This window comes from Monodelphis domestica, chromosome X (assembly GCF_027887165.1).
Source record: "Monodelphis domestica isolate mMonDom1 chromosome X, mMonDom1.pri, whole genome shotgun sequence".
Lineage (NCBI taxonomy): Eukaryota > Metazoa > Chordata > Mammalia > Didelphimorphia > Didelphidae > Monodelphis > Monodelphis domestica.
This window is the reverse complement of record NC_077235.1, coordinates 77,545,503-77,617,234: the sequence shown is the minus strand read 5'-3', so window position 1 is coordinate 77,617,234 and position 71,732 is coordinate 77,545,503. Positions and strand designations below refer to the sequence as shown.

Sequence of the window (71,732 nt, the reverse complement as noted above, 5' to 3'; positions counted from 1 at the left end):
GCAGCAGCCATAATGGGGGAGGGGGAGAATCCCATTAAGTGTATTTGCCAACAAACATCTGTCTTGCTTGCCAAAGAGAGAGGGGACTGCCAAAGGCAAAAACCAGTTAGAATGTGAAATGATTTATAAAATCTTACTAAGAACTATGATGAACAATTACGAGCAGTATCATCTCAAAAAGCAGAGAGAATCAATGAAGGATAAAACCAGGTTAAAGATAGCTTGGCAAGATATTTAACCAAAGTAATGCCAAAGACATTCCAGGATGGTAATGGAAAGAAGGTAACAACCACCAAAAAAGAAAAGTGGAAAATATTCACAAAAATTGTTGTAACAACCTATTTTCTCCAACAAAGACACCACCCTTGGACCCATGTTAGCATCACAGTCCTGAAACTGATATAGAGGGGGTCAAAATGGCCATTAGGACAAGAAAAGCATACAGATCGAACTTAGACTAGGTAGAGATTGGTACTGGAGATGAAAAAATTGTGTGAGCATTTGAGCTATAACAATACTTTTTCAGTTGAGAAAACTTGGGTTGAGGGCAGTTAAGCAACTTAGCCACAGACACAAAACTTGTGAGTGTCTGAGACAGCATTTGAACTCATCTGAATTCTTGTGTTCTATCTGCTATGCTAACTAGGTGCCAAGTAGGCAAACTCCCTGTAGGTGGGGAAAATAACAAATGCATGGGAAAAAATCTTGGACCACATTCAACACTGGTGGAGGGAAAGACAGACCCAGAAATCATCAATAACCTGTATCCTTTCCTCTCATAGATACACAGTCTTTATGAGAATCATATGCACATGAATTAGGGATATTAAGTCAGGAACAGGTTTGCTTACATAAGTGATATTCAACAATGGATCACAGCTTTACCATCTCATATGTAGCTGAAAGGTGTAGAGAATAGAGGATTCCATTGTGCTTATTCTTTGTTGATTATGAAAAAAAATCATTTGATTTGGTAGAGCAAACACTACCTTACATTCTCTTTTACTAGGTGTCTCTCATCTATACATCCAAATCATATACAATTTTTTGATAAATACAAAATGTCAAGATAGGATAAAATGGGTCAATGTATACTAGCCAAAGGTGTTCGTGATTGTCATGGAGGAGATGCAGTGTCAACTCCAAGTGAAAGATGAATAACTCATTGATGTTGAGGTGCTCTATAAATGCTGCTTTTTACAGATTATGCTGATTTCATCAAGCCCTGGAAAAACACAGTCTTCTGGCAGGTATCTGTGGTCATTCAAAGGAATTTGGCCTGATCATATGTACAGGAAAAACCAAATGGATGAAGAACATTTTTACCAAGCTTATTTAATTGAATGGATAACCTAGAGCCAATCCCCTGTTTTGCATCTTGGGCAATACAAACAGACAGTGATCTGGGCCCAGAGTTGAACAGGAGGAGCAGGGGAGGCTGGATTGCTTTCAGGAAATTCTGAAGCTCTTTTATTAACCTGAAGCTTTCCACAAAAAATAGCAAAGATCAATCTTTTTCATTCTAATATTCTAGCAGTTTTGTTTTTATCATAGGAAGAATGAGTCTGCTTCTAAAGAATTAAAGATGAGTATCACAAACAGTACAATGTGTGAGCAGGCTGCAACCTATAACTAATGAGGAATTCTGAAGAATAACAGAAGTAAATGATGTCATCAGAGAGAAGGTGGCTGGTCCTATGTCAAGAGTAAGAAATAGGAACTTCTTTCAGAGGCAGAGCCAAGATGGAAGAGTAAACTACAGCAGCTCCATGTCACCACAAGAATCCTCCCTAACGAAGATTAAAATATTGCCACAAAATCTGGGGAACCAGGGTAAGAGGTAAGCAGAGCCAGCAAAAGGCCATAGAAAGCAAGGCAGGAAGATCAAGCCACCACCACCACCCCCACAACCTCACATTTGATGTCCCAGATTTGGAACCTATTTCCAAGCCAACATTTAGATGCTGAAATCCTACCTGGGCAAATAATGGTACAAGCCAACCCATACCCCTTGAAATTTCAAACATATGGAGAAGTTCAGAATCCCAGCCCAGGGCAGTCTGGGCTAAAGTGAGCTGATTCCTGTGGGCCCAGAGCGAAGTCAGATATCCCATTCTGGGATTGGGATGAGGACATAGTACACAGTTTGGGGTGTCTGGCAATACTAAGTACTAAGTACTGATCTTTCAGCCTAAAGCTCAGGGCAGAGTGCCAAGACAGGGCAATCAAGGGTGTGTCTGATTGGATCAAGTACACAGCAAGACCAAAAAGGAGATAATAGGATGGAGGGCATTACACAGGTAGTAATCATAATGCTGAATGTGAATGGGATGAACTCACCCATTAAATGGAAGCAGATAGTAGAGTTGATTAAAAACCAGAATGGACTATGTTGTTGACAAGAAACTCATTTGAGTCAGGGTGACACACAGATTCAAGGTAAAAGGCTAGATCAGAATTTATAATGCATCATCTAAAGTAAAAAAACAGGTGTAGCAATCATGATGCCAGACAAATCTAAAGTAGAAAATTGATTTGATTAAAAAGAGATAAGGAAGGAAATTACACTCGGTTATAGGGTATTATAAACAATGAAGTAATATTATTACTAAACATTTATGCACCAAATGGCATAGCATCTAGATTGCTAAGGGGAAAATTAAAGGAGGTCAAGAAGGAAATAGATAGTAAAACCATACTAGTGGGGGATCTCAACCTTCCCCTTTCAAGACTACATAAATCGAACCAAAAAATAAATGAGAGAAGAAAGGGAAGTGAATGAAATGGTGGAAAAATTAGAGTTTATAGATATTTGGAGAAAACTGAATAGGTATAAAAAGGAATACACCTATAAGCAGTGCATGGTACATATACAAAGATCAACCATGTACTAGGACATAGAAATATTGCAAACAAATGCAGGAAAGCAGAAATAATACATGCAACTTTTTCAGATCATAATGTGATAAAAATTATACTTAACAAGATTCCATGGAAAGGCAAATTTAAAATTAATTAGAAATTAAATAATCTAAATTAAACATTTAAAGAACAACTAATCTCAATATTATACACATTATTTGACAAAATAAGCAAAGAAGTAGTACCAAATTCTTTTTATGAAACAAATATGGTATTGATTCCAAAATCAGAGAAAGAAAACTGCAGATCAATCTTCTTAATGAACATAGATGCAAAAATCTTAAAATAAAATACTAACGAAAAGACTACAGCAAGTTATCAAAAGAATTATCCACTATGACCAGGTGGGATTTATACCAGGAATGCAAGGGTGGTTTAATATTAGGAAAACCATCCACATAATTGACCATATCAATAATCAAACCAACACAATTAAAACTAGATTTAAATAATTAGAAAAACATTAATTGCTCATGGGGAGGACAAGCTAACATAATAAAAATGACAATCCTACCCAAACTTATTTACTTATTTAGTGCCATACTCATCAAACTACCAAAAAGCATTTTTATTGAATTAGAAAAAAAACATAACAAAGTTCATTTGGAAGAACAAAAGATCAAGGATATCAAAGGAAATGATGAAAAAAATATGTGAAGGAAGGTGGCCTAGCAGTACCAGATTTCAAACTATACTATAAAGCAGTGGTCATCAAAACAATATAGTACTGGCTAAGAGACAGAAAGGAGGATCAGTGGAATAGACTTAGGGTAAGTGTCCTCAGCACGATAGTCTATGATAAGCCCAAAGATCCCAGCTCTGGGGATCAAAATCCACTATTTGATAAAAACTGCTGGGAAAATTGGAAGACAGTATGGGAGAAATTAGGTTTGGATCAACATCTCACCCTACACCAAGATAAACTCAGAATGGGTGAATGACTTGAATATGAAGAAGGAAACTACAAGCAAATTAGGTGAACACAGAATAGTATACTTGTCAGATCTTTGGGAAAGGAAAGATTTTAAGACCAAGAAAGAGTTAGAAAAAATTACAAAATATAAAATAAATAATTTTGATTACATTAAATTAAAAAGGATTTGTACAAACAAAACCAATGAAACCAAAATTAGAAAAAAATTAGAAAGGAAGCAACAAATTGGGAAAAAACTTTCATAACAAAAATCTCTGACAAAGGTCTAATTACTCAAACTTATAAAGAGTTAAATCAATTATACAAGAAATCAAGCCATTCCCCAATTGACAATAAATTGTCAAGGGACATGAATAGGTAATTTTCAGATAAAGAAATCAAAACTATTAATAAGCAAATAAAAAAGTGTTCTAAATCTCTTATAATCAGAGAAATGAAAATCAAAACAACTCTGAGGTGCCACCTCACACTTAGCAGATTGACTAACATGACAACAAAGGAAAGTAATGAATATTGGAGGGGATGTGGCAAAGTTGGGACATTAATGCATTGCTGATGGAGTTGTGAATTGATCCAACCATTCTGGAGAGCAATTTGGAACTATGCCCAAAGGATGCTAAAAGACTGTCTGCCCTTTGACCCAGCCATAGCACTGCTGGGTTTATACCCCAAAGAAATAATAAGGAAAAAGACTTGTACAAGAATATTCATAGCTGTGCAGCTTTGAGGTAGCAAAAAAATGGAAAATGAGGGGATGCCCTTCAATCGAGGAATGGCTGAACAAACTGTAGTATATATTGGTGATGGAATACTATTGTGCTAAAAGGAATAATGAACTAAAGGAATTCCATGTGAACTGGAACGACCTCCAGGAATTGATGCAGAGTGAGAGAAGCAGAACCAGGAGAACCAAATGTAATGGACTTGTCTATTAGTAGCAATGCAGTGATCCAGAACTATTTGGAGGGATATATGAGAAAGAGCACTATCCACATTCAGAGGAAAAACTGTGGGAATAGAAACACAGAAGAAAAACAACTGCTTGATCACATGGGCTGACAGGGATATAATTGGGGATATAGACTCTAAATGATCACCCTAGTGCAAATATCAATAATATGGAAACAGGTTTTGGTCAAGGACACATGTAAAATCCAGTGGAATTGTGCATTAACTAAGGGAAGGGGTTGGTGGAGGGAAGGGAAAGAACATGATTCTTGTAACCAAGGGGAAATATTCTCAATTGACTAATTAAATAAAAAATTCAAAAAAAAAAGAAAAAAGAAAAAATAGGAAAAAAGAAAGTAAGGGACTTTTTAAGGGTATTGAGCACTATAATTTAAGAAGGACACTGACAAGCCAGAGTTTGTCCAGTGGGCAATGAGGATGGTGAAAGACCTGGAAATCACATAATACGAGTATCTATTGATGGAATTGGGGTTAGTTTGTAGAGAAGAGGACTCAGGAGGAAATTAATAGCTGTGTTCATGAATCTGAATATTAATCATGTGGAAGGATGAGTAAACTTCTTTGGTTTGGCCCCAGAGGTCAGAATCAGGAGTAAATGAGAGAAGTTGCAAAGAACAATTGGAGCTATCCCAAGATGGAATATATTTTCTCTAATGGCTCTGAGATCCCCCTGCTTGAAAGTCTTCAAATGTGTTGAAAAGTCCTGGGTTCCTTCCATGTACTGAGTGGACTAAAGGATCGCTGAGGTCCAATTCTCAAATCCTGTGCTTCTGTCATTCTATGAAACAAGAGCTCAGAGTCACTGAGTGAGAGGCATTTGGGACCTAGTTGTAGGATCATAGGATTTTAGAATAGGGAAAGATTTTAGAGATTATTGAATCATCTGTCTGATTTTATGGATAGAAAAATGGATTCCCAGAGAGATGAAGTGATTTTCCTGGTGTCATAGAAAATGGTAAAACCCTCTGATCCAAAATAATATTTACCACTGCACCCTTTCCTCTCTGCAAGTGCTTCTCACTCCATTTAGCTGCTCATCTAAGGTTTTGAAAGACCAGATCTCTCCACATCCCCACTTTCCTCACTTCCTGTTAGGAAAAAAATGGTTTAGGTCATTCCAACAATTTCAATGAACATTTCTCAAATACTCCTGTGGGCATAAGCAAGCTGCAACTCATTACAAAGAAGAAACAGCAAAGAGGAGGCAAAAATCAAAAACATGAATGAAAAAGACGGGGTGGTCATGTGGAAGGATGAGGGCTAATGGCTGAATAACTCCTGAATTCCATTGGTTCATCCCCTCTTGATGTCTAGAAAAAGCCCTCTGTGTGAACTAATGCATTGTCATGGACCAAGTTAACTTAGTCTGGGAAGGTATGGATGATTTATGATCCTTACCATTAGAGAGATAAATGAGGTCACAGATCAATTTGCATATTGGAGGACTGGGAGGACTTCAATGTAGTTTTGGAGGAGCTACTCAATGTAGTCTTTTTTTTACACCTTTACCTCCTGTCTTAGAATCAATACTGTGTATTGGTTCCAAGGCAAAAGAGCAGTAAGGGCTTGACAATGGGGTGTTAAGTGACTATCGCAGGGTCACCCAGCTAGGAAGTCCTGAGGTCATATTTAAACCCAGGACCTCCCATTTCCAGGCTGGTCTGAATCCACTGAGCCACCCAGCTGCCCTCCTCAATCTTAGTCTTAGTCTTAGTCTTAGACTTAGACTTAGTCTTAGAATAACAAGTCTTAATTTTATAACTTGTTCCATGTCTGAACCTCAGTTTCCTTCTCTCTGAAATAAGGATTCTATAGGGGGATATGTTGTTTATGCAAATAGCAATAGACAAAAATATGCATAAGTGTATTAGAAGTAGAAGTAAGAAACATGTTGTTCAAAGTCAATAAAGAAAGATCACTAAATGTTTTGGGGATGAGAGGAGCCTTCCTAGAAGAGGGACCATTTAGGTTGAGGGATGGGTAGGAATTAATGGAGGGGAGTGGATGGGGAGAGATTGGAGGAGGACACACTATATATAGGGAACAGCCTTCAGGGATCACATATGGAGAGTAGCACAAGAGTATAGAAGGTATCAATCAAGATGATTTAAGACATGGTTGGAAAGGGTAGGAGAGTGGCAAAATGTGGAGAGCCTTGAATACCAGACAGGCATTTGGAACTCAAGAGACAATCAAGAACCACTGAACATCTTTTTCAACCCTTACTTTTTGTCTTAGAATTAATACTATTATGCATTGGTTCCATGGTAGAAGAGCAGTAAGAGCTAGACAGTGGGGGTTAAGTGACTTGCCCAGGGTCACCCAGCTAGGAAGTCCTGAGGTCATATTTAAACCCAGGAACTCCTGTCTCTAGGCCTGGCTCTCAACCCACTGAACCACCCAGCTGCCCCTTATTGAAGATCTTAGAGCAAATGAGTGACATGGCCACTTCTCTGCATATGACAGATTAGTCTGGCTGTAGGATGGAGAGTGAATTTGAGAGAAAAAAGTGAAGATAAGATCTGCTAGGAGTCTATTGAAAATACTTAGGCCAATGATGTCAAACTCAACTTAAAACAGAGGTCACTAAATCATTAAGTAAGGATGGGAGTGGGGGGAGACACTTTGACTTAGAAAACTACAAATTAACATTATTTATTTTTTATTGTACTTTTATTTATTTTGCTCAATATTTCCCAATTACATTAAAAAACCCTTACCTACTGTCTTGGAATTTTATTGGTCCCAAGGCAGAAGAGTCATAAGGGCTAGGGGATTGGTGTAGTGCCTTGCCCAAAGTCACACAGCTAGGAAGTATCTGAGATCTGATTTGAACCCAAGGCCTGCTATCTTCAAGCCTGGCACTCTATCTACTGAGCCACCTAGATGTCCCCCAATTACATTTTAATCTGGTTCTGGTCACACTTGGGAGTGTCCTGGGCTACATACATGCTGCCTGGGGTGTTTGACACTTCTGGCAACTTGTAATGAGAATCTAGACCATGGTGGTCAAATTGGGAACAGATGAGGAAGAATGGTTGCAGAATCCATGATCTAGGAAATATATGTCTGAATTATATGCAATCTTGGAGTGAAGTACTAATGCCCCCATATACTACCACCTTTACTTGCTTTTATCTCACTTCAAGTATCTTTGGTGAACTTCAGAACATAGATTATATCTAGGACTTCACAGATGTGGGCAAAAGGGCCTCAGTTCTCCTGCAAGCATTCATGGTAGCAATGTCTTTGTGTTTCTTGCACCCAGCACATAGTAAGTCTGGCTCATAGTCAGCATTTAACAAATGTTTGTTGAATTTACTGGAACAGAAGAAATTGAGTCGAACTGAATAGGTTCTAGGATAAGGTTAGGTTCTACAATAGAATAAAGATTAGGTTCTGTAATGGAATAGGTTCTAGGAAAGCTCTAGGATAGTCTTCAGTTTCCCTCCATAGAAAGAAAACCAACCAAAGCAAGAACTCATGGGAGTAGCCCATAAACAACAGAGAACACAAACTCAGAGGGGCCACAGCAATTGACATACTCTCCTTTCGATGAGTCTCACTTTCTACCTTTAGAGCTAGGATCCAGTGTGTGGATTTGGGCAGGTCATTTTGTCCTCCCTGGGCCTCAGTTTCTACATATGTAAAATGAAAGAGTTGGGACAGATGGTCTCTGAGGTCCCTTTTAGCTCTAAGGCTCCCTTTCAGGAATTAGAGAAATTCCATTTAAAATCACTCTAGACAATATAATATAGTTAGTAATCTATTTACTAAGACAAACACATGAATCATATATATATAATATATGTATATATATATATATATACAACTACAAAACACTTTTCACACAATTAAAACTGGATCTAAATAATTGGAAAACATCAATTGCTCTTGGGAAGATCAGCTAATATAATAAAAATGACAATCCTACCCAAATTAATCTACTTATTCAGCACCATACCTATCAAACTACCAAAAAACTCTTTGATAGAAATAGAAAAAAATTATAACAAAGTTCATCTGGAAGATCAATAAATCAAGAATATCAAGGGAAATAATAAAAAATGTGAAGGAAGGTAACCTAACAGTTCCAGATCTTAAACTGTCCTATAAAGCTGTGGTCATCAAAACAATATGGTACTGGCTAAGAGACAGAAGGCTGGATAAATGGAATAAACTAGGGGTAAATGATCTCAGCAGGTTAGTATTTCATAAACCCAAAGAGTCCAGCTTTGGGGACAAAAATCCACTATTTGACAAAAACTGCTGGGAAAATTGGAAAACAGTATGAGAGAGATTAGATTTAGATGAACATCTCACACTTTATACCAAGATAAATTCAAAATGGGTAAATACCTTAAATATAGGGAATAAAATCATGAATACAATAGATAAACATAGAATAGTATATCTGTCAGATCTGTGGGAAAGGAAGGAATTTAAGACCATGCAAAAGATAAAGAACATTACAAAATGTAAAATGAATGATTTTGATTACATGGAATTAAAAAAGTTTTGTGCAAACAAAACCAGTGCAACCAAAATTAGAAGGAAAGCAAGAAACTGGGAAAAATATTCATAACAAAACTCTCTGGCAAAGGTTTAATTTCCCTAATATATAAGGAACGAAGTCAAATTTACAAAAAAAAAATCAAGCTATTCCCCAATCAACATATTGTCAAGGGATATGAATAGACAGTTCTCAGATGAAGAAATCAAAACTATAAATAATCACATGAAAAGTGTGCCAAATCTCTCCTGATTAGAGAAATGCAAATTAAAACAACTCTGAGGTACCACCTCACACCTAGCAGATTGGCTAACATGACAGCAAAGGAAAGTGATAAATATTGGCGGGGGGGGGGGGGGGATGTGGCAAAATTGGGACACTTATACACTGCTGGTGGAATTGTGAATTGGTCCAACCATTCTGGAAGGCAATTTGGAACTATGTGCAAAGGGTTTTAAAAGAATGTTTACCCTTTGACCCAGCCATACCACTGATGTGTTTGTACCCCAAAGAGACAATAAGGAAAAAGACTTGTACAAAAATATTTATAGTCACACTCTTTGTGGTGGTAAAACATTGGAAAATAGTGAAGTGTCCATCTATTTGGGAATGGCTGAACAAATTGTGCTATCTGTTGGTGATGGAATACTATTTTGTTAGGAACAATGAACTGGAGGAATTCCATGTGAACTGGAAAGATGTCCAGGAACTGATGCAGAATGAATGGATCAGAACCAGGAGAACATTATACACAGAGACTTATACATTATTGTCAGAAGCTGATAACTCTGGATCCATCTAAGATAAAGATCTGAGTGTCCTCCTCAGAGGTTGAGATCTCACAGTCTGTAAGGGTCCGAGTGCCCTCCCCTCCACCCTCTTTGTGCTTAACATAATGTTATACATGTTTTTGATGGCAAGAAATGTTGTTGGTGCCTGTTCCATGAACCTGGATGACACTTGGAATCATTATCCTATCCCAGGTGCCATATCTACAATTCTTGGAACCATTATCTTACTTCAATTCCTGGAATCATTATCCTACCCCAGGTGCTGTATCTACATGTCTTGTTACACTTTCCCAAGGACTTTTCTCAGAGCATTGTTTTCACATTCTGTGATCTGAACCTTTAAAAGATATAACCAGATTGCAATAAACTTGAATTCACCTGCAATCAGCAAGGTGAGATCCTTCTGACCCCAACCTTCGTATTCTCTCATTTTTTTCCCTCGTCCTTACCTGGGGAACTCTGGGCCCAGTCCTGTCCCCCTGAGGGACATTTACACATTATGGCACAATATAATATAATAGACTAGAAAAGTTTAGCAGCAATGCAATGACCCAGGACAATCCAAAGGAACTTTTGAGAAAGAACACTATCCACATCCAAAGAAAGAACTGTGGGAGCAGAAATGCAGAAGAAAAACATAGGATCGATCACATGATTCAATGGGGATATGATTAGGGTTTGGATTGTAAGATCACTCTATTGCAAATATGAATAATATGTAAATAGGTTTTGAACAATGATACATGTATAATCCAGTGGAATTGCTTGTCAGCTCCAGAAGGTGAGAAGAAGGGCGGGCGGGGTGGGGGGGGCAGGGGCGGGGAATAGGAAAAAAAACTTATGAATCATGTAACCATGGAAAAAGACTTTAAATAAATAAATAAATTATAACAATATTTTTAATTTAGAAAAAGAAATAAAGGTGTGGTATAAAGAAAGACTGAGTAATAATAGGCAAGGAGCCAGTGTGCTCCACTTGTACCCTAATAACGTCAGAAGGAATTGAGAAAGGCTTTCAGTATGTGGTATGAACACCTGGTGATCAAGGTGTTCCTGACTTTGGGCCCAGTGCTCTATTCACTGTGCCACTGAGCTGCCTATCATGTTTGGATCGTGGGTGGGAACTTCTGAATCAATCAGATCACAGTTTCATTTGATTATTTGAGTTTCAGACTTTTACAGATATCTTTGACACAAAGTTTTTTTCTCCCACTTGAAAGCTTCTCTTCTGGTTCTAGCTACATTGATTTTGTTGGCATGAAGGCTTTTCAATTTTTCATAATCAAAAGTATCTATTTTATTCTTTGTGATATCTCCTCCTTGTATGATTATTAATTTCCCCTTATTCATAGTTGTAAAAGATCTTTCCCTCCTTCTCTCCCTCTCTCTCTCCCCTCCCTCTTCCTCCCTCTCCTTCTTATCCCAACTCCCACGCTCATAGATGATTGTTGAGTCCTGGGTAGAGGCTACACCTTCTCTTCAGGGTTTTAGGGGGTATCCCTTAGCAATCTTATGCTACTGGCTCAAGCCTAAAGCAGAATGCTTCCACCTAAGATTAACAGTTACAAATCAATTTAGTCAAAAAAATTGAAGTGGCTTTTTCCTGTTGTTCAGTCATCTTTCAATGGTGTCTGACTCTTTAGTTCTTAGCAAAGATCCTGGAGCGGTTTGCCATTTCCTTCTCCAGCTCATTTTACATATGAGGAAACTGAGGCAAACAGAGTGAAGTGATTGACTCAGGGTCACAAAACTAAGATACTGGAGTAGTTTGCCATTTCCTTCTCCAGTTAATTTTATGGATAAACAGGATGAAGTGACTTACCCAGGGTCACACAGCTAAGATGCTGGAGTATTTTACTAATTCTTTCTCCAGCTCATTTTACAGAGAAAAAAACTGAGTCAAACAAGGTAAAGTGACTTGCCCAGGCTCACACAGCTATGAACTGAGGAAGATGAGTCTAAGCCTGTGCTTTATACCCTGCATTACCACCCGATTGCCCCTGATGTGAATATTTATTAAGGTGACACAATAAGAAAAATTGGCACCAAACATCCCCCCAAAGTATGTTTCCCATTTTCCCATGAGTACATACAGATTCCAAGGGGAAGTGGAATGAAGTTTAGAGAGCACATGTGGCAAGTAGGAGAACTCGCTCACAGATTCACAGGTTTCTTGAAATCTTTTTTCTCCCATTTATGGAATGCTCAAGAGGTTCCCCTTAGGCATGGCGTAGTTTCTTTGCTAGGCTCTTTGTATATCCAGATTGCCCTTGGCTTCTTCCAATGCAGACATGGTTGCCAGCTAATCCAGGGACACCACTGATGGGAACATGGGAAGTCCAGCAATCTCTGGACCCTCCAAATGTGGTAGCTCCTCCTCTAGCCAAAGGGAGTAGGAAAGGAGACCTAGGCCAAGTCTGGAGCCAAGGCCTCTCCCTCCTTCCTCCAAGAAATTCCTCCTCAGAGGGGTTGGCTAAGAAGGCCATGTTTGTTCCAACATCTTAAATGACTATTTCCAAACTAACCTGATAATGATGAGCCCTGAGGAGTAAGCAAGTTTTCTTACCTTAGCCAAACAGAATTCTTGTCCAATGTCACAGAATTCCAATGACTTTTTGCCCATAGCCTAGGATTGAGACTGAAGTACTAGGCATCTCATCTTACGTACCTGAAGTGGGGTAGGCTGAGGGTGGTTCAATTGACTAAACTGATGAACCTCAGCCTTACGTGACCTTAAGGTCTTTTTGGCCGAACTACATCCCAGTGTTTGTTGAATCCAGAATTGTTCTCCAACGGTTTTTTTTCTCTTCTAATATTTTTTTTCAGTTATATGAAGAAACAACTTCTGACAATTTTTTGGATATTTTTAAATTCAGATTTTCTTCCTTCCTACCTTCCCTCCCTCCCCGAGACAATGAATAGTCCGATATAGGTTATACCTATACTTTCATGCAGTACATATTCCATATTATTCATGCCATGATAGAAGACATGTACCACCCATACAATAGAGAGGAAATAAAGTAGAAGATGGCACGCTTTGGCCTGTACTCAGACTCTAACAGTTCCTTCTTTGACAGTGGAAAGCATTTTCATCACGAGTCCCTTGAGGTTATCTTGAAGACTTGCTTCATTGGCAATGGTTTAGTCCTTCTCTGTTGATCATAGTACAATATTTCTGTTATTGCACACACTGCTCTTCTGTTTCTGTTCACTTCATTTTGCATCAGTTCATATAAGTTTTCTTCAGGGTTTTCTGAACTCATCCTGTTTGCCATTTCCTATGGTGCAGTAAGTATTCCATTACAACCACATAGCACAACTTGTTCAGCCATCCTTGGTTTTCAATTTTCTGCCACCACAAACAGAGCTGCTAAAAATATTTTGGTACAGATAGGTCCTTTCCCCTTATCTCTGGATCTCTTTGGAATACAGACCCAGTGGTGGTATTGCTGGGCCATAGGGTATGCATAGATTTGTGACCCTTTTTGCCTGGTTCCATATTGCTCTCCAGAACAGTTGTATTGGTTCTCAGTTCCACCATGCAGTTTATTTTCTTGACTTTATCAAACATGACCTACTGTGTTCATTGGCTTATATAGTCAGTTTCACTGAACTACTCTTCATTCTCTTTTCTAGTATTAAATAATTAAAAAACTTTTGCCTTCCATCTTAGAATCAATACTGTGTAGTGGTTGCAAAGCAGAAGAGCCATAAGGGTGAGGCAATGGGAGCTAGGTGACTTGTCCAGGGTCTAAGGCAAGATTTAAACCCAGGACCCTCTGGTCTCCAGGTCTGGCTCTCGATCCACTATCCCCTCTGCCAAATACTTTTTGATGATTATTGCATCAGAATATATTTTCAAATATACTCATGCATGGTACCCATCATTTCTATTACTTTTCCTTGTCCCAGTGGAGCTTTATCCCCCTAAGTGGATTTTGTTATTATGTCGTATAATTCTCTAAAGTGACACCTTAGTTTTGACATATTGGCATAGCACTAAATATGTAAATTAATTTATAGTAGGATCATCATTTTTTTCTGAGCTATGGGTAGCTCTCTAATTATTTAAATCTTTTATTTCTATAAACCATGTTGTGCAGTTGTATCTGCACAATTCTGAATGTGCTTTAATTGACTATTGCTCAGATGTTTTGCTCATTTTATAGTTATTCCAAATGGAATTTATCTTTCTTTGTCTCCCTCCTGAGTTTCCTTACTGATTTATTTATTTATTTTGTCTTCTGCTAATAGTGAATCCTTTCAATGTAATTCTTTAACTACCCTCCTCAAGAACATTTGTAGATGAACTGGAAAGGATGACAACATGTCAGTGAAAAAGGGAAGAGATTTGTCAGGAAGTCTGTAATGATCTTGTCTCATCATCGATAATGCTAGAACCAACACATGCAGATGCTAGTGCCTCAGAAACTTACATAATATCTAAGGAAGCAGAAATGGCATTTTCTTAGAAATGAAAATAGGATCACTCTGTGATACCCTCAATCAGGATATTACCTCCACGATATCAATCTCTGCCTGCTGGGTCCAGGTCTTCTTCTGCATTTGTGTCAGGGTTTCCAACCAACAATCTGGGGCTTCTCTCCTTTTTTCCTTGAAGAAAAAGTCAGTACTCAAGATGGCAACTCAAAAGGCACATTGGAATCCATTTATGAGAGAAGATTCCAAAAGAATGGCTAATATCACAGATCATTATCCTTTTTGAAATATGATAAAAAACAATAATCAGTAACTCTGCAAAATATCTATGGGGATTATCTGGGCATTGAGTTTGGAGTTGGAAGATGTGAATTCAAAACCTACCTCAAACACTTAGCTCTGTGACCCTCATCAAGTCACTTAACTTGTCCCAGCATCAGTTTCCCCCTGTGTAAAATAAGAAGATTGGACTCAATGGCTTCTAAGTTCTTTTATTTCACTAAATCTACATTCCAACAATCCTGTAAGTTCCCATTCTTTCTCTGCCACTTATTATCTATTGAACCTTGTCTCCAAACAAAGGCCCAAACTATTTAGACCAAATAGAAACCTCATGGCTATATCTCATGAATACCTTCTTTGAGAAAAGAGTTGGATTGGAAAACTTCAAATTTCAGAGGACTGCCAATAAAGAATTCCTCCCATCTCTCATTAGAGAGGTGGCCAAATATAGGTGCCGAATGAGGCAAACGGTAGACAGACATAGCAAATGTATTTATTTGTGTAGTTCTTTGTTACAATAGAGGATTCTCTGGGGTGGAGAAGGAGTTATTTACTGGAAAGTGACAATGAGTTTTTGAAATAAATGTACTTTTTTTCTTTAAAAGACATATGAGGCTCTAAAATCTGAACAAAAACTACACACTTAAAAGGAGATAGGAGAGAGAGAGACAAGCCAGGAGGTAGTGGACATGGTGAGCACCAAATAACATAATAAAAAATGAAATCGATTAGATTTTAACAGATAGGAAATTACTTGTTACTGAGTCACTCCTGAACTAGGTTCCTGTGTACAGGCAGAACACTGACTTGTTAAAGCAAAGATTAAAAAGGGCACTGGCAGTTTAGAATAGAAACTCTTTCGTTGCTTCTTCTGGAGGAAGATGGTGGAAGATTCTAAGCAATATCACCTCATCAGATAGCCAAAAGCCATGGAGGTAAGAACACATTAAAAGAAAGTATACCTGGTGAGAGACCCAACTAAATAACATGTTGCCAGGGGCATTTAAGGAGGGAAATTGAAAGATGGCAACAAATGGACAGAAAATGGAAAAGATCTGTAACAGTTTTTATAACAAACTCTTTTCATCATCAAGGACAGTGGAGCCACCATATTTGGACTTTTAATATCACAGTTTCTCATGTGCTACATGTAGAAGTGTAAATAGCGTTGAAGGAAGCAAAGATGGGACCAACACTTGCAATAGACCAACTACACATTGAGGTGATCTGTGCTAGCAGCAACACAATTCTGAGGGCGTTGGGAGATCAATTCTCAATGTATCTGAAAGTGGGTAGAACACCAGAGAAGTGGGAAAAATCTTGGACTGTATTAAAACCGATGAAGTGTACTGTACCAACTGCTGTGCACTGTCATGTGCCCTTCTTTTTTCTATTATTTTTTATGAGAATAGTTTATACACATTGAGGACATGGTTGGTGAAGGTATAAGAAGAAAATGAGCAGGCTTGCCAATATTCTACAGCAGACCACTTCTTTCCATGATGGGCTGAAATTGTACAGAATACCAGATCCTCTTGCCCTCACTGTTTGATGTACTACAAGCATAAATTGTTATTATATGAAATTAGTGATATATATGAATATATATATATCAAATAAATAAATAAATTATATGCATAATTCTTATAGAATCTCCTGCTAGCACAGGAAGGGAGAAAGGAAGGGAAGGAGGGAGAGAAATTCAATCATATAACTTAGGAAAACTTGTGTGGAATTTGTTATTCCATGTAATCGGTAAAAAAATAAAGTTAAATAGATATGCAAACATAAAGACCCTCCTCAAAGTATATAGCAAAATCATACAAGATTCCTTGAAAGATGCAAACAAAGGAGCCTCTGATCATTAAAATCAAGCAAAGGAATCATACTTACCAAAGCTGAGTAGAGTCCTTGAAATATGAACAGAACAGTCCAGAAGAACCCAGAAAAGGAAACTTATTTGAGCAACTAGAAGGTTCTATGGGATGATATAAGACTAACGCTCCAAAAAGGAGGGAAGGAATAAGTGCCTCTTCAGAACCTGAATGTCTTCAAAGGGTAATAAGGGAGTTAAATGAAAAAACAAAATGCAACAGAAGATCTGGGGATAGATTGGTTCTGCTCTGCAGATTTGAAGAGAGAAAAAAGAAGAGAGTAAAAAAGGAGGAAGAAAGGAATGGGATTTGCTACCTCTTCCAGTTGGGGTGTATGTAAAGAAAAAAATACATAAGAATATGGTGGAAGGAATGGGGGAAATGGATATCCAGTGAACTTCCCTTTAAATGAAATGGACAAAAAAATGGACACACACATACCCAAGCATTTTAATGTCAAAATATATCAATCAACAAGGAAGCAAGGGGTGAGAGAAAGGAGAAAAGGGACAAAGGGGGATGATGATACTGGATAGGGAACAATCAAAAGCAACACAAGCTTCCTGATTCTGAAGCAGAAATTCAAAGGGGGAGAGGGGAGAAAAGAATTAAAATCTAAGGGAGGGGCTGATGTCCTCTTAGATAATTAGGAAATGACTAAACCAAGCGTACATTACTGTAATGGAATATTATTGTACCATAAAAAATTATGAAATGGAAGATTTTGGAAAACTCTAGGGATGATGAATGGACACAAAGTGATATTAGGCAGAACCAGGAGATCTGTTTATATGGTGACAACATTGTAAAGCAAACTTAAAAGACTTGAGAACTCAGATCAATACAATGGTGGACCACATCTTCAAAGAACCCATGCTATTAAGTATATTATAGTACTTGCCTCCTGACAGAGAAGTGATAGAAACAAAAAGCCAAGAGATATACATTGGGGAAGGGGGTTGAGCTAAGTGGCTCAGTGGAAAGCCAGACCTGGAGATGGGAGGCCCTGGGTTCAAATTTGACCTCAGATGCTTCCTAGCTGTGTGACCCTGGACAAGTCACTTAACCCTCATTGTACTCTTGGAATAGACACTTAGTATCAATTCTAAGACAGAAGATAAGGGCCTAAAAAAGAGAGCGATACACTCAGAACACGGCCATGTATAGATTCCTTTTCCTTGATCATATTCATTTGTTACAAGATTTTCTTTCCCCCTTTATTCTTGCTTAATGATGGAGATGGAGGAGGCTGGAGGCTGGGGCAGGGTGTTAGTTCTGTGGGGACAGGAAAAAGGAAGGGCATGTTGACAAAAGTTTAATAACAAAAGTCCTGTGAAAAAAAAGAAATGCACATGCAATATACTTTTAGATTAAATTTGCATTATTGACATTTTCTCCATTGCTTCTTAAGTCTAGGCAGTCCACAAAACAATAAATCAGGCCCTAATTTATCGCATCTGCAGATTTCTGAGATATACACGCTCATACTGAAAGTTAAACGGTCTGCTTTTTGGAGCTGGTTTAAGCTCCCCTCAGAGGAAGTAAGTAGTGGTGATGATCCTGGAGGGGGGTGGCCACTGTAACATTTTGAAAAGGCCCTGAGTTCAAATGGAAATAAATGACAAGGAGAGTTTTTAACGTAACACATAGAATTTGTTCTCTATTTTTTAAAAAGGAAGCCGTGTTAAAAGCAGATTCACAGTTGGATAAGGAAATTCTTTTTTATGTTCAGCTATCTTAGAGTGCTTAAACTTAGAATGGAAAAATTAGGGGACTTGGATTTGCTTGGTTTTTAAAAAACAAGATGTGAAATGGGAATTCATAATTTCATTTCGAATTCTATTTTTTTGCCCTGCTGGGTAAATGGAAATATTCTCTTTTAAATATTTGCCTTAGCCATAAAAGTGAAAAAAAAAAACCTATTGATCAAGATTCCTAATAAACTGATTGGTGCAACTATTTTTAATAAAATACTAGCAACTAGGCTATCATAACCATATTAAAAAGATAATATTCTATGAATGCTTTAGATTTATATCAGGAATGCAAAGTTTATTCACTATTTTTAGTAAATTAGAAAGCATAATTTATTATATTACAAAGTAAAAGATTAGAAGCACAATAAGTTATATCAACAATAAAACTAATACAAACCATATTATATTAATAGATGCTAAAAAAGGCTTTGTGATGAAATTAACACTCATTTCTGTTAATCAACACGGGAAAGTTTATGGACAATTTGGGACGTCAATAGACAATTTTGACAATATAAAAATTTTTTTTTTAAATTTTAATATTATTTTATTTGGTCGTTTTCATACATTATTCACTGGAAACAAAGATCGTTTTCTTTTCCTCCCCTCCCCTCCCCCCCCCCCCCCCCCCGCCTTTCCCTCTCCCATAGCCGACGCATGATTCCACTGGTTATCACATGTGTTCTTGACTCGAACCCATTTCCCTGTTGTTGGAGTTTGCATTATAGTGTTCATTTAGAGTCTCTCCTCAGTCTTATCTCCTCCAACCCTGTAGTCAAGCAGTTGCTTTTCAGCGGTGTTTTTACTCCCACAGTTTATCCTCTGCTTGTGGGTAGTATTTTTTTTAGATCCCTGCAGATTGTTCAGGGATTGCATTGATACTAATGGAGAAGTCCATCACCTTCGATTGTACCACAATGTATCAGTCTCTGTGTACAATGTTTTCCTGGTTCTGCTCCTCTCGCTCTGCATTACTTCCTGGAGGTTGTTCCAGTCTCCATGGAACTTCTCCACTTTATTATTCCTTTTGGCACAATAGTATTCCATCACCAACATATACCACAATTTGTTCAGCCATTCCCCAATTGAGGGGCATCCCCTCATTTTCCAATTTTTGGCCACCACAAAGAGCGCAGCTATGAATATTTTTGTACAAGTCTTTTTGTCCATTATCTCTTTGGGGTACAAGCCCAGCAGTGCTATGGCTGGATCAAAGGGCAGACAGTCTTTTATCGCCCTTTGGACATAGTTCCAAATTGCCCTCCAGAATGGTTGGATCAATTCACAACTCCACCAGCAATGAATTAATGTCCCCACTTTGCCACATCCCCTCCAGCATTCATTACTTTGCATAGCTGTCATGTTAGCCAATCTGCTAGGTGTGAGGTGATACCTCAGAGTTGTTTTGATTTGCATCTCTCTGATTATAAGAGATGTAGAGCACTTTTTCATGTGCTTATTAATAGTTTTGATTTCTTTGGCTGAGAATTGCCTGTTCATGTCCCTTGCCCATTTGTCAATTGGAGAATGGCTTGATTTTTTGTACAATTGATTTAGTTCTTTATAAATTTTAGTAATTAAACCCTTGTCAGAGGTTTTTATGAAGATTGTTTCCCAATTTGTTGCTACCCTTCTGATTTTGGTTACATTGGTTTTGTTTGTACAAAAACTTTTCAATTTGATGTAATCCAGATTATTTATTTTGCATTTTGTAACTCTTTCTAATTCTTGCTTGGTTTTGAAGTATTTCCCTTCCCAAAGGTCTGACATGTATACTATTCTGTGTTCGCCTAATTTTCTTATAGTTTCCTTCTTTATGTTCAAGTCATTCACCCATTTTGAATTTATCTTGGTGTAGGGTGTGAGGTGTTGATCTAAGCCTAATCTTTCCCACACTGTCCTCCAATTTTCCCAACAGTTTTTATGAAATAGTGGATTTTTGTCCCAAAAGCTGGGATCTTTGGGTTTGTCATATACTGTCTTGCTGAGGTTGCTTGCCCCCAGTCTATTCCACTGATCCTCCTTTCTGTCTCTTAGCCAGTACCAAATTGTTTTGATGACCGCTGCTTTATAATATAGTCTGAGATCTGGGACTGCAAGACCCCCTTCCTTTGTATTTTTTTTTCATTAATTCCCTGGTTATCCTTGATCTTTTGTTCTTCCAAATGAACTTTGTTATGTTTTTTTCTAAATCAGTAAAAAAGACAATATAAAATTTAACAGATTTTGACTCAATGAAGCAAATGTAGATAAATGGAAAACAGATAATGGCAGGGAGGAGGGGATCTTGGCAGCAGATTTCTCTGATAAAGGTCTTACCTTGAAAATACATAAGGTACCGACGCCATTTTATAAAGACAAGAGCATATTCCCCAGTAGACAAAAAGTCAAAGAATATGAATGGGCAGTTTTCAAAGGATGAAATTCAAGTTAGCAACATGGAATTATGACAGAAAAGTCACTAAACATAGAGGAAGGCTTTTGAGGGGCTACTACCCTTTGTTGTCAACTTTCAGGGTGACATTGTCCATAGTGGCCAAGGATGGACAGTCTTGGATGGGTTGTGAGATGCATCATCGAAAAGCACATCTATATCAAAGGTTCTTAAACTGAGTCTAAGAATTTGTTTTTGAAAACCATATTTCAATCATTGGTTGCTTTTTAAAACATCCTCAACTTCTGTCTTAGAATTAATACTAAGTATTGGTCCCAAGGCAGAAGAGTAGTAAGAACCAGACAGTTGGGGTTAAGGGACTGGCCCAGGGTCACACAGATAGGATGTATATGAGGTCAGATTTGAACCTAGGACCTCTAGTCTCCAGATCTGACTCTAACCACTAAGCCACTTAGCTGCCCTCAATCCTATCCTTTTAAAATTTTGAACATCTAAAATCCTGATTGTGAGACGGGGTCTGGAGGCTTCACTAGATTCACTGCCAAAGGGGTGCACAAAAAGTGGTAAATTCCTGATTGGCGTCATTTTCCATTTCTAATGAGATTTTTTTTACATCACCTTCATTTGTCCATATGTCTTTTCTTCCATTCCCTCTTTGGCAAGCTATCCTTTGTACCAACGATTTTTTAGAGAGAGGAAGAAAGAGCAGTTTAGTAAAATTAGCCTATGTGTCACTCATGTCTGATCATGTTCCCAATTCAAAGATGTAAAGGAGATACCTAGCAGACAGCAGGCAATTAATAAATATTTGTTGATCGATTAATAAGTATTCACTTTCTTATTACTTCTTTTTGGGGACCACCTTGTTCATTAATATTAGTCAGTTGTCATTTCATGTCTGTTCTTTCCATTGACATTGTGGCAGTCATCATTACATATAAGAAGCAGTGGGTGCAGTACATAGGGAACTGGAGTCAGGAAGACTTGGGTTCAAATTCTATGTCAGTCATTTCCTGGCTGTGTGACTTTGGCCAATTAACTTGATCTTTCTGGATCTCAGTTTCCTGCTATGTAAAATGAGGGGATCGGGTTAGATGGCCTCTGAAGTCCTTCCCAGCTCTAAATCAAGAAGCCTAGAACCCTGTATGAGTAATTTGAGGAACTTTATTTTCTTTTTCACTTCAGAAGGGTCCGTTCCAGGAAGGCTATTTGAAAATAAGCAAACTCATAATAGATCAACTGATAAACTGACTAACTAGTTATGCCGACAAATGGATAAATGAGTGAATAAAGCAGTTTACTACATGTAAAAGAATTGTGCTAAGTACTAAGTATACAATAGCAAACTAAATACTATCTCTGCTCTCAAAGAGCTCAGTTCTAATGGGGGAGACAACACATATGCATGGAAAGGTCTCTGGTCTCAGGAATGGGCTGGAGCCAACTCTCTGAGAGAGCCGGTTGTTAGATTTTTCAGTGAGAGCATTTACATCTCAGAAATCAGCAAACCCTACAAATTGAGGCTTGATTTATTATTTTCTTGGCTGTCCAGACTTAAGAAAGTGATGGGGAAAGATTCATAATGTAGATTAAACTTAAAAGCGTGTCATGTCCATTTTTTTGGAGATCCATTTGTTTTTTTTTTTAATATTTTATTGTCCCAATTACATGTAAAAACAATTTTCAACATACGTTTTTCTGAATTACAAGCTCCAGATTGTCTCCCTCCCTCCCTTCCCTGGGGATCCAGTCATTAAACATTTGCCAACACACCATCCTTAGGGTGCAGCAGTCAACTGAATGCTAATACATCTTTAATGTTATTGCGACTGATAAAACGATCAGTTTCTGGTGTTGAACCATTAGACCTGGGAAAGACTTGAGGGATAAGAATTTGCTTTTCTGTGCCTGGTAGATGTGGCTGTAGTGCCCGCAAGAACAGTTGCCAGGTTGCATCTCAAGCACAAGGGCTGCTTTCCAGAATGATAGCTTCGGACAATGGGCTGAAAACAGTGCTAGCCCAAAGGTTTTGGGGGTTCATTTCTAAAACCATTGGAATACGCCTTCATTTATTCATTGACTCTTTGGCTTTGATTAGTGGCTTAATAATCATTTGGGGTGTAGAGGGTATTCGGGAAAGATTAGTACCTCTGGTGTGACAGTTTGCTGAGCCCTTTCCAGGCTTGCTTTCTTCCTTTGGTGTCTACCAGCCACCCAGCCCTCACCCGTGGCTCCAAGAAGCCCCTTTGGTGGGTTAGGAGGGGTGTCTATCCCAGGCATGTGAAGAATTCCCATGGCAGAAGGGGTGGAGACCGGAGACCGATCTGTTCCAACAGCCATGAAGGTGGCTGGAGCAGGCACTGTAGGGTGCTTAGAGCTTGGCTAGACATCGAGGAAGCCAGGGTCATCCACTGCATCCTGGGCCATTGCCAGTTCTCATTGAACTTATCGATGACTGAATGAGAGAGTGAGGCTGATGACTCTGTGCAACTCTGCCTTCACTTAAATCCAGTTGATGTGTGAATCAAGACAGTACCTTTGTACACTTTGAGTCTGAAAGACCGCAAACAAGCACCCAACTAATTTAGAGTATTAAGCACCTACTATGTGCAGAGTGATGTGTTAAGTACTGGGGTGGGGGTTACACTTATAGATAAATGCAGGGGAGAGAGAGAGGTCCCTAATCAACCTGAGATTACCAGGAGGGAGTCTTTGTTTGGAAACATCCATTGGGTACCATCTTCCCATGAAGAATAAGGGCACGTCTTGCTGAAAGGACATGAAACTCCTCATTGGTTTCAAGGGATTGAGGTTGCCTCCAAGCTAATTGGCTGTGGCAGAAAGAAGAGGGCAGAATTTTATAGGTGAAACCTTTCAACTCTGTGATCCGTAAAAGCAAGCTGATGGGCACAGCTTTTTAGACTGAGTTGTTTCCTTCCATTGTTCAGAAGACAGAAGGGGCAGCTAGATGGCTCAGTAGATTGAGAGCCAGGCCTGGGGATGGGAGGTCCTGGGTTCAAATCTGACCTCAGACACTCCCAGCTGGGTGACCCTTTGCCCCCTTTTGCCCCATTGCCTAGCCCTTACCACTCATCTGCCTCAGGATTGATTCTAAGACGGAAGGTGAGGGGTAAAAAAAGATAGCCACAACCAAGGCCCTTATGGATTTCCTGCAGAAGTTCATGACCGTGGTGTGTGGCCCACTAAGGCTGAGAGGCTCGCTTCTGGACAATGTTCTCTAACCCCGACTTCCGTGATTTTGATTCTTTAGGCTTTACAGGCCTTAGTTTGTTTCTTGGAGGAGCAGACTTTCTAGAGAGAAGACATATCCTTGGAGAAAGAAGAGCATTTCCCCCCTTGGGTTCCTGAAAGGTGTGTTTGGAGAGCAAAAGCTCTTTGGACAGTACGGGTTCAAGGGGAAGGGGTTAATTTACTGGTCCGTGTCCCAAGTGGATCTCTGTGTGAGGCTAGGAAGGGTTATGGGGAGATCCACCTTCTGGTGGCCCGGTGGCCCTGGCAGGGTCCCTCATCCTTGACATTCTTGCCCGGAGTCGATGGATTCGGGCAGTTTCCCTTGTCTCCCAGAGTGCCTCCACAAGCGAGGTCACAGCTGAGACATGACATGACCTAGCTAGGCCTTGGATGCCTTCCCAACCGTTTCCATCGCTCATTCAGTTTCAGCCGGAGACTCGGAATGTTTACCAGCCCTTCGGCCACGCCCACTTGGAGAGAAGGGGCGGGGACCCGGTTTGGCTAGCCCAGCCCAAGGAGGGGCAGAGGACCAATGGTTCTGGGGCTGGGCCTGGACTGGGCCAGGGCGGGGCTGGAGGCTGGGGCTACACGTGGATGAGGCAATCCGGTATTTGACTGCCGAAGACTCCATCCCCGGGCAGTGCAGTGTGTGAAGGGGCAAACTGCGAGCTGGGCGGGCTAGGGGTTTGCCCACCCTCCTGCCTGCCTGCCTGCCTGCCTGCCTGCCTGCCTGTCTGCCTGCCGGCCGGCTGGCCACCCCGGTGTACGTCCTGCCTGATTCAGCCGCTGCTGCCACTACCTTCTAGGCTGGTAGGGAGGGGACGGGCAGGTGTAGTGGCTGCCCCAGGAAGGGCCTGGGGGGATTTCTGGGACTGCGAACAGCTTTAGGGGAGGGTAGGCTGCTTGCCCTAGAGGATGTTGGGGACCCGGCCGGCCGGGAGGGTGGGCTCGACCTGAATGGGAACTGAATGGAGAGGGAAGTGGAGGCCATTGTCTCCCCTTGAGCCTGGGTAGGTGTGGACCCAAAGGGGAGGGGAGTGCAAAAGGACCGAAATACTCGGTTCCTGCCTTTGTGCGACCCTAAGCAAGTCATTTCCCCTCCCGGGGCTTCAGTTTCCATCTCTGAAAATGAGGGCTCTGGACGAGAGGATCTGTAAGCTTAGAACTTAGAAGGGCTGAACTAGAAGGCTCGTAGAGAGCCCTTCTACATTCTAAGGGTCGGGAAAGCTCCAGATTTCCAAGGTTCCTTCCCACTTAAACATTCTGGGTTCAAATGGCCCCTTGAACTGTGCTGTTGGGGGATTGAACGTTCTGTGGCTTTCCATTCTGGGACCCAGGGCCCCTTCCTCCGGTGCCATGTTGCGTCGTGATATTTTAGGGCCCAAGGTCCTTTCTTGGTGATGCTCTGGGGCCTCAGTTCTGGACCCCAAGGCCCCTCCCCAGATCTTCCGTAGCCTTTTCTAAGGCCTCTGAGAGCAGCTCTGACAGTCTGGGATTCTAGGAGCCGGAGGCTGCAAAAGGAGCACGCTGGGAACATGCCTGGGCGCATCCCGCATCCTTAAGCATCCCAGCCTCTGTGAGGCCCGAGGGGGCGGGGAGGGCTGGAACTAGAGGGGGCGGGGTGGGGCGTGGAGGCTCTGAGGCCAGAGGCAGGCTTGGGCGCTGGGATGGAGCTGGAGGGAGGCAGGGGCGGGCCAAGCATCCCTGGCATTCTGAAGAGAAGCTGAGCTTTCTGGCCGCCCACGTGGGCCCTTGGACAAGTTGGGGCTTGTTGCTGTCTGGGGGCTCTTCACTGCTGGCTGCTTCTCTCTTTCACTTGGCTAGGTTTCCTCTTGCTTGCTTTCCCTCTCCCCCCTCCCCCCCATCCTTTGTCTCTGTCTCTCCCTCTCCCTCTCTCCCTCCTTTTTGTCTCTGGCCCCCCTCTTCTCTTCTTCATTTCTCCCTTTTGTCTCTTTCCTCTTTCTTCTTCATTCTCTCCCCCCCCCCTTCCTCCCTCTCTCTGCTTGCATGGCTGGGCAAGGGTGATATTTTGATCTTTCCTCATCCCCCTCCTCCTCTTCAGACATTGACCTGGGCCAGGCAGCTGTCAGGCCTTGGAAAGGGGAGCTGCCTGGCCCTGGACAGGTGTCGACCATGGAGTCATCCGAAGTGGGATTGGTTGGCAAAGAGGGGTGGCATCTCTCCTTCCCTATAATCTTAGGAACAGAATTTAGAGCTGGTCAGCCCCCTCATTTTACAGAAGAGGGAACTGAGGCCCAGAGATGTCAAGTGACTTTCTCAAGGTCACACAGCTAGTATGAGTTAGAGAAAGGAGTGGTATGCCCTGGTCTTCAGACACTAAGCTGTTCTCTATACCAGGCTGTTCTTTAAAGGTCACTCTCTTCTTTAGGTCTTCCTGTTCTCATCTACACATCACTTAATGCCACTTTTAGTCCATGATTCATGGTTTGGGCCCCAGAACTCTCAAGGCTGAATCCGTGCTCCAGAAGTCTCTAAATAATGGCTTCTTACCTTTCTCTGCATCTCATGTAATCTCTTTTTTTGGTGGCTCAACTGTAACAGCTTTGTTGGACTTTGAAAAAGAGAAGTTTGGGAAAGATAAAAATCTTTGAAGAGGGTCATCCAATGGGTAGAAACTCACACAAAGTGGTTGTCCCATTTCTTAAATTGCTCCTGGGGCCCTAGATATTTGTATTACAGTAGCTTTCCCTAGTCTACCAAAGAAGCTGAGAGGGGGAGAGAAAGAAAGAGACAGATGGTGAGAAACAGAGACAGAGGAGGGGGGACAGAAATACAAAGATGAGGGGAGAGAAAGAGAGAGAGATGGAGAAAGAGAGCCAGAGAGATGGGGGAAGAGATGGAGACAGAGACAGAGAGACAGAGAGATGGAGAGAGAGAGAGAGAGAGAGAGAGAGAGAGAAGGAGGGAGACAGAGACAAAGACACAGAAAGCAGCGGAGAGAGATCGAATCAGTCTAGATAATCGATAGGGGACTGGACTATGCCCAAGCTAGCTGCCTATGGGGTCATTCTTGAGAACTCCAGTTTAACTGAAGAGTGTAAAATGTAATAATCATGGACAACAGAGCTAGAAGGAAAGTTTAGAGCCCAAATCTGGAGAGCCTGAAATACCAGGATGAGGAGTTTGTATTTTAACCCAGAGGCAGTAGGGAGCTATGAGCAGAGGAGCTTCAGAGAGATTAATTGGTCAGCTTTGTGAAGGAAGGATGGACTGGTGAGGTGAGACAGTGGAGAGAAAGGAGAAGGAGGACTAGTATAATAAATCTTTTAGACCAAAGAAATCACAGTCTGGGTGAGTTTCAGATGAGGGGCTTCCATTAGCTCACTCTAAAGACCTTTTCAGCTCCAAATGCTAAAATGGGGAGCTCACAGTGTGCCAGAGACCCAATGAGACCTGTGATATGGGAGCTGGAGTCCAGAGTCCCAGTGAGAACTTATGGGGCTGTCTCTCCATTCTAGGAGTGGCATTTTACTCTATAGCTCCTGGGACTTCCCCCTCAGAGACCAGGCTATATGTGCAGTTGGCAAGTTAGAGGGGAAGGTCCAGCTTGGATGAAAAGAATGGTGGTGATCTCCACTCTTACCCCCCAAAACTCTTAACAGGAACAAAATATGCCAATAAATCAATTTAATAATAAATAAATAATAAAACTGTAAAACTCAGGGCCAAGACACTCCAACTAATCCAGATAATTCCTATGGAGACAGGGGGAGTCATGGATGGAAAGGGACCTTAGACCTTCATTGTGTAGAATTAGAAGGACTAGAGGGGGAAAAGGGACTTACTATAGAGTCACAAAGTAACTTAATCGCTGAAAACTCCATGTTTCCCCATACTCAAAGCCCTCCCTTTGTCCTCAATCGTCAGGTTCTTGGTATGGTAGCCAAGTGTTTTTCTCACTTCTGGTGGAGTGCCAGGATGCACTATCATGGGGAAGCTCAGTGGTCCTGGGGGCAAGACTGGATTCAAATCCTAGCTGTGTCACTGTGGACAAGTAACTAAGCTGTAGATTCTTCATCTATACATGGAGTGATAATAACTCCTGATTTCCTCCTCCCTGGGGGAATTGTCAATTGAGTTTGATAGTAGGGGATGGCTATTTGATTGGGTGGAAAGAGTACTTTATTTGGAGTCTGATGGCCTGGGATGGAGTCCTGACTTGGCCTAAGTGACCCAGGACAGCATGCTTTCTCTGAGCCTCAGTTTCCTAATCTGTAAAATGGAAATAATGAGACTTGTATTCTTTCACTGTCTTTTTAGGAGAAAAATGCTCCATAGAGGCATTAAAAGTGTCCATCGGGGGCAGCTGGGTAGCTCAGTGGATGGAGAGCCAGGCCTAGAGACGGGAGGTCCTAGGTTCAAATCTGGCCTCAGCCACTTCCTAGCTGTGTGACCCTGGGCAAGTCACTTGACCCCCATTGCCTAGCCCTTACCACTCTTCTGCCTTGGAGCCAATACACAGTATTGACTCCAAGATGGAAGGTAAGGGTTTAAAAAAAGTGTCCATCATAATAACAACAGTAATAATAACAATAGCTGGCATTTATGTAGCCCTTTAAGGTTGGCAAAGATCTATTATATAAACATATATGTAAATATATATATATATATATATATATATATATAGAGAGAGAGAGAGAGAGAGAGAGAGAGGGAGGGATAAGGAAAGACAGAGATAAGGGGGTGGGAAGAGAGACAGAAACAGAGACTCATTTGATCCTTTCGGATAACTTATGATGTGGGTCTTTATTATCCCCATTTTGTTGTTGAAGAAACAGGTGAAATGATTGGCCCAGGTTCACACAGCTATTATGTGTCTGAGGCAGGATGTGAACTCAGGTCTTCCTGACTTGATGCCTAGAACTCCATCCACTGTGGTGTGTTGTGAAGTAATTCATGTGTTAGAGTGTGGATGCAGGAAATCTGGATTTCAAATTCCGCCAATGATACACCTTGGCTGAGTGACCTGGGACCTTAACCTCAGCAGCCCAGGCAGTTAGTTCTGTAAGATATGAGTTGCAGAGAAGGTCCGGATCATAAGCAGAGGAAATAAGCATAAGCAGTGGTCTGGGTACAGAACAAAACAAAACACCAGCTCCAGCAATTCCTTAATTATTCCAGTCAGGATCCTCAGAGACCAGAAGCATTTATTAAATACGTACCACCAGCAGCCTGGGAACAGAAAAAGAGACAAAAGGCAGTCCCTGCCCTCAATGAGTTTATAATTGAGTGGGAGAGATAATGAGTCTCTCAATGTACAAACAAGTGTTATATGGGATAGATAGGAAATAATTAACAAAGGGAAGGAGCTAGAATTAAGAGGGATTGGGGAAGGCTTCCTGTAGGAGGTGGGATTTTAATTGGAACTTAAAGGAAGCCAGGAAGGTCTGTATCAGAGAAAATGTCATGTAGTTTGATCCCTTATTTTACTGAGGAGAAGGGAATGAGGAAGGGACTGAGGCCTAGGGCAGTGAACTAAACTGTCCAATATCACCCATGGGATCCTAGATCTAATGCTGGAATACCATCTAATCTGAGCCTTTCAGTTTACAGATAAGGAATCTGAGGCCCAGGGAAGGGAAAAGACTTGTCCAAGGTCACAAATAGTAAGCAACAGGAGTGGAATTTGAACCCAAATCTTCTTACTCTAGAACTAATGTTCTTTCCACTTTGCCTGCTCTAGTCCATGGCCTAGGAGTTAAGAGTGGATCTGGAGCGGGACTCATCTCTTCTTCCATTATGCCTTATCTCATTATAGGCAGGACAGGGGCAGGAGAAATCCCACAGCCCTTCTAGCCTCCTTTAGTCTGGCTTTGCTCCCAGTGGGGATGTGGGGTGGGTCAGCAGTCATTAAGGGGATGGTTTCCCCCCTCACAATCAACTCAAAGATGGCAGTTCTTCGCTACCCTGCATTCAGTCTGGCTGCTTTTATTAATTACATCCCTGTGTCCCAGGCTCGGACATTTCTCTTTCTCTCACTTAAAGAGGATGCCTTTGCAGCAGCAGTTGCCAGACTCAACCCAAATATTTATATTTCCCCCCTTTTTCCCACTCCGTCCATAAACGCGTGTTGTGTTTGTCTTCAGAGGCTGTGTGTGTGTGTGTGTAAGTGTAAGGAATTAAAACCATATGGCAAGCATCTGCCTGTGGGTGGGTGGAGCGGGCCCCCTCCTCCTGGGGCACGGGCTGCTTTAATAAGGGTCCTTGACACTCTAGCATCTTGCTGCTGGGAGTAGCTGCCGGCAGAAATTGTGCGGTAATTGGGCGAGGGTCCCTCTAGGCCAATGTGCCAGGGCAGTGATCATGGAATATTAAACCTAAGGCACACTCCGTTAAAACCCCGCTGTCACTTTGGGATATAGAGGGATCTGAAGAGCTGGGCCAGACACAAATAATTACAGTGGCTGCCTGCCTTGCTCTCTGTCTCTCGCCTCTCCTTCCCCCTCTCTTTCTTTTGTCCTTCCATTTGGGCAAACTGGAAATGCGGATCTTAATTGTGACTCTGGATTAACGCTCCACGCACCCAAGAGAAAGCCGTACAGCCAAGTCCCCCGGCCTCACTTTCCCTCCCTCCCTGTCCCTGTCTCTGAGGTCTCAGCCCCTCTCTCAGTTTAGGGAGGATGGGGGGTGGGGTGGGGGAAGGGAAAAGAGGCTTGGGGACCTGGCTTCTCCCTAGGTCGGCAACCATCGCAGAGCACCCACTGCGGGCCAGACTGAGGTGTGCTGGGTGCTGAGGCTGCCCAAGTAAAAGTCCACGCTGTCCGCCTGCGCCTGGGGGCTGTGGATAAACTGACCCAAAGTAAGAACTTGGCAAAGCTGGCCGAGGCTTCCGGCTTTCCAAGAGATGCAGAACGGCCCGGGAGGGAGGGAGACCCCGAAGGCCGTTAGAGGTGGGGGTCGAGGTGTGTCCCTTAAACAAAGGCACGCGTCAGGCTGGTGTGCTGGGACCCCTGTCCTCCCAGGGTCGAGAAAATCTAGGAAGGGGTCCCAGAGGAAAGGCAGGTCAGAGCCAAATTGCTGAAAGGCTCTTGGAGCCTATGCCAGAGGCCAGCGGTCCAGCAGGCCATTTCCCAACTGCCCACACATTGCCAGATCCTCGCCCCCCTTTTCTACTTGAAGCCAGAAACCTTGAAAACAAACAGGTAAAAGCCCCCAAAGATGCTTCATCCCCCGCCTTTTGGTTCTCCAAGCTTTTAAAGGGCAAAGCAGTCGAACACAAATGGATAACTGCCATTTCTCTAATGCTCTGCAATTTACAAAGCAATTTCCTCCTGGAAGCCCTGGGCATAGAGGATGGCAGTATTTTTAGCCCCACTTTAGAAAGGGAACTGAGCCTCACAGAGGCAAAGTGACTTCTCCACAGTCACACAGCATGGAAAATGCACCACCTTTGCTGCTTGCTGCTTGCTGCTTGCTGTTTGCTCCCAGGGAACTTAAGAATGAATCCCAGGGGGCAGCTGAGTAGCTCAGTGGATAGAGAGCCAGATCCAGAGACAGGAGGTCCTGGGTTCAAACCTGGCCTCAGACACTTCCCAGCTGTGTGACCCTGGGCAAGTCACTTGACCCCCATTGCCTAGCCCTTATTGCTCTTTCTACCTTGGAACCAATACAAAGTACTTATTCCAAAACAGAAGGTGAGGGTTTTTATAAAAAAAAAAAAAGAATGAATCCCAGCTCTGTCATCCACTTCCTTCCATGTCAGCATCTTCTAATGAGGAATGTCTTCTGGCCAGACAATTTCAAAGCTCCTCCTTCCTCTCTCCTAGCTCTTAGGACCCTAAAGGGCAGAATTAAGACTTGAACCTAGATCTCTGACCTCCCAAACTCTTATTCTCTCTCCTTCTTCCTAAGAATTTCCTTCTTTCTCGGAACCATGGGGCAATCTAGATAGGCAGACTCCTTTCTAGTCAAGCCCCCTCCTTTAAAGAAACTGAGTGCTGGAGAATTCAAGTGACTTGGAAACCAATTGTCAAATCCAAATTTCCTGGCAAGAAATACAATGTTCTTTCCACTGTTCTGCCAATACACAGACCATCAATTGTCACAGTAGGTGTAGGGACAGTGTTAATGGGACAAGTAGGCTTCGTCAAGGAGAGGAGAATGGGACACCCTGTCCAAGTGTGAAAATTAACTTCTTAAATTGCTTGTGGGTTCAGAGAACCACCATTTGCAAGGGACAAAGGTGTCCTGTACAGCTCACAAAAGGGATCTTCAGGTCGTGTCATTCCCCAGATCACTCTCCAAACCTAGCACTTGCTTTGATTTGGCTTTGATTTGAGACAGCCGAGTGGATCAGTGGATAGGGAGCCAAGCCTGGAGATGGGAGATCCTGGCTTCCTATATGGGCTCAGACACTATGACCCCGGGCAAGTCACTTAACCCCCATTGCCTATTCCTTACTGCTCTTCTGCCTTGGAACCAACACACAGTGTTTTCTAAGATGGAGGGAAGGTTTTTTAAAAAAAAATTAATAATAACATTGCATACACTTCCTAGCTGTGTGACCCTGTCCAAGTCACTTAACCTCCATTGCCTAGCCCTTACTGCTCTTCTGTATTGGACTGGATACTTAATATTGATTCTAAGGCAGAAGATTAGGGCTTATATTAAAAACAAAACAAAACAATTCTTGGACTTGTGGGAAGGAATGAGAATGGTTGAGGAATTGGGCAGTGATGGGCAGGGTGCAGGGCTGCTACCTTTGGTGTTGTTTTCCATCCTCATTTTAATCCCCACCAAGTGCACTGTCCAGGAAAGCAAACATCTTCCTTTAGGCATGGGGACTTAATTTAGACCTGTCATTCCACCCTCTGCTTGGGATAGACAAAGTGCTTCACCCCCTAGGCATGCAGCAAGCTGAGAACAAGTTGGACTTGATGGGATTTAGGAAATCAGGGATTCTGGACCTGGGTCCATGGACTTAAAAAAAGGTAGGTAGATAGACAGGAAACTGTCTCAATGTATGGTTTCCTTGGTAATCATATGTATTTTATTTTATATACTGAAAAACATGATTTTCAGAAGGGGTCTAGAGGCTTCATCAGACTTCCAGATGAGTCTGTGATACTAAGAGAAAGGTTAAGAACTCTTGCTCTAGAGGCAGCTAAGTAGCCCAGTGAATTGAGTGTCAAGTCTGAAGTCAGGAGGGCCTAGGTTCAAATATGGCCTTAGTCACTGCCTAGCTATGTGACTCTGGGCAAGTCACTTAACCTCAACTGCCTGGTATGAGTTCTAAGACAGAAGATAAGGTTTGGAAAAAAAAAACCACTGCTCTAGTCCAAACCTCTTATTTTACAGAGGAGGAAACTGAGGTCCAGAGAAGGAAAATGACTTGCTAACAGTTGCACAGGTAGTAATTGGCAAAACCAGAATTTGAATCCAGATCCTCAGATTCCAAATCTCTAATCTTTCCACCATACCTATGTTAGCCATCAATAAAGTTCTTAAGCACCTAGCCTGTAAAGGGCACTGTCCAAGGTTCTGAGAGAGACAGACATAAGCAAACAGAGAGACAGAAAAACAGAGAAAGGGAGGGAGGGACAGAGAGAGAGAGAGAAAAAGAGAGAGAGAGAGAGAGAGAGAGAGAGAGAGAGAGAGAGAGAGAGAGAGAGAGAGAGAGAGAGAGAGAGAGAGAGAGAGAGAGAGAGAGAAACAAGGCAAGCAAATGTGAGTAAGACAGGCTTGCTGCCTTCATGGAACTTATAGTCTATGATGAGAATGGGACACATGGAAAGAAAACGTTAACACCTACCTTTACTGGTTTTGTGCTGTAACAAAGAGAGCCTTGGACATGGACTTCCACCTCGATTCTAGTCCTCTTTTTACCTGTGTGACCTTGAGTGAGTCATTTCTCTGGGCTTCCGTTTCCTCATCTGGGGTTGACCCTTCACATTTCAGTATCACTCCCTCTCCAGTTGTTTTTATATTTTTTGTTAATACTTTGCATTTATGTCTGTCTTCCTCCTCCCAGTAGATTGGAAGTCCTGTGTGGACAGGCACTGCTTCATTTTTGTCTCTTTATCTGGCCCATAGTAAATACTTAGTATATGCTTGTTGAATGCAGTATATGTTGCATCTGTAAAACTACAGATCCTAAAATAAATAAAATCCCTGGATTTGGAGTCCTGGGAGTTGGATGAGCCCCGACTTTGTTGGTGGCCAGAGGCAGTCCAATACCAGTGAAATAAATCATAATTACAGTCCCAAAACAGAGACATCTCATTTTCTGAAGAAACTTTTGGTACTTTCATTAGTGTTGAATTAAACATAAAAGAATTTGATCAAGGGATCATCCTTTTTCCTGCATGAATCCAGCCAGTCCATGAATGTTGAATGTCTCTCCTGTTATCTGGGTCCTCCTTAATGTCAGTCATTTGAGGCTTAGAGTTGTGCTTTTCACAAGAACAAACCAAGCCCTGAGTATTTCTAGGTCAGTTAATTCCCAAGTATTTGATGGGTTTTGTTGTTATTGTAAATGGGGTTTCGTTTTTATAGTTCCTTGATCTTTATTGCCAGTAAATAAGAATGCTAATGATGTTCTGTGGCCTGATCTTGTATTCTGTGACTTTACTGAATTTCTTTATTGTCTCTATTAATTTTTTTTGGTTGAGACAGTTGGCTTCTTTGTGAAATGCTCCAAGTGAAATTATTCATAGATTTAATAGACTGTCAGAGCTGGAAGGTGTCACCTTCTGAGATTACTTAGTCCAACCTGTTTACTTTATCCAGGACCAAATAGACCTGGAAGGATGACTTGCCCAAACTCATGCAGCTGAGATTCCCCACAGAGCTGAGATTCCAACCCAGTTCCCAATTCCAAATCCTTTTCCACTCTGCCATGCTGTCTGTTCCACATGGAAAAAACTGAGGGCCAGGGAGGTAAAGTTACTTGGCAAAGGTCACACAGCTACTTGGCAGCAGAGGCATAATTTAATTCCAAATCACCTGACTCCTACACTACTGATCTTTGACCTTTACCATACTGCCTTTTTTACTCTGTATCTTCCTTAGAGAATTGCTTTAAATATTTAACAACCAACTACCATTTACCTTCCATCTTAGAATCAATACTGTGGATTGGTATCAAGGCAGAATCAGCTCTGTAGGGAGAGAAGTGTGTTCAGAACACACTTTTTTTAACTCCTTAGTTTCCACCTAGGAATCAATACTCTGCTTTGGTTCCAAGGCAGAAGAGCAGTAAGGGCTAGGCAATGGGAGTTACATGACTTACCTAAGGTCACTCAACTAGGAAGTTTCTGAGGCCAGATTTTAACCCAGGACCTCCTGTCTCCAGGCTTGGAGCTCTATCCCCTGAGCCACTGTGCCGCTCCCAGCTGCCCCAAGCTTCACAAGACATGTTTAATTTTAATCTTCATTGTCAACATTTTCTTTATCATTTTCTTCCATCTAGACAAGCAATGGAACAATCAGTCAAGCCCTGATTGATAGTGTTTCCCAATTTCTAAGGTGTAAATGCTCCTGCAGAAAATTGACCAATCAGCTCTCAGGGAGGGTGAAAGCTGGCTTCCACACCCCTACCCCACCTAATATACTGTTACTCACTTGAGAGCAGGATTTGGTATAGAGTGCAAATGACTTGGACCTCCTCCCAAAGGCTCTGCCATTAATAATACTGGCTGACATTTATATAGAACTTTACATGTCATCTCATTTGATCTGGGGAGGCAGGTGATATTATTATCATCCCCATTTTACAGATGTTATTTAGACTGAGTCTCAGAAAGGTTAAGTGACCTGCCCTGAGTGACACAGCTGATGTGGCAAAGCCAGAATTCCAACCCAGATCTCCCTAACTCCAAGGCCACCACTCTATCTAGACCCTAGGGGGTCTCCATTAATTATTAGCCATGTAAGTGTGGCACAGTTACTTCCCTTCTCTGGCCTCAGTGTCTCCATCTGACAACAGAGGAGTTGGAACTGGGTGATTTCAAGGTGTCTAACTTGCTCTGATTGATTATCTTAAGAAGAACACCAAACAATCCCTTGTGGGGCCAATCTTCCAAGGAGGAGAGGAGAGAGGCCAGCTTGACATTGGTCTGGAGGCAGATGCCACTTTTGGGGACCATTCCTGGGAAGGGAAAGGACAGAAGAGAAATAGGGAGAGCTGTGGCAGGGATGGCGCGAGGGTCTGGAGGTCACTGTTAATGACTGCCTTCTTGGCACCCAAGGCTGGGCATCTTGGCTTACTGACATTACGTGATTTGATTTTTGCTTTGCTGTGCATTTTTTGTGTGCCTGACTTTTAAATTGTCATTTGGTCTTGGGCAAGGCAGCCTGAGAGACTTCTCCCATTCCCAGGGAGGGTTCATCAGGCAAGCTGATGGCAGGCTTTGATTTGGGGAAGTGCCAAGATCAGCTGAAAAGGAGTGAAAGCACAGGCCATTCCAAGAAAGTAATATCCCATGGGTTAGCTGGATGGCTCAGCAAATAGAGAACTAGGTCTGGAGAGGAAGGTCTTGGGTTCAAATGTGGGCTCAGATACTTCCTGGCCATGTGACCCTGGGAAAGTCACTTAACCTTGATTACCTCTCCCTTACTACTCTTCTACCTTGGAACAGAGACTTACTATCAATTCTAAGACAGAAAGTAAGGGTTTAAAAAAGAAAAGAAAAAAGGAAATAATATCCCACTAACTGGACAGCTCTAGGAACCCATATACAGCCAGCTGGCTCAGTAGACCTGGAATTGGAAGGACCTGGGTTCAAAGGTGACCTCATATACTTTCTGACTGTGTGAACCTGCACAAGTCACTTTACCCCTATTGCCTAACCCTTACCACCCTTCTGCCTTGGAACTAATACTTAGTATCAATTGTAAGATAGAAAATGAGGATTTAAAAATTTTAAATAAAGGAAAAAAAACCAAGAGCGCATTCATTTGGACAGCTCTAGGAACCTTTTGGCAGGTAGGTGGCTCAGTGGATAGAAAGTTTGGCCTGGCATCAGGAAGACCCAAGTTCAAACCCAGCCTTAGATACTTAATAGCTGTGTGACCCTGGCCCAGTCACTCTTTGTTTGCCTCAATCCACTGGAGGAAATGGCAAACCACTCTAGTGTCTTTGCCAAGAAAAGTCCATCGGCAGTTCTGATGTGCTGTGGTCTAGGGCCATAGTGTCGAACCTATCTCTCTGGGGGCACTCAGGCCATTGCCCCAGCACAGAGTTCACCAGAGATTGTTACTAGAAATCCACAGGGACACGGGGCAAGGCACGCACACCTGAGGATATCACCAAGCCCTCTAAAAAGCTCACCATCACAGGTCTAGGGGGTCACTAAATTGGACACAACTGAGCAACAAGAAACCTACATATTATAAGGTGAATGCTCAAAGGATCCCAGCTCTCTAGTTGGAAGGGAGAGGTCAGCTAGTACAATCCCCTCATTTTAAAGAGGAGGAAACCAGGGCCCAGAGAGAGCAGGTGATTTGTCCAGGATCCCCTAGCTTGGACACCCTAGACCCCAGAACGGTATGATGGAAATTGGACTGTCTGAGGAATAAAAAGACCTGAGTGGAAATCCTAGCTCTACCTTTATTTCCATTTTTTAAATTTTTATTTAATTAGTCAATTTAGAACATTATTCCTTGGTAACAAGAATCACATTCTTTCCCTCCCTCCCCTCCCCCCCACCCTTCCTGCAGTAGATGTGCAATTTCATTGGGTTTTACATGTGTCCTTGATCCAAACCTATTTCCATATTGTTGGTGTTTGCACTAGGATGATCATTTAGAGTCTCCATCCCCAGCCATCCCCTCGACCCATGTGATCAAGCAGGTGTTTTTCTTCTGGGTTTCTGCTCCTACGGTTCTTTCTCTGCTTGTGAATAGTGTTTTTTCTCATAGATCCCTCCAAATTATTCAGGATCACTGCATTGACGCTAATGGAGAAGTCCATTACATTTGATTGTGCCACAGTGTATCAGTCTCTGTGTACAATGTTTTCCTGGTTCTGCTCCTCTCACTCTGCATCACTTCCTGGAAGTTGTTCCAGTCTCCATGGAATTCCTCCACTTCATTATTCCTTTGAGCACAATAGTATTCCATCACCAACATATACCACAATGTGTTCAGCCATGACGGCATCCCATCATTTTCCAATTTTTGGCCACCACAAAGAGTGCCGCTATGAATGTTCTTGTACAAGTCTTTTACTCATTATCTCTTTGGGGTACAAACCCAGCAGTGCTATGGCTGTATCAAAGGGCAGGCAGTCTTTTATCGTCCTTTGGGCATAGTTCCAAATTGCCCTCCAGAATGGTTGGATTAATTCACAGCTCCACCAGCAATGCATTAATGTCCCTACTTTGCCACATCCCCTCCAACATTCATTATATTTCCATTTGTGACGTGACTGCAGACAAGCCCCATTCTAGTTTGGAATCTCAGTTTCCTCCTATGTAAAATGAGGATAGTATCTCACAGTGATGATATTGGGAAACCCTATCATAAATCAGAAAGTGCTTTCTGAACCTTAGAGAGCTACATTGAATCAAAGGCCCTTGTTCGGCTCCAATTTCTGTGGCCTGGGCATTTTCAGGAAAGGATTGTAGAAAGACGATAAGGATTCCAGTTCCAGTTTTGCTCCCTCTTTTTCTCTCTGTCCTGGGGGCAGTTATTTAATGAGGACCTCCTGGGATAGTATGTTTTAGAGATGGAAAAGTTCCTATAAATCCATTAGTCATAGGACCAGAGATTTTGGGCTAAAAGGGACTTCAGAGGTCATCTATCTGCCCCCCCCCATTTTACAGATGAGGAACCAAAAGCCCAGAATGTGGAAGGGGCTCATTCATAGTTACATGGCCAGTAAGGGGCAGAGCTGAATTCAAATCCAGCCTCAGACACTTAATAATTCTGGGCAAGTCACTTCACTCTGTTTGCCTCAATTTCCTCACCCGTAAAATAAGCTGGGGAATGAAATAGCAAATTATTCCAGTATCTTTATCAAGAAAACTTCATCTGGGTCATGAAGAATCAGCTGGAAGTCCAAGCTAGTTCATCTAAGTCTAAATCCAGGTTCTTTCCAATATATCTTGATGTGGCTGCTTCTCTGTTTTTCCCAGTGTAAAACAAGGGTATTGGACTAGAAAGACCCTCCCAGTCCAACTACCCTACAATCCAGATGACCTTGATAAGCCCTTCCAACTCTCCAATCCTCTAAGAAACCAAACTAGATCAAGTATCTCCCCTCCCAAAGGCTAGGAGTCATTACCCTGGAGATTTCAAATACCACTGTTCAGAGCTCACCCCAAGGACATCATTGGTGAGCAGCTTCTGGAAGCCTCTTTCTATTTTTGTAGGGAGAACAAGGATATAGGGGTGCTGTCCAGACCAGTAGGTTGGCTTGAAACCCTTGGCACTCAATCTACTTGTCATCAGTGAAGCCTGCAAAATACTGAATTAATCTCTTTCTTGCCTTCTCCTCTTTTCCCTTCCCTCTTTCTCCTTCTCCCTACTTTTCTTCAAACTTCTCCTCATACCTCCTTTCTCTCTTTTTCTCTTTCTCTTTTCCCTTTCTTTTTCCTCCTCCTCCTCTCCTCTTCCCCCTTTTCTATTTTCTCTTTCTCTACTTCTGTTTCAGTGAGGGGGGATAGAACTAATGACTCCACTGAGCCTCAGGTCAGGTGGATGGGACACTAGTTTAATTTAAGACAAGTTAATAACTTCATGCAAACGTACAAGAGGTGAATGTCTCTAGGCTCTTGAAAGGGAACTATAGTCAGGACATGTTAGATCAGTGGGTCTCAACCTTTCTAATTCCGTGATCCCGCAATACAGTTCCTCATGTTGCAGTGACCCCAAACCAAAAAATTATTTTGGCGGCGACTTCAAAACTGTAATTTTGCTACAGTTATGATTCGGAATGTAAATACCTGATATGCATTATGTATTCTCGTTGCTACAAATTGAGAGGTTGAGAACCGCTGTGTTAGAGTATCCATAGAATCCCATCTCAGAGGGTAGCTAAGGTTAGTGAATTTCCTTAACGCAGGAGTTCTAAGCTGTAATTGGTTACCATGGTGCCTAAAGAGGAGTAAATCAGTCCAGGGCAAATCAAAACTTTCTTGATTATAAGAGTAAGACTGGACCCATAGGAAGGAAAGGAAAGGAAAGGAAAGGAAAGGAAAGGAAAGGAAAGGAAAGGAAAGGAAAGGAAAGGAAAGGAAAGGAAAGGAAAGGGAAGGGAAGGGAAGGGAAGGGAAGGGAAGGGAAGGGAAGGGAAGGGAAGGGAAGGGAAGGGAAGGGAAGGGAAGGGAAGGGAAGGGAAGGGAAGGGAAGGGAAGGGAAGGGAAGGAAAGGAAAGGAAAGGAAAGGAAAGGAAAGGAAAGGAAAGGAAAGGAAAGGAAAGGAAAGGAAAGGAGAAAGGAAAGGAAAGGAAAGGAAAGGAAAGGAAAGGAAAGGAAAGAGGAAAGGAAAGGAAAGGAAAGGAAAGGAAAGGAAAGGAAAGGAAAGGAAAGGAAAGGAAAGGAAAGGAAAGGAAAGGAAAGGAAAGGAAAGGAAAGGAAAGGAAAGAGGAAAGGAAAGGAAGTTGGTATGTTTCTTTAGGCCTCAGTTTCTTCATCTGTAAAATGAAGAATTTGAACCAGATGACCATGGAAGTCTCTTCCAGCTTTATATATATATGGACCCATGAGCACAGTGCAGGGAAGATTTTCCTTTCCAGAAATACCAGTAAGGGTGGCTTTATCATGTGAACTTTATTTGGGATACAACATATATCATGTTTTATGTGTCTTTATTTATAAATCAATAAAAATATTTACATCTATCCTCTGCTCTCAATCCCCTCCTCTGACTATTGAGTCAAAGTTGGTAACAACTAGAACTCTTTCTGTGTGTCTCATTACTTAGAGTTTACCTAGGGCTTTTCCCACACCAACCCTGTGAAATAGAACATGTTCCACTAATTAGCTCCATTTTACAGATGAACAAACCAAGGTTGAAATGAGAGAGGACTTGCCCATGTTCACATAGCTTAAATAGGCCTTCTGATTTCAAGTCCAGCATTTTTTAGAATTACACTACATCATATTGGAAGACAAAATTAAGAGATACTCATATTTTAGAGCAATTTTAAATTTTAAAAAGATGCTTTCCTGGAAATATCTTTAGGAGGTAGGGAATAAAAGTAGAATCATGGCCATTTTATGAGGAGGAAACTGAGGCTGAGGAAATTGAAGTGATTTTCTCACAACCATGAGACAGTAGTGATGGGACAGGGATTCTATACCAAGTCATCATCTAATGTCAAATCCTGTGTTCTTGCCATCATGGTGTGCTGCCATCCCCCCATTCCCAAACACATACATACCATCCCTTAGGAAAATCAGAAAGGACCTGACCAAAGAATTGGACTTCTCTGTTCCCTAAGCCTTCTAAAGACTTTCAAGACTCCCACCTAGGTTCTTCTCACCAAATCCTGAGAAGGACAAGAGGTTGGAGCAGGAATTTGTATAGATGAAGAAAATGGAGGAAGAAATGCGTTAACAGACTTGCCCCCATCCCCTGTGAGCTTAGGTCTGAGTCTGAGATGGCCCCACTCCCTCCCCTGACGTTTGCGCCTCCTCATTACCCACCCCCCCCAGCTCTCTTGGCAGTACACCAGGCTATTTCTGCACTTTGGTTGTTGCCAAGATCATAGTCCCTAATTCTGGGTGGCATTTGACAGAGAAGGAAGCCGCCCCACAGCTAGTTAAATAGCAGCAAGCCTGGACCTCAAACCCAAGGCCAGTATTCTTCTTTCAGCTCTGTGAGCAGCCACGTTTCTGCTTACTCCCTCCCATCTGAGACCTTCTCTTGGTGTCTGCTCTCAGCTTCCCCACTCCTAGACCAGCAGCATGGAGTGCCAAGAGAATCAGTACCGGGACCAGTGGGGATTCTGTGTCACTTGCCAACAGTGTGGCCCTGGCCAGGAGCTCTCCAAGGTAAGACCATCTAGAACATTTCTTTTTTCTGTCCTGAAAATGGTGGTGCTGGGGGAAGGGGTAGGATGTTGAAGGGGTACAGAACAGACCAGTGGCCAAGCCAGGTAACCTTTACCCAGAAGGTAGACCACATGTCCATGGTTCTATGGGTTCTTCTCTTTGGGAAGAAGCCTTCTAAAAAGTGTCTACGGGACTGACAGAGGGAGAACATAACAGCCATTCCTTTCCCACCCCTAAAAAGGTAACAGTTGCTCTACAGGACAATGCCCAACTATTGGAGAGGGTTCAATCTAGCCTGCCACTGAGAATTATTTGTAGTTTTGTGGCCATGTCAGGAACCTTCTCTTGAGACAACCTTTAGAACTAGAAAGAGCCCTAGAGATTATAGACCAAGTTGACTTTCCTAGAGAAGTCTCTTGCCCAAGGTCAGAAAGATAATGAGTGACAGGACCAAACTAGACTTAAAAGATCTCAGAGGGTTCTTAGTCTCATATCTATCTTGTCAGGAATGCCCTCTAGGAAAATAATAGGATCACAGGATCTTGAACTGAAAGGGACCTTAGGAGATGATCAAGTCTGACCATTTTATAAGTGAGGAAACCGAGGCTCTACAAGGTCAGAGACTTCCCCAAGGTCATACATAGTTAATGACAGAGCCTGGATCTAATCCTTGACACATGATCCTCCAGCCTCTCCCTGAAGACCTCCAGTGATGTGGACATACCATGATGGGGAACCTCCCTTTCCAGTCCTTTCTACTTTGGGACTCTGGGACAGATAATATTTTCAGAAATGTTTTTCTAATTTATTCTTATTGAATTAAAACTTAATTCTTTGCCAAATCTATCCATTGTTTCTGGTCTTGCCTTCCCCTTTCTACCTGAGAGTAGATGTTGGTTCAAACACCACCTCAGACACTTACCAGCTATATGACCGTGGGCAAGTGGCTTAACCTCTCATCCTGGTTGCCTTTGTGATCTGTTCCAACTTGTCATTGTCCTTCTTAAAGAACACTTATTTTCGAGGACAGTAATCCAGATGGGATCTGAGCCTTGTCATCTCCCTAGGGTGGGGAGTATTTCTGAATACTGCCTAGGATGGTAGCATTTTTTTATCTGCCATGTTCTACTATAATGTCATGGCTCCAGGAAAGTTGTTCAGAGTCTACTTTTATCCAGTCTAATCTTCTCTACCTTGTACTAAGCCCTCCTCCCCACTGCCATTACCACAGGCTATTCTCTCTCCCATTGCCAACACACCCTGCACCCCTGTAGTCCCCGACTTCTCCCTTCAAGACCAGTGCCATTTCCAGGAGACCGCTCTTCATCCCATACCACTACAGGGCAGTCATTTGGCTTGTCTAGCTCATCCAGATTGGTATAGAGTAGGGGACAAATGAGAATTCTGGATTGAAAGTCTTGCTCATTCCTACCTGGGTGCCGGTGAGCATTCCCCCAGCCCATTCAGAAATCTTTGTGTGGGAACTAAGTCAGCTGAGCTTCCAGCTCCCCAAGAAGAAGAAATGCCTGTAATCTATGCTCTGCATCCATTTTCTGGCAGGAGTGTGGCTATGGGGAAGGTGGAGATGCATTCTGCACCCCTTGTCCCCCCCGAAGGTACAAGAGTGGCTGGGGCCACCATAGCTGCCAAGCCTGCCTAACTTGTGCTGTCATCAACCGAGTCCAGAAAGTCAACTGTACCGCGACTTCTAATGGAGTCTGTGGGGATTGTCTACCCAGGTGAGTTCATTTCACTGCTTGGGGACCACATCTTCTTAGGAACAGGAAGAAAAACAATGACTCCCACTTCCAGAGGAACGCTTTTTAAAATGCTTTCAGTTATTTAAGCCTGCTTAACCTTTGTTAACAACTTCCTGCAGTAATGGATGTGGTAAATTAGCATCAGAAAATGCCATTTCTGCCATGTGTTTGCAAAGGCACCACTGGCAAATCACTTGACTTCTGGAGATCTCAGCCTTTCCATCTGCAAATTTCTCAACTTGAGTCAAATGATTTCTAAAGTTCCTTCAGAATTGATCAGTCATCTTCAAATCCATGACCTGGAGTTCAGAGACTGGTTCAGGTGCCTTTTGATTGTGTGGCCTTGGACAATTCTCTTAGTCTCTCTTGAGTCTTGACATTGTTTTTGGATTTAAAATTAGGAGGTTGACCTATCTGACTCGCAGAGACCCTTCTACTATTGACACACTGTTCTAGATTCTCCCATATGTGGACATGTCTCCTCCAAAGCAGCCTGGCTTAGAGAAAAGATATCCAGCAATGGAGTCAACAAGGCCTGGACTCAAGGCCAACCTATGTTCCATGTATACTTAAATGTGGACATGCCTCCCCTGAGGCAGCCTGACTTAGAGGCTGGAGAACACAGTGCCAAGATGCCCTCTAGGTGTAAAATAAAGACTTGTTGACTCATTGAGTCTAAGGTCCTTTCTATCATTAACATCCTACATTTTATGATAATTTGTATCCTTAACATTCCTTGATTCAGCAATAAAAACTCATCTTCCTTCCTTCCCTCCCTCCCTCCCTCCTTCCTTCCTTCCCTCCTTCCCTCCTTTCTTCCTTCCCTCCCTCCTTCCTTCCTTCCTTCCTTCCCTCCCTCCCTCCTTCCTTCCTTTCTTTCTCCCTTCCCTCCTCCCCTCCCTCCCTCTTCCCTTCCTTCCTTCCTTCCTTCCCTCCCTCCCTCTTTCCTTCCTTCCTTCCTTCCTTCCTTCCTTCCTTCCTTCCTTCCTTCCTTCCTTCCTTCCTTCCTTCCTTCCCTCTTTCCCTCCCTCCTTCCTTCCCTCCTTCATTCCCTCCTTCCTTCCTTCCCTCCCTCCTTTCTTTCTTCCTTCCTTAGTTCCTTCCTTCCTTCCTTTCTCCTTCATATATTAAGTAGATCCAAGCAAACTAGAATTTAGAGAAGGCATGCTCGTTGCTTTCATGAGGTAGGGAATATGACACATAGCCAGGTAATTGGGGTTCATATTTATAACACATCATAGACCCTTGAGAGGGGCAAAGTGCTAGGCAGAGAGCACTTGAAGGCTTAATGGCATTTTTGTTCCCATATTATGGATAAGGAGATTGAGACTCAGACAGTGGAACTTCAAGGTCAAATTGAAGTAAATGGCAGAATCTGGCCCCCAACTCATGTCTTCTGCCTTCCAATATGGTATTTTTTTCTGGCGTGGCTACTCCATGCGAGAAGGTACAAAACTGGTTTCCCTGAATGGCCTTTAGTGACCTCTTCTGCAGTGGATGTATTTCTTTTAGCACTGATCCAACTAATGCCCAGGGAAGGGTTGGTTTTCCTCTGTAGCTGATCTCTAGCACTTCCTAATAGCAGCAAGGTGTGACCAGGGGTACTTGAAGGTGAGTCCAACTCCTACAAAACTGGATCCTACACCTGGTGCCAAAAGCAACCTCAGAGGCCAGCTAGTCCAATTGTCTTATTTTATAGGAGAGAAAACTGAGGCTGAGGAAAGGGAAATGACTTGACCAAGGCCAACAGGTATTAAGTGGAAGAGGCCAGATTTGAAGCAGCCAACTATTCTTTTTTAAAAAACTTTACCTTCCATCTTAGAATCAATATTGTGTTTTGGTTCAAGGTAGATGAACAGTAAGGGCTTGACAATGCTTAGCATCACACAGCTAGGAAGTGTCTTAGGCCGGATTGGAATGCAGGATCCTCCTCTATCTCTAGGCCTGGCTCTCAATCCACTGAGCCAACAAGCTGCCCTCATTTTTTCCAAACCCTCCCCTCCATCTGAGAATCAATACTGTGTGCTGGTTCCAAGGTGGAAAAGCAGTAAAGGCTTTGCAGTGGGGCTTGCCCAGCATCACCATCTGGGAAGTGTCCAAGGACAAATAAGAACCCAGGACTCTCCTTCTCTAGGCCTGGCTTTTAGTCCACTGAGCCATCTAGCTGCCTCCAAGCCAAGCACTCTTAAGGACAGACTTGGAGATGGAGCAACTGTACATCTTTGAGAAGCTTTCTACCTTCTCCATGTTGTTGACTTCATGGAGTCTTTCTTTTCCTATTTCCTCGCCTCTAGGTTCTACTGTAAGACTCGAATTGGTGGCCTTCAGGATCAGGAATGCATCTCTTGCACAAAGCAAACCCCAGTGTCGGAGGTCCAATGTATGTGTATTTCCCACTTCCCCCTGGGGCTGGGCAAAGTAAGCAGGCCGAGGAGGCAGGGCCCCAAAAAGCATGAGGAAAGCTTTTAGGATGGACATATGGGAGAGCACAGAAGCATCAACTGGGGAAAGCCAGAGGGACCTCAAACCATAGAGTGGCAGAGTCATGAAGAGCCTCAGTGCTGGACAGGACGTTGGGCTAGTGCTGTACGGTAGACCGAGCGTGGGTCTGGAGTCCGATGATGTCACTGCAGATCCTAGCTCTGTGAGATGTCACTTAAGTCATTCGGGCCTCAGTTTTTCAACTATAAATACAAGAAGGGCTTTGGACCGGGTCCAAAAGGACACGATTGGGGAGAAATAAGAGACCTCAGTAACCATGTAGTCTAATCTAGACCCGAAAGAAACCTCTGCTCGGATATCCCCAGCAAAGGGGCATCCATCCATCCATCCTCTGCTTGAAAATGACTTTGAACCCTTTTGCCCATTGTAAAGTCTCAGGAACTCATTCAATGAAGGCCAATGGCTTGGCCATGTTGCTTGGTCTTGGCATCATACAGTGAGGACATGGAGGCAGAGCCGGGACAAGAGCCCATGGTCTCTTGACTCCCAAGTCTGGTGCTCTTTTCCCTATATCACACTGCCCTCTTACTCTGCCTCCAGGGGAAGGAGATATCAAGCCAGTGTCCTTACCAGTAACCAGGATGAGGAGAGCCTTTTGTCACTAGGCCTTGGGAGAGGGGCTCTGCCACTTCTGGGTGGGAGTTGTGCCCCAAAACTGTTCCTGGCCCTTCCCTGACACTCCTTCCCATACTGTACCACAGGTGCCTTCAGACTGAGCTCCGTGAAGCTAGAGGTGCCCACGGCACCCCCTCAGGAAGCCACACTCATGGTGCTAACAAGCAGTGTGCTCATTGTCTTTGTCCTGGCCCTCATCTCCTTTGCTGTCTTCTACTGCAAGCGTTTCCTCAAGCGTCAATTCCGGCATGGTAAGAGTAAGGAGGGTGATGTAGCATTTCTGTGGGGCTCGGAGGAGATTTGGAAAATGTTTTCCCTTTGTTATCTGATCCAGCCTCACAACAACTCCAGGAGACAAGTGCTACTTTATGCTCATTTTAGACATAAGCAAACTTAAGGCAGAGAGGTATTAAAGTGATTTTGCCCAAGTTCACACAGCTAGAACGTTTCCAAGAAAGGAATAGAACTCAGGTTTTCCTGACTCCACATCTTGTTGCTCTTTTATTGTTCCACCTGTTGTCTCTTGCGTCATGAGTGAGGCCTCATAGACTGAGGTACTAACTGGGACCTCACAGAGGTAGGCAGAGCGGAAATTGTACTGGATTTAGAATTAGAGGATCGAGTTTCAAATCCTAATTTCACTGCTTCTTACCTTGTATGACCTTGGGCAAGTCATTTCCCTCCCCAATAAAATTAAGGGGTTAGACTAGATGACAGCTGAAATCCTTTCCAATTCTAGGTCTGGGTTACTGTGTTTAAGATCATAGTTTAACAAAGAAATTGAGTCATATCTGTGTTGGAATTTCCACTCTAAATGAAACCAGGAAGATTTAAATTTAAGTCATAATAAGAAATAGCATTTCATGGGCTACTTGGTCATCTCCTTTTACAATGAATGTGTCTGATGAGTGGATGTCAACAGGCCACCATGAAGAAAGTCATAGTTTTTCCCCAGAATTAGATGAAGTGGAGAGATTCTTGGGAAAAACTTAACCAACCAAGGTCGTCTATACCTGTGCCTTTAATGTGATGTTGGGCAGAGGGGAGGCTGGGAGAAAACAGGGTTTGGGAATAATCTACAAAAGATAACAGGAGCTCCTTCTCAACCCAGCCGATCTTGAATACTTTCTTTTAGAAGAGTGCAAAGAGGCTCTCAATGTCATTAGCCCCAAACAGCATTGTGAAAAATGAAGTTGACAAACAGAAAACAGCTGGTTACCCATGTGGAAGTCATTTTTAGCATCAGGTGTCTATGTAGTCAGATCATTGACTGGTTAAAGTAAAGGTCAGAACCCACACCAAATTAGAAGAAAGGATGAACATGAGAAGATACTATGTACAATTATAGCAGCTCCATCCTGAGGTATTCAAGTAAGCTGTTGACCCTGAAACATGAGCAAGAGATAAAGAAAAAGAAACTGACATTGACCATCACCATTTGCTACAGAAGTACAGCAGATGTAAAGCAGCATCATTACAAGGAGGCCAAAAGAGCCCAGAAACTACTCTAGCCTCTTGCCAAGAAGAGAAACACTGGAATCAAAGATTTAGAATAAACTCATTTTAAAACATTGGTGAAGAAGTACAGCCACACAAAATAGTGAAAAGCAGTAGAGGAGAGTTGGCAGGAGACTTGCCTAAACCATATGATCCCATTAACCTTTGTGGATGAGGCTGAAAGGAAGGGCAACATAAATAGATGAAGCATACCAATAGATGCAGATTTACCAACATTTGTATAGCATACTGTTCTCATCAAAAGGACCCATCACATTTAGATTGTATTATCTTTTTTAACCCTTACCTTCCATCTTAGAATCAATACTGTGTATTGGTTCCAAGGCAGGAGAGCAGTGAGGGCTAGGCAATGAGGAGTTAAAGGACTTGCCCAGGTAACCCAGCTAGGATAGTGTCTGAGGCCATATTTGAACCCAGGACCTCCTGTCTGTGAGTCTAGATCTCAATCTACTGAGCCACCTACCTGCTCCTTAGATTCAACTACTAATTTAAGAATGGATGTAAAATTCTAGAAAATGATTCTTGAGAAGATAAAGCTGGTCACAGATCAGTCAGTCAGTCAATCAACATATATTAAATGCTGTCTTTGTGCCAAAGTCTGTGGTAAGTGCTAGGGATAAAGATACAGATTAAAAAAAGGCAACCCCTGCCTTTGAGGAGCTCATGAGCTAATGAGGGAAAACAATATACAAAAGGAAGATGGAAAGGGAGGAGAGGGGAAGGTATCCTGATGGGGGTGTCTTGGAGATTTCTAGAGAAGTCCCAAAGCTATGTAACTGGTAGGACGTTGGAAGAAATACTGTGCTAAGCCTCCTCTTTATTTTTTAATTTTATTTAATTAGATGATTTAGAATAGTTTTCCATGGTTACAAGACTCATGTTCCTTCTCTCCCCTCCCCCAACCCCCTCCCATATCTGATGCACAATTCCACTGGGTTTAACATGTGCCATCGATCAAGCCCTATTTCCTTATTATTCATATTTGCACTAGGGTGACCTTTTAGAGTCCACTTTCCCAGTCATAGCCCCACCGACCCATGTGATCAAGCAGTTGCTTTTCTTCTGTGTTTCCTATCCCACAGTTCTTCCTTTGGATGTGGATAGAGTTCTTTCTCATATGTCCTTCCAAATAGTTCTGGATCATTGCATCTAAGCCTCCTCTTTAGAGGCCCTACTCTGCAGCTACACCTAACCAAAATGTGTCCCCCTTGACATAATTCTAACAGTGCTTAAGGAGAGATTTTTCAGTATATCTCAGTACACAAAAGTCTAAAATAGAAAAACGACACTACACTCAGGCATAGTGTAGTCAAGGAGTAACGAGCAGGGATATACTGGAGCCAGCTCATACAGACCTGATTATTGAATTTCTCGTGTGAGCGTTTATACCTCAGAAATCAGAAAATGCTACAAATCAGTGATGGTTCTATTGCTTGATGGCTTGTCTAGACTCGAGAACTTGTTGGAGAAAACGGTGATAATGCAGATTCACCTTCGAAGCGTGTCTTGCATTTTCAGAGAGCCAAATGTTAAATATTTGCCAACATATCCATGAGCAGGGTGGTTTTAGCGGGGAAAGCTAATGGACTTCCATTCAGTCATGTTGAGTTGAAATATTGAATGGACAGCCAAGAAGAGGTGTCTGGATGGCAGTTGGAGAGAAACTTACAGTTCTGGGGCTCAGAAGAGATTTCAGGACTTTGGGAGGCATCTGCTTAGAGGTGGTAGTTGAAGTGATGGAAGTGACTAAAATTCCCAAAGAGAGAGATAGAGGAAGGAAGAAGGGAACTAATTGAGTTCCATAAAAAGGCTAGGAAACCAGCATAGGAAAGGTTTAGAAAGCCCTTTACAAATACTGTTTTGCTTGATTTTCCTCACAACTCTGGGAGGTGGGTGTTATTATTGTCCCCACCTTATGGATATGGGACTGAGCCACAGTCCTGAGAGGCAAGATTTGAACTCAGGTCCTCCTGACTCCAAGTCCTGTGTTATATCCTTTGTACCACCTAACTCCCTTAAAAAGTGAGAGATGGAACTGAAAGCACACTGTCTCTGAAGCTGAGGAAGGAGAGGGTGTTCCATAGTAAGAGATGGGCAACCGTGTACCCAAGTTGTCAAGGGTGAGGAGGGTGAGGAATGAAACAAAGACGGTTAAATTTTGTGTCAAGAAATCATTGTTGGTGGGGGTGCCATGTAAAGGGAGCAGCTCAGTGGCTCAGTGGGTTGAGAGCCATGTCTTAGAGACAGGAGATCCTGGGTTCTAATCTGGCCTCAGACACTTCCTAGCTGTGAGACCCTGGGTAAGTCACTTAATCTTCATTGCCTAACCCTTATCAGTCTTCTGCCTTGGAGCCAATACACAGGATTGATTTCTAAGACAGAAGATCAGAGAAAAGAAAGAAAAGAGATCATCGATAACTCAGTAAATATCCAATCTGGGACCCAGTTCAGTTTAAGAAATATGACCCGACATTCATTAAGCAATCTGTGGGTTCACTGACTCCACCTCCACTGCTCTTTCCCCTACACTCTGCCCCTGGAAAATGACTAATTATAGCTTGCTTTACCGTTGGCAAAGGGCCTTCCAAATCACGGCCCCCTGTCATGTAGGCAAGGTAACTAGCCTCAGTTTAGAGACGCTAAAACTGGGGCCAAAAGAAATGAAGTAACTACTGCCTTGCTCATGTTCTCCTGGCCAATCAGTTGAATCCAAGAAGAGCTGAACTCAAAAGGCAGCTGGCACTCCAGGCATGGTGGGCTGAGCTTCAGATATAGGCTCCATTCGTTCAACTTTTTCCCAGGACCATCTTGGTAACAACACACTCGATGACCCAGATGCTGGGAAAATGCAAGAGAAATAAGACAGTGTGGCCCTCAAGGAACTTCAATTGAAATGGTGGACCAGACCCTGGCTGGGAAGAAGGGCTAAGAGAAGTGGAAGGCTCAGGGGCTTGGTCACCTAGGTCAAGGGTCCTATGGAGCAGGATGGGGCTTTTATCCAATAGAATGAGACTCAAAAAGCCTTATGTGGTGGCCGTAACTTGCTGAGGGCCACGGATATGCCAGTAGCATACCGAGACTCAAGCCCAAGTCCTCTGAAAACTGCCTAACAATTCAAATGATTCAAAGGTAGGAGGGGCTGTCTTGGAAGACGGTGAGATTTCCCACTAGAAGTCTTCAGGTAAAGGCTGCTTGACAGAAATGCTGTACAGATTTCCATAGTGGTATGGGACAGAGTGGAGCCATGTTGGCAAACCTATGGCAGGCAGGCAGGCTGGAGGGGGCTGCTCCCTCCTCCCTCTCCACACTGAGGACATGTCTCTCATCTCCATCCTTCTGCCCAGCAGCTCAATGGGAGCACTTCCTCCCTCCCCTGTCTGAAAGAAGGGGACTCACATATGGCAGTTTGGGCACTCAGCCTCTAAAAGGTTTGCCATCAGTGAACTAGAAAGTCTGAAGTCCTTTGTAGCTCTGAGAGTGTATTTAGGAGGCACTAGGGTTCAGTGAAGAGAATTTGGACTCAGGAGTTACAGGCCTTTAGTTGAAAGGCAGACTCTGCTATTTACTAGCTATACAACCTTGGGCAAGTCCCTTCGCCACCCTGGGCCTTGATTTCCTCATCTGTAAAATGAGGGAGTTGGGTTAACTACCTCCGTCTGGGGTTCTTTTCCGTTCTAGAAATTCAAATTCATTGTGTGTGGCATCTCCCAGCTTCCCTCTTACTATCCTCATTTTACAGAAGAAACTGAGGCAAATAGCCCTTAAGTAACTTGCGCAAGTCACCCAGCTAGGAAGTACTTAAGGCTAGATTTAAACTCAAGTCTTCCAGACTCTAGGCCCAGTACTCTACCCATTGTACCACCAACCTGCCTCAGCTAATCTCTGGGTGGTCAGTACAAGTAGTCCTGGGTTATGCAGCAGTAGAGGATCTGCTGAGACAGGCCTCTCAGACTCATCAGGGTGACACTGACAGAGAACTGAATTGGGAGGGGTCTGAGGATCTGAGTACAAATCCCTACTCTGTTGTGTTTGTTTGTGGCCTTGCCTAGTCAGTTTTGTTTTCTTTTGCCCTCAGTTTCTCCATCTATACAATGGAGGCTGTAGGATTGGATCAGCTGATCTCTAAAGTCTGTTCTATCCCTATTGTTCACCTCTAGATTAAAAAAAAACCAATACAGAATCTGCCCCCCTGAGCTTAGACTCAGTCCTTCTAGGTGGGTCAGTAGATGGGCAACCTGGGAAAATGGGATAAGTTTCATTGTCATCACCGAATACCAAACTGAGTCCCTGCTATGTGTCTAGCCCAAGTACTGGACCCTCTGGGCAATCCAGAGAGAATTCAATCAACCAACAAATATTTATGAAATATCTACTATGTGCAAAACCAAAAGTGAATCTGTCTGTGTTCCCGAGAAGCTGGGCTCCTTTCAGAAAGGACCTTGGCTTTGCCCACAAGGAGTTAATGAGGTATATATCCAAAATGATAACTACAAGTGCTAGGATGTGGGTGATTGCATAGCAGAGGACTAGGCCAACCCGCAGGACTGTAGGAGAGGACATGGAGGCTCCCTTGTCTCCAGCTCCGATAACCCAACCTTGGAATGATAGGATGCTTGGTGACTTTGGACGCCTCCCTCTTTGGGCCTCCTTCATCTTCTGTAAACTAGATGGTTGAATCAAGTGAATTCTTAGGCCGCTGCCAGCTCTGTGTCATCTGATGCTGGTCCCCACGGGGCTAAGAATTGCATACCGACAGGGGATCCTCAGCCTTGACCAAGGTGGTTGGAGAGCCATAGATGGTCAAGCTTTGAGGAGTTGAGCAAGGTAGCCTAGCAGGAACCATGTGGCCTAAGGAGGGCGACGTATGGGAAGCTTGCAGCAGCCAGGTGCAAGAGTTCCCCAAGAAGGCGTCTGGACCAGTGAGTCACCGTGAAAGATTACCTTCTCTAGGAGAGCTTAGGACAGGGCAGACTTCCATTTTTCTCTAGCTTGGGTCACTGGCTTTTCTTGGGGGGCAGCCAACTGAGTCAGAATAGCCCGGTGGTGCCCAGTGGGTCTGGACAGAGGACACTGGCTTCCCTATCCAAGCCTGGGTCTGACCCTGGTCTGAGCAAAATGGTGGGTCTTCCTTGGGGCAACTGAACCTTGGAGATTGGGAGCTGGAACAACTGTGTTCAGCCTTCCCCTCTAGGGCAATGAGTAGGGCACCCTAACTTCTCACAGCATCAACTATCAAGTGATGATCCCCATAAGGGAAGGGCAATTTAAATGAGCCAAAGGCTGAAAGGGATGTCCCAAGGGAACAAGTCCTGAAATGTGGATGCTTTCAGTCTTGAATGGAGAAGGCCAAGAAGGGACAGGAGCCAAAGGTATAAAGTCCTGGCCTTGGTCACTGCTACTGTTTACTCAGTGGTACTGAGTGCCACCCCTGAAAGACATGCTTTCTGGAAAGAAAAAGCATCAAACAGCAAGCAGGGTTAGCTAGGTGGTGTAGTGGTTTGAGCCTCAGGCCTGAACTCAGGAAGACCTTGAGCTCAAATCCAGTCTCAAGCACTAGCTAGCAGTGTGATCCTGGGTAAGTCACTTCCCCTCCATTTGCCTCCGTTTCCTCATCTGCAAAATAAGGATAATACTAACACCTACTTCCCTCAGTTGTTGTTCCTGGCACACAGTAAGCACTATATACATGTTAGGTTTTCTTGTTTTTTTTTTACCCCCCTCCTTACATGCTAGAACTGATATATGTATCAGTTCCAAGACAGAAGAGCGGTTAGGGTTAAGTAAAGGGGGTTAAGTGACTTGTCCAGGGTCACCTATCTAGGAAGTGCCTGAGGCTAGATTAGAATCCAGGTCCTTCAGTCCACTCTTATCTCTTCTGCTACTAAGCTGCCCCCCTCTCCTCCTCCTTTAAGAAAAAAGAACCCTTACCTTCTATCTTAGCAGCAATTCTAAGACAGCAGAGGAAAGGGCTAGGTAATTGGGGCTAAGTGACTCACCCAGGGTCACACAGCCAGGAAGTGTCTGAGGCCAGATTGGAACCCAGGAGCTCCCATTTCTAGACCTGGCTCTCCATCCACTGAGCAACCCAGCTGCCCCTATTATTATTATTGCTAATCATCTATTCTGAAGGATTCCTTTTACGAGGCTAAGGTCTGGGGATACAAAGACCAAAACTAAATGTCCCTGCCTTCCAGAAGCTTACGTTCCATACTGAAGAAATGGCATCAGTCAATCAATTGGCATTTATTAAGCACCTACCATATTCTGGGGATACTCAGCCCCTGCCCTCAAAGAGCTAACATTCTAGTGGGGGAGACAATATATAAAATAATTGGAAATACACAAGATATAGGGATGGGGTGGGCTCTTATGTGCTTTATCGTCTCATTTGAACCTCCCAGCAGCCCTGAGAGATAGATGCTGTTATTATCCCCATTTTACAGATGAGGAAACTGAGGTGAAACAGAGCTTAAGAGAGTCTTTCCGAGTCACACAGCCTGGAACTATCTGAGACTGGATTTGAACTCAGGTCTCCCTGACTCTAGATCCAGTGCTCTCGAGAACCCACTGGAGACACAAAGATCAAAATGGAATGGCCCTGCCTTCCAAGAACTTTCATTCCAAAGTAGAGGAAGTGATAACTGCACATATTAAAGCAGACTGATTAAGGACTGTCTCCATCAGTTGAGGAAAGTCTCAGAAAAGGTTCCTAATGCAATGGGAAGTGAATTTGTAACCAGACTGCCTTGAGCAATGGAAGACGGTTCAGGGCCAAAACCTGGCCAAGCTCATTTTACAGATGAGGAGCTTGAGGCCCAAAGACAGGGAATGAGGCACCCAAGATCCCAGTGGGGTGCCCCTACTTCAAGCCTATATTACTTAATGCTCTCTAACCCACTGGCTGGTCTCTGGTATTAGGTACTGGGGCAAATTGATCCCCAGTAAGGGCCAATCAGCTGCGGGTGTCATTTCTGACCCCTTAATGCTTCGGCTGTCATAATAGATGAGGTCAGGAAGGTCCAGAGGATGTCACAATGCTGACTCAACACTTAGCCAATCAGCACCTACCTGGGTCTTTAAATACTGGCTCAAAGCAACATTGACTCCAGAGGGTAGGACTGGGCCCGCAGGGTAGGACTGGGCCCAGCAACCAGGACTGGGCCCAGCATCTAGGACTGGGCCCAGCACCCAGGACTGGGCCCAGTTTCTAGGACTGACCATTTTTCCTTGGACGCTAGTATCGGGTGACCAAAGCGTGGGTGCCATAAAGTTTTGTCAGAGTCTTTCTCCATACTTTCTGCACAAAGAGAATTCCCGTTGCCTTTTGGGCATCTTCATATGCATAAACAAACAGAGGCATGTCTAGGAGAACTGATGCTTTGACTGTTGTCGGGTAGGGAGCTCAGGAATTCAGTTAGCCTCGAGTTGGGGAGAAGGATGACCTGGGGAAGGGTGGACCCCCTTGTCTTACGTGCCTCCCTCCTCTCTCAATCCCTTCTCTCTTCTCCTGCAGGCTTCATTGGATATCCAGACTTTCGGGGGCAGAGAGAACTATCTCAGACTTCTGATTATGCAGGTCCATGCCCTGGCAGAGAGCTGGGCATGAAGAATTTGGGTCCTGTAATTGAGCAAAATGGAGGTGAGTGCCCCCTCCCTCTTGTCCCTTCCAGTCCCTTCCACTGGGGGCACCCCCTACCCTGCCCCACCACCAAGGCCTGGGAGGGGGGTAATTCCAGCTCCTTGTCCTAATGTCACCTCCCTGGATGCCAGGTTTACGACCCCTCCTTTGGTGGGCGGGCCTCAGCCTTCCTCTCAAGGCTAAGAGCACTCAGAACTCCTTCTCCAAGTTCTGTTTGCCGAGCCAACCCTGTCCCAGTTGGGGTGTGCTCGGCCAAAGACTTTGCCAAAGTAAAAAAGGGGCAAAAGAGTTCTAATACTGAAGATCCGGGTTGGAATCCCAGCTCTTGGCCCACAGAAGAGATAAGTCAGTTCCTGTACCTCATCAGGACATGTTGGGAGGAAATGATAATCAAGAGTGCTGTTGTCTTGTCTCAGCTATGGGGAAGTGAGTGAGCCTTTGACTCAATATCAGGGGGCTTCCTATTTCTAGCCTGCGAGGATTCGGTGCAATTTGTGGCGGATGGCCCCGCACCCAGAGCCGAGGGAAACGATCGCCATTTCCATCTTAGCTGTGACCCTTATCCTGGGCAGCTGGTCTGCAATGCTGCTGCTGCTGCTGCTGCTGCTGCTGCTGCCGTTGACACTCGGGCACTCATCCATGCCTGCCCGTCTGCAGAGGGCCAAACCGAATCATTGGGAAACCCCCCGACACTCCCTTCCTGCGCCTCCGAAACACAGTCGTGCTGGGCCCATGCTCCCGTTGAATGCACAGAGCTAGACCTTCACAAGTTTTCGAGTTGCAGCCCTTATGCCGGTGCAGAAGGGCACAGGGAAGCTGTCATCTGGGCCATGCCAGGGGGTACCGGAGATAGAATGGGGTTCACCCCTTCATTATACTACTTAGAGGGAAAGTCTCCTACACCAGATTCTTCCTTTAAGGTAACTCCCTAAGCTCAACATTACTCATGAGGGGATAGATGGAGGCTTCTGGCCAAGCATGCTGGGAACTCGCAGACAAGAAGGGATGGGAGGGAGAGCCCAGTGGTCTTAATATGGCTTCTTTTGCTTCCACCCTAGGTCTCTTCGGCCAAAAATGGCCACGTGTCCTGGTAAAACTGTCAAAGCCACCACCTACTGGACTTCAAGCCCCAGTATTGATGACTTGTTCCGAATCTGCTCTGTAAGCCTGGGGAGGGTGTGCAAACGTGGCTCCCCAGGCTTCGTCTCCCTCCATTTTCCAAAAACAACTGATTTAACTATTTGAATGGTCTTTCTTGTGTTTGGGCAGGGGAAGTGGGGGCTGCCACGAGGCGACTGGTCATTGGACGTTTCTCGTATTTTTTTCAACTAAGTGCCCCATGGAACCCAGAAGTTTAAGGGAGAAGGGTGGTAAGAAGAAGGGAATGATGGTGTTGAGTTTTCCTCAAGCAAGCAAATTCCTGCCCAGTCTGACTGTTGCAACCCTTCTCAGCCTCCTCCAACCTGAGGTTGTGGAGGAGGATCTGAATTTTATTTGGGTTTTGAACATTTGCTCGAAAAACACTTGATAAGCCCTGATGTCGCCAAAACAGTGGTGGGTCCTGGGAAAAAAGCTACTCGGCCTTGAGAGCCCAGGGGGCCAGACCATTTCCCATCCCAGCCAACTCGAAGTGGCCATCCCATGGGCCTTTGACTCTCCGGATGACCAGTCAAGAGGAGATCTGCACTTGCTTTGGTGTTACTTACTCCCAGCTACACCTGGGATCCCTCCAACCCCAACGTGGGCCCAAAGATGAGTTTCTTCCCTTTGGCTGTCTAGAACACCAGCATTGAAGACCGTCTTCAGAAGATTCTTGGTTGGGCTAGGGTTGGGGGATCCGAGGCTCCGAGATCATGTTTATTGGTGCTTTCTTGGATTCAAAGGACCATCTTCTGCCTCACAGGAAAGAACAGCTCCTCCCCCAAGATTCTCGGAACATTGGTTTGAAAAGGCTGTCCAGCCAGCTGACTTACTCGCTTTGGGGGCGGGGGGCCTACAAGCCTAACAATTATCAAGCGTCTTCCTTTCCTAGGCCCTGGGACTATTCTGATGGATGGAAATGATGCAAGGACTTAACTTGTATAGGAAGCTGCTCAGGAGCTTTAATTAAGTCCTGAAATACTCAAGTTCTGACCCCCAAGAATCTTGGGAGAGGAGGGTGAGTCTAGTGGGCCTCTCCTCACCCCCCATCCATCTTATTCCAGCTTTGTAAGAAGCTCCAGGGAGACAGACCGTACAACACATTACCATCTGAACAGGCGCCCTGATCCCCAGCAGGCACTCTCTTAGCAGAGGCCTGGAACACCACAGGGGCTCTCCCTCCTTCCTTCTGGTTTGAATTACTCAATCCCTCTCTGCTTTCAGGGATCTCTGATGTGGACGTGTGTTTCATGAGAGGGAAGAGAGTTGAGTGCCCATCTGCCTGCCTTCCAGGGGCCGGCATGAGTGGTGTCAAGACTGTGCATTTTGAAATTTTGCGCTGGATACCAGGTTTCCCCACCCTAGTCCTCTGATCTTTGGGGGCTCCCTACCCTAGACTTTGTTTCCCTTTTCTCTGCTCTGGATTTGGCCCACCTTCTGATCTTTGGAGGCTCTCCACCTTAGATTTTGCTCTGTCTTCTAAAAGCTCTGGGTCCTCCTCATACTCGGGTCTTTGGGGGTTCCCTGTCCTATATTATACTTTGCCCCATCCTCTTCCACGGTTGGGTGCTTGCCTGTCCTCTCATCTCACCTTTAGACCTGCCCTGGGCTTGTCCTATTTTCTAATCTTTGGGGGAATCCTCATCTTAAGACTTTGGCTTCTTCCTCTGCTCTGGACTCTTGACCTTTGGAGCCTCTCCACTTGAGCCTTTGTCCCCTTTTCTCTGTCCTGGGATTTGCCCCATCCCTCTGATCTTGGGGGCTCCTCACTCTAGTCTTTGTGCCCATTTTTTCACGCTGGGCTTACTGTCCTCTGATCTTCAGGGGGGCATCCTCACTGGTAGACTTTCTACCCTAGACTTTGCCCCTTCCTCAGAGGCCCACTTTCTCCTTCCTCTGATCTTTGAGGCCCACCTCTGGAACTTTGCCCTGGCTTTTTATTGCCCATCCCTCTGATCTTTGGGGACTCTCTAGACTTTGCCCCCTCCTCAGTTCATTGGGGGCTCCCATTTCTTTGCCTTCGGCTTGCCCCATCAGTGGGGGTTAAACTTTGTCCCTTTCTCTGCCCCCCGGCTTTCTCCCTCCTCTGTGGAATCTTTGGAGCTCCCCCACCCTAGATCTACTTTGGTGCTCCCTTCTCTGCCCATCCTCTGATGTTTTGGGTTGCAAGATCTGAGCATTTGCCTGGGGCAGTAGAGGGTGAGGTGTTTCCTCCTAGAATTGAAGATGTTTCTTGATTTTGTAAGTCGAAGCATTTGTTATCAAGAGCCAGGAAAAATGGTTTGGAGGTTCTCGTTTTTCCAGAATTGCAAGAAGCTTTGAGGGGAATGAAGTAGGAGTTGGGGTTGGTGGAGCTCGAGTATAAATTTAGGGACAGCAACAGGCTAGAATTGCGCTACAGCATCCAGGCTGGAACAAGGCCAGGGACTTACCAGCCTCAGCAGGATTCTGTATGCTTAGCTTCACCATGCATGGGCAACGGGGGCAAGGTCACAAAGGGGCCCAGAGGAGAGAGAAACGCTGGGAGAGATGCCAACCAAACCCAGTGGCCTTCGGGAAGACAGTGAATACGGTTCTAGAGCCTTTTGATCTATCATAAACATATTTGGTTCTGGCTTCCTACAGGGGAAGCAGGGTGGATTCAGGAGGCTGGACTACTAGCTTTGGAAGTGATAGGCTGCAAATATTGTTCCTTCCCTTGCTGGGACTCTGTTTCCCTCTTGATAAAATGAGGATAAAGGAGGGAGTGGATCTGATATCTCTGGATCCACATTTGATCATTTCCTCTAGAGTTTCTTCCTATTTTCTTGCCTCTTTTTGCCAAGATCTTGTCTCCTGGTTTGAGGGAAGGGCAGTATTTTTTTTCTCTTGTGAGTTTTGGGAGTGGCAATTCAAACCACATGGCTCTTGGGTTGTGGCCTTTCAAAGTTTGTATTTGTGACTGTGTTTTCAGAGAGGATCGTCAAGCCATTTTGCCACTTTTGGGTGACAACGAGGCAGTCTTTTCCTCCTCCTCCTCCTCCTCCTCCCTTAGTTGCTTGCCATGGCTGTGCTGGCCAAAGGAGAGGCACAGTCTCCCTCCTCCCATTCCCAAAGCTTTCCAGGTGCTCAAATCTCTGCTCTCAGAAAAGAGAGTTTATGGATTAACTAACTCTACTGGTTGTTACTGTAGCCAGAAGGTGCTCTTGGACTCTGAAGGGGAAAGAAAGAGGGTGGCTATCTCCAATCCGATGTGACTCTTACCCACTTTGGAGTTTTGGTTAGGGCCAAACTGATTCCCCATCAAGAATGGTGCTAAAGTGGTCAACCAACCTCATCCTCCTCTCTATAGCCTCGTCCCCTTCTGGGCCAGCTGGAGCAGGAGGGGCAAGGGGAGGACCATCTGCTTTTTTTGTATAAATACTGTAACAACTCAGGAACTTTGCCTCCTTTGCTGGATCGGTTTAGAATCCTGCTGTTCCTCAATTCAAACTGGATCTATGGAGCCAAGGCTGGAATGTTAGGCCAATTGACCTACCACCACCATTAGGCTGGACAGGTTCAGAAGGTTAGCCATGGACCAAGGGTTTTAGGACCCTAATTAATCCATTTGGGATAAACAAGCTAGCCTATAATGCTAGATCCTTTTGGACCAGGGCAGGACAAGGAAGACCTCGCATCAGAAAAATTCACTGGGAGGTCGACAAATACAGCCAGCTCATTACAGGCACGGGAGCAAAGGTCCTTTCAAGTCTGTTTCATTTCTTTACAGGTACCACTATGGCAGCATCTCCTTTTCTATAAAAAATGTGCCATATTTTCTGTTTGTTTTTCCTCCCTTTCTAAATCACCTCCCCCCCTCCTCCTGCGTCCCCCCCCTCGATTTTTTCATCTACTGGAAACAATTCCATCCTGTTGACATGAATTCTTTATTCCTGAGGCTGTAACCACAGTGTGTGCTGTACTAACAATGGTCGAGGAATCAAGAGTCCCAGCCCTATAAATGCTGGATGCTGTGTATGTAAGACTGGGGATTCCCCAAGCTTGTATGTATGTACTACTCCCTACCTCACGAGGATATCGGTGGTGAGGACTTTACTTTTTTAGTTAGTGTGTGTATAAGCTGATTATTGTTGTTATTATTTTATTTGTTGTGCTATTTTGCTTCCTGGAAGTGTTTTGGTAAATCAATGTGATTCATTCACACTAGAGAGTGAGTGGCTGGCATGGGGGCCCAGAAGACTTTGGAAGTTGGTGAACTTGGCTTCATTATTTAACCTAAAGAGTCAAGAATCACCATCCACATTGTCAGGTCATCAAGAGGGATTTGATTTGAACAAAAGCTGGAGCTTGTTTCTAAGTTTGTGAGAAGAGCTAGGGATATTGTGGAGATGCAGGCAAGTGAGCTTCCATGACTCCGGAGAGCTGCTAGCTTGAAGGGTGAGTGGTATGTGAGAGAGAAATAGGGGTAAGAAGGAGAGAGAGACAGAGAGAGGAAGAATGGAATGGGGAGGGAAGATAGAAGAGGACGAATGGAGAGAAGAAGGAAAAGAAAGAAGAGAAGAAGGAAAGAAAGAAGAGAAAAGAGGAGAAAAAATAGATAGGAGAAGGAGAAGAGAGAGGGAGGGCTATCCAGAAACTGTCCTCCATTTGCCAAAACTCTGTCTTTTCTGCTCTTTGTCTATATTTTCCCTTCCCCCTCAACCCCATTACCAATCTAAGGACCTTTTTCTCCCACCATTTTCTTCTTTGATCTTCCCAGGTGAAATTTCCCAAGAAGTGCCATCCTTATTAAAGGGGTGTGTGTGTGTGTGTGAGTGTGTGTGATCAGGGGGCACTTGGTGGCTTAGTTGGAGTGAGAGCCAGTCCCAGAGATGGGAAGTCCCGGGGTTCAACTCTACCCTCAGATACGTGTGACCCTGGGCAAGTCACTTTACCCCCATTGCCTAGCCCTTACCACGCTTCTGCCTTAGAATGTACATAATACTGGTTCTAAGATGGAAGGTAAGGGTTTAAAAACAAATAGGCACATGGTCAGCCAAGGCTTCCTTTTGTGCCACTCTATAATAGTCAGCTTAAGCTAAAATCAATTTGAGCCACCAGAGGATGGTTGTCTCCTTGAGTTAATTATTAAGGTGGAATTTTACTGTTTTATTGTTGCTTTTTGTTCATCATTTTCCTTGTCATTGTTTTCATTAGTTTCATAGATATTGAGCTAAAAGGACCCTCGGAAGAGGCCATCATGGTGAGACTGCCAGATATAGTGAATACAGCAAGCCCTACAGTCACACAGGTATAAAGTGAAGTAGCAGCAGAGGCACATCTAGTCCCTGGGTGACTGGGCTGGAGCTCAATCTGCCTCAGAGCCTTGGTGTGAAAATTCTATCTGTTTTTCCAAATGTGAAGGGCGGTGGTGGCTGCTAGTGGCAACGTGGCCTGCCAGCCCGGGATTGCTTGGAGTTAGAAACTCTGGGATTAAAATCCTGGCTGGGCTGGAAACTCATATGAACTGGCGCCTGAAAGGCCTCTAATTTGTGGCTCTAAATTTTCAAATTCCAAAATAGCCAATGAATGGCTATTTTGTGAAGCAGGGGGGCTTAGTCAGGGAACCCCAATGGGGAAGGGAATGCCTGCTACATTTGTCTTGGGTAGCAGCATTTCCAGTTACAGTTTTATGGAATTATTAGTCCTCTCCGAAGGCCAAATCAGAGGCTGGCATGGGTGGAGGGGGGTGGTTCAAAATCTTCAAAGATCCCTCCCCCAAAAGCCCACCCCATGTCGGGCTGGTACTCTCGTGTCCCCCAGGGGCTCAGGGACTTCAGCCAGGGGCCCCTCTTAGCTGGACAGGCCTGAGGATTTTCTATTGAATGTAGATGACTTTCTGTTGTAATATTTGATGTTTATGGAGGTTCTGCCCATCTTTGAAAGATGGTGCCTTGCATGTTTGGGAGTTGGATTTGGTTTTCTGATAGTCTTTAAGAATCCTGATTGGCCATAAAATAAAGAGATAAATTAGCCGTGTGTGTTGTGGATGAGTTTCTGAGTCCTTGTGCTTTATGTGCATGCCTCTAGACTACTTTTCTATTTGTGCATCATGGATCATTCTCGAGAGGAATGATGGAAGATGTCAAGAGTGGGGAAAGAGCTTGAAAAATTGAACAGAGCAATATATTGTTGGGCTAGCAAAGGAAGATCCATAAGGATCATTCCCCCTCAATGTCCGAAGCACACTTAGGACAGAGAGGAGAAAGGTAGACTTGAGATTGGAATTGAGAAACCAAAGAGAGAAAGGTTAGAACTTCGACAGGGGATATCTTATTAGGAAAGAAAGTTACGAGTCAGGAGAGAACTTTCTAGAAGTTCTAGGCCTAGTTTCTAGGCCACTGAAGACAGAACAGGCTAGGAAAGGCTACCCTTCAGAACTCCACTGCCAGGCTGAGCCACTACTATTCAGTCTACCTCCCTGGCTGTGATGAGCGAGTCCTGCCAGGTCTGATGGATGGAGGCGTTTCAAGTTGCTCTTTAAATTGTGCTAGAGATTCTTGCCTAGTTGTTAATGAGCTTTTTATATGGTCCAGGAACACTTGCATATTTCTGGGCTGATTCAGTGTGCTCCTTCGGCCTTGGAGTCGATGTTTGTCCCTGGAATTCTGCCCTGGGTCCAGCCATAGCCATTCAGCCCCCACAGTGGCATTGTAGCTAAGGCCTCAGAATAACTTCAGTGGGGGGGGGGGGGTTGTCTGGACAGGATGGCTAGTGCACTGGTTGGTTGTGGGCCCAGCCTGACTGACTGAGAATGACTGGACCCCCAAAGCAGTGCAGACAGAGCCACCCAGACTGCATCCATCAGTGGAAATGCATGTAGGACCTCGAGCTGAGAGAGGGCTTCAGAGTCTGCCAACCGGGCCCAGCCTCTTCATTTTACAGACAGAGAAATACAGACAGAATATTATGATCATAGATTGGGAGCAGAGCTGGACTTCAAAGGGCCAGAGGTTCTAACCCTTTGTGCATGAAGCCTAAGGAACCACCCCTTCTTCTAGAATCATGTTCAATGCTGCAATAAAATACATGCAAAATTCCTCATTTTATAAGGAAGGAACTGAGTCAGCCCAGGGAGGCAAAATATTTTGGGCCCAAGTGGCCAGGATGTAAGATCACATTTTGAGAGGATATCAGTTATTTTGTAGATTAGAACAGGGATTCAGGAATTATTTAGGAATTTAGGATCTGAGTTGTAAAACTGGAGGAGATCCCAGAGGGTCAGATGCAACCTCTTCTCATTTTTCATTAGAGGAAACTGAGGCCAAGAGAGGTTGAATCAACTACAGGTCCAATGGGGTGTCATATTCGGAAACTAGTAAGGCACCTGAATCATTTCCTAGATGAGGAAACCCGAGGCTCCAGGGAGTGTAAATTGTATGCTAAGCTCAGAACATGTAGAATGAAGGCAGTATTTGAACCCACTCTGGCAGAACCAATAATGCCTGCCAGAGTGCCTTTTCCACCGGCAATGGGTTCAAAAACTGGGTCCTAAAAAAAGTCATTTAATATTCCCCCCTTTATAAAACATAGAGGATCCCTAAGATATCTCCCATAGCTAATAGATTCCATGACTCTCCTCCAGAAGATGACTGAACTGTTCCTTCTTCAACATCCCAGAATCTCAGCACTGGAATGGACCCCAAAGGATCAGATCTGGAATGGACTCCAAGATCATCTTGCACAACCCAACCAAGTAGGAATTCCCCCAATATCCCTCAGAAAGAGGTCACCCAGCATCTGTGGTAGAAGATCTCCAGTGACAGGGATCCACTACTTCTCAAAACAGCCCATGTCAGTTTTGGACACTCCTACACTAACCAGGAAGACCCTTTCTTGCTCAATTGTTTAATTTTTTTTTTAAAAAAAAAATTTCCCAGGTTGCATTTCGATACAATTTTTAATATTCGTTTTCGGCCATTTTGCAATCCATGATATCTAACTCTCCCAGTCCTCCTTCCCCTTCCCCGAGAAGGCAGGTAATGATCTAGTCTGTATGTAATAAGTGTATATATATATACAATCATCATTTAACCCATATTTCCCTGTTTATAACATCATGAAACAAGACACAAATTGCTTAGAGAGAAATTCAACATCAAGCGCAAACCTGCTTCTTTGCATTCCCCACCCACCACCTCCCTTTTTGGGCCAAGCAGAACACATATAGCCCTCTTCCATATGGCAAGATGGATCCATGAAGACGGCTTCTTCAGACCAAGTCACACAATGATTTTTCAGCTGAGCCTTGGGGGTGGGGGGGTGGGGGGGGGATTTCTAATCTTCTCTCCATCCTAGCTCTGCTTCCTTGGGAAACACTCTAGTCTGTACCAAAATTCAATGCCCAGAATTAGGCATTTTATTCCAATGAAAACCCATTAAATCAATCAGCAAACATTTTCAATGCTACTATGTGCCAGGCATGATGCATATACAAGGACAGAAGTTAGACCAGTGATGGTGAAACTATGGCACAGTTGCCAAAGATGGCACTCTCTGTGGGCATGTGCTCTGTCCTCCCTCTCCTCCCACCCAGTTCCTTAATAGAAAGGCAGAGGGGCTAGCTGCTCCCCCTCCCCCTCTCCACTGTGCCTAATGACATTTTTCCCATTCTCCACCCCTCTGCCCAGCAACCAATTGGACAGTGGGTAAGGTGGGCAGCCGACTCACAGGCAGCAGAGCTGGAGAGGAGCACATAGACCACTCCTCTTCCCCTCTCTACATTTGCTGAGGACATACCTCACTTCACCCGCCCGGCAGCCCAGCAGCCCAATGAGAGCACTTTCTCCCCTGTGTAGGGTAATGGTGGGGGGCAGGAGGGTGCACCCAGCATGTGGGGGGAGGGGCAAGGCACATGGTCTGGGTGGCGGGATCTAAGAGCACTCTGTCTCTAAAAGGTTTGCTATCACTGAGCTATATTTGTACCCTGAGAATTTCACAATCGGATACATAAGGAGGCAAGTGGGTAGCAAATGAATGCAACCAGTGAATGGGTGCCTACCGGTGTGCCTGTACACACTCTGCTGGAGATGATCCCTACAATCAAGTAGTGTTCATATTCTAAAGGAGGAGATATAATACACAGGAAGTTTTAGCTGCAAGCCATGGATTAGTCCACTGGATCCTTAGGGTGCTGCAACAGAGCATGTGGGGAAAAGTCCATTTTAATTGCCATTTCCACTGATAAAAAAAATCACATAGTTTTTCTGATTTTGATCCATTTGACAATATCGAACAGTGTATACAGTATGTCTAAGCTTTGGAGTCAGGAGATCTGAATTAGATCCAGTCCTCTCTCAGACATCTCCTTACCAGCTAGCTATGTGGCCCTGGGCAAGTTACTTAATTTCTTATGAAATGGCTTCATCATCTGTAAAATGAGGATAATCATAGAAAATTATCACGAGCTTTCTGAGTCTCATGAAATCAAAGTTAAATAGTGCAGGTGGATAGAATGCTGGTTTGGAGTCAGGAAGACCTGAGTTCAAATCTGGATGCAGATACTTACTAGCTCTATGACCCTGAACAAGTCACTTCATCTCTGTTTTCTCATCTGTAAGCATCTATCTTCCAGGGTTGTTGTGAGAATCGGGTTCCTAATAAATGCTCTCTTTTCTTAGTCATGTATATATATATATAGTATATATATATATATATATATATATATATATATATATATATAGGTATAGAAGGAGAGAGATTCTAGAAAGGATTAAGAAGAGAAGAGTCAGGATCAGATATTTCACTCTCAGTATCCACATTCAGGGTTTTCTTGGCAAAGATCCTGGGATGGTTTGCCATTTCCTTCTCCAGCTCATTTTTCAGAGGAAGAAACTGAGGCTCACAAAGTGAAATGACTTGTCCACTGGGATCACAGATAGTTTGTGGTTTTTTTCTTTGGCTCATTTTAGAGATGAGAAAATTGAGGCAAACAGAATCAAGTGACTTGTCCAAGGTGTGGGTCTCTGAAGCTGGATTTGAACTCAGGAAGATGAGTTCTGATTTCAGGCCTGGTGTTCTCTCCACTGTGCCACCTAGCTGTCCTAGAAAAAGATTTAGGGAGTAGAAATATATGTGCCAGGCTAGTTGAGGTTATATTGTGTCAGTTTGTAGTGGACCCTGCTCAGCTGAGTTCAGTTCCTTGTGCTCCTTTTGGCAACATCGGAATAATTCAGGGTTGGTGTTTGATAAGAGATGAGCAGAGAGAGAGACAGAGAGAGGGAGGGAGAGACAGAGAGAGAGACACACACAGACAGACAGAGAGAGAGAGACACAGAGAGACAGAGAGAGAGAGAGACAGAGAGAGAGGGAGAGACAGAGAGAGAGGGAGAGAGGGAGAGAGAGACAGAGAGAGGGAGAGAGAGAGAGAGAGAGAGAGAGAGAGACAGAGAGAGACAGAGAGAGACAGAGAGACAGAGAGAGACAGAGAGAGAGAGACAGAGAGAGAGAGAGAGAGACAGAGAGAGAGGGAGAGACAGAGAGAGAGGGAGAGAGAGGGAGAGAGAGACAGAGAGAGGGAGAGAGAGAGAGAGAGAGAGAGAGAGAGAGACAGAGAGAGACAGAGAGACAGAGAGAGACAGAGAGAGAGAGACAGAGAGAGAGAGAGAGAGAGAGAGAGAGAGAGAGAGAGAGAGGAGAGAAAGAGAGGAGAGAGGAGAGAGAGACAGAGAGAGAGAGAGAGAGAGAGACAGAGAGAGACAGAGAGAGAGAGAGAGAGAGAGAGAGAGAGAGAGAGAGAGAGAGAGCTTGTTAAATCCTACTCAGTTTTCAGCACGTTGCTCCAACTGGAAAAGAATCTGGCTTAAGGCCTCTGCTGGGCAGTGGGATTCTGCATCATTCCGCAGTCTAACACTGTGGGGGCTCCAAACTGGCCAGTGATATTCTGGACATTTCTGCCCCCTCCTCCCTGCTAGATTGGGGCAGCCCTCTCTGGGGGAGGGAGGGGTAACGGACACACAGCAGCTCTAGGCACCCTGATTTCTTACCCCTTCTTGCCTCTGGAGAAGTGATCAGATACATGTTGGAAACAACTTGTTCCTTTTTCATTTTCAACCTAATAGCAATGCAATAGTGGCATGATGGCTAGAGCGCTGCTGAGATTCCTCTTCTTGAGTTCAAATCTGGCCTCAGACACTGTGTGAGAGGCCCTGGGCAGTCATTTCACTCTGTTTGCCTCAGTTTCCTTATGTGTAAAAATGAGCTAGAGAGAAGGAAATGGCAAACTAGCTGTGTGACCCTGGGCAAGTCAACTTACCCTGCTGATTTCAGTTTCCTCCTCTGAAAAACGAGCTAGAGAAGGAATGGCAAAGCACTCCAGTATCTCAGGCTCACCAAGAGTTGGACATGATGAAGGACTGAGTGACAATAGCAGCACTGCAATGGGCGTGTTCCCTGCCTGTTTCATGGTGCTTGTAGCCAACAAAATGCTGCTAATAATATCCAGCACTCAGGCAGATGTTGGCTCCGTGGCCTAATGTAACATTTGTGGATTCGGAGTCTAGCCTCTTTATGTTTGAGGCAAAAATCCGGACACGGAAAATGTTTAGTTAGTGAGTGAGCATAAGGAATGAACTTAGAGCTGTTGTGGCGGTGGTTCTGTCATTCAGTCATGCTCATGACTCTCAGTGAGCCCGTGGACCACAGCTACCCATGAGGTTTTCTTGGCAGTGGTTTGCCATTTCCCCAGTCGATTCTTTTTGTCAGGCAGTCAGGGGTGAAGTGACTGGCTCAGGGTCACACAACTAGAAGTGTCTGAGGTCAGATTTGAACTCTGGCCTTCCTGACCCCAGGCATAATGTAAATCCACCGAGCCACCTCACTGCCTCCTATAATGGAACACTCTGTGTTCTGACCAAACTAGCCAACTTGCTATTTTCCATACACTATATTCCATCTCCCATCTCTGAGCCTTTGCCCAGATGGCCTCCCCACCCCCAATTTCTCAAATGCCCTTCTTCCTCACCCTACCTCATAAATTCTCTAACTTCCTTCATTTTTTAAAATCTTTACCCGAATTCTTAGTATCAAATTCTAAGACAGAAGAACGTAAGGGCTGGGCAATGGGGGTTGAAGTGACTTGCCCAGGGCCACACAGCTAGGAAGTATTTGAGGCCAGATTGGAATCCAGAACCTCTTGTCTCCAGGCCTGGTGCTCTATTTATTGTGCTGCCTGGCTGTCCTTCCAGCACAGCTCAAAAGCCATCTCCTACAGGAAACCTCAATCCAGAAATCTGCCTCTCTCTATTTGCAGGTCTTTGGCATTTACTTTTCTAAATATCTGCTGATTCCCTCAGTAGAGTAGGAGCTCTTTAAAGGCAGAGACTTCTATTTTGTTGTATCTTTAGAGCTACCCGTCGGGTCCCTGGCATAGAGCAGGTAGTACTGAACACGCAGCAGGGTGGCCGAATGGCTGAAAGGCAAGCCTCGGACTTCTCATCGGAGAAACGAAGGCTCTTCCAGCTGAAAATCTCTGCGTAGTACACACAGGCTGGCTTCTTTGGGCCATCAATCAAGGCCTGACGATGACCTTAATGCACCATCTGGGAGCTACCAACCAGTGCCAATGGGACCGCTCGGGCTGATCCATACTTATCGAGCACACACGCACACAGGAAAAGGAAATGACAAGGAACTCCAATCAAGCAAAAGACTGAGAACAGGAAGACGTGTGTGAGAGGTTGAGTCAAGACATTATTTTTGCATGTGGGTGCATGACTCTCCCCTCCCCCTTGACCATTGCAATGCAGGCACTGGAGGATAAGGTTTGTGTCCCACCATTCCAAGCCTTGCAAGCGGCCAAAAAAGAGGGTTCCAAGACCTGGAGAGCCAGGTGGGCCACTTGTTGATTCCAGCTGTTGCCCTGCTGCTGAGCAAGTATACTTGCTGAAAACAGAGCTGGGCCAGATCTGGGGGGACTATGGCGGAGATCTAGCTTGTTGGCTCATGAATTAATAAAGTCACAGGACATCTTTCTGTAGATGGCAATGAACCCGAGCAACACTGACATTACTGATCATCCAGAAATAATTCCTTTGATTCTGGTTTGACGATTAACCATCTGGATGATCTTGGATAAGTCATTTTCTATCTCTGGAAATCAATTTCCTCTTCTGAAAAATAAGTGGATCAGGCCAGATGAACCTTAAAACCTTCTGGCTTTAACATCCCTCTGACCCTTTTAGAGCCTCTATTATTTCTTGTCTCTCCATCCTTGGGCAGAGACTTTGGGGACTTTGCTACCATGAAAATCCTATGAAACTAGTGATTGCTGCAACCAGAAGAACCATTTTCCCTTTTAAATCCAGGTCCTCACTTTTGAAGCTTTACTTCCTGTTATTCCTAATCTATGAGGACAGGTCTCCTAGCAACAATCCCATTTAGAGGATTAGCTTCTAACTGAGCTCTGATGCATGTCACTCTTCAGTTTGTTTTCTGCTCAAGGTGTGGAGTCATAAATCAAGAGCTACAGGAAAACTTTCAAAACACACCAAAATAACACAGACTACTTGGTAAATCGAGGCATAAAGTAGTTCCTTTCCAGGTCTAGTCTTTGGTCGTCCCATTCTCTGACCTACCCTACTGAGCTAAGACAAATAATGATTAGCTTTACAGGTCCTCAATTTCCCTGGTCATTTGTCCCTGGCTAGGAGGTGGGGTGAAATAGAGTGAGCAGACTTTAGCTAGGCAGCGACCAGCTGGGGGCTCCTATGTAGCCTTCATTTCCTAAAGAGGCACTAGGAAGATTGTGCCCTTCTATTGAGGAAAAGAAAAAGACCTGGCTGGGGAGGGGGCTCAGAAAATCTCCAGTTTCCTTTCTGCCACTGGCTCTCTCAGTGGCTTCTCACTTCCCCTCTCCAGACTCAGTTTCTCAATTCTGTAAAAAGGGGGATCTCTAGAGGTGAGATTAAACCAGATAATCTCCAAGATTCCTTCTAGCTCTAACACTGACTTATGAGACTTGTAGAAAGACTACTATATAGATCTTCACACACCCATACACACCCCTTCTTTTTACAGTTGTAAGGGGGGAAAGGGGTTAATTTTTTTTAATTTAAGTTAATTTATTTAGGCAATTTAGAACATTATTCCTTGGTTAAAAGAATCATATTCTTTCCCTCCCTCCCTTCCCCCCACCCTTTCCATAGCTGACTCGAAATTTCACTGGGGTCCTTGATCAAAACCTGTTTCCATATTGTTGGTGTTTGCATTAGGATGTTCATTTACTCTACATCCCCAGTCATATCCCTTCGATCCATGCATTCAAGCAGTTGTTTTTCTTCTTTGTTTCTACTCCCACAGTGTTTCCTCTGAATGTGGATAATGTTTTTTCTCGTACATTCCCCCAAGTTGTTCAGGATCACTGCACTGCCACTAATGGAGAGTCCATGACATTGGATTGTACCACAGTGTATCGCGTATCGATAGTCTCTGTGTACAATGTTCTTC

General features: G+C 43.8%; 1 protein-coding gene across 2 annotated transcripts; it reads left to right on the top strand.

Moving 5' to 3' along the window:
• Positions 1-24,754: 24,754 nt before the first annotated feature.
• On the top strand, positions 24,755-65,173 carry EDA2R (ectodysplasin A2 receptor). 2 transcript variants are annotated; one of them, XM_056809531.1, is made up of 10 exons: positions 24,761-24,942; positions 41,914-42,092; positions 43,653-43,831; positions 46,147-46,232; positions 47,056-47,220; positions 56,001-56,126; positions 56,598-57,046; positions 57,185-57,287; positions 62,445-62,538; positions 64,873-65,173. In XM_056809531.1, exons 2-8 carry the CDS (start codon positions 42,006-42,008, stop codon positions 57,218-57,220), a joined length of 1,128 nt encoding a protein of 375 aa, XP_056665509.1. In that variant the 5' UTR covers positions 24,761-24,942; positions 41,914-42,005; the 3' UTR covers positions 57,221-57,287; positions 62,445-62,538; positions 64,873-65,173. The 2 variants fall into 2 exon arrangements, with proteins under 2 accessions (XP_016282093.1, XP_056665509.1); XM_016426607.2 differs by lacking the exons at positions 62,445-62,538; positions 64,873-65,173 and having other exon boundaries at positions 24,755-24,942; positions 56,580-57,046; positions 57,185-57,366.
• The last annotated feature ends 6,559 nt before the right edge of the window (positions 65,174-71,732 follow it).

Bases quoted from the DNA above. Each gene is read 5' to 3' on its own strand.
- EDA2R (XM_016426607.2), top strand. From the start codon at position 42,006: ATGGAGTGCCAAGAGAATCAGTACCGGGACCAGTGGGGATTCTGTGTC. The intron at 46,233-47,055 runs GTATGTGTATTT...ACTGTACCACAG, and splicing joins CCCAGTGTCGGAGGTCCAAT to GTGCCTTCAGACTGAGCTCC. The intron at 47,221-56,000 runs GTAAGAGTAAGG...CTTCTCCTGCAG, and splicing joins CAAGCGTCAATTCCGGCATG to GCTTCATTGGATATCCAGAC.